General features: G+C 40.5%; 1 long non-coding RNA gene across 2 annotated transcripts; it reads left to right on the top strand.

The window, feature by feature from the left end:
- Window positions 1–25,861: 25,861 nt before the first annotated feature.
- Window positions 25,862–45,871, top strand: LOC117678795 (uncharacterized). Of its 2 annotated transcripts, XR_004595122.3 has the most exons (5): window positions 25,862–26,046; window positions 31,731–31,867; window positions 32,074–32,160; window positions 42,351–42,518; window positions 45,799–45,871. It is a non-coding gene; the product is annotated as an uncharacterized LOC117678795 (long non-coding RNA). The 2 variants fall into 2 exon arrangements; XR_015728490.1 differs by lacking the exon at window positions 45,799–45,871 and having other exon boundaries at window positions 42,351–43,073.
- The last annotated feature ends 26,218 nt before the right edge of the window (window positions 45,872–72,089 follow it).

The following is a 72,089-nucleotide window of genomic DNA, read 5'->3' as shown; positions in this document are numbered from 1 at the left end:
AACCTGCAGTAATTGCAGGCAGCTGGTCTTAATAACCAGCTTAATAACAGTGTGCCTTAGACCACTGTACTACCAAGGCTCTTTCTTTTCTGACTAACCTCTATCCATACCCTTTGGAGGTCCATCAGGTCAATCTCACATTTCCATATAATCTACCACCTCCATATTCCAAGCTAAAGATATTGGAAAAGGAAAACCAGATTTTGGGCTGCAAAATCTGAATCCATCACTAGAGGGTAGCAAAGAGACACAAAAATGGTATTTGCTTCCCTCTAGTGGTTATCTAGTGGTGGTGGTTGTCAGTGGTGGATGGGTTTTTTTGTGGTTTTTTAAAAAGTTTTGGCTCAGTGGCTAAGATGCTGAGCTTGTCGATCGAAATGTTGGCAGTTCAGCAGTTCGAATCCCTAGTACTGTGTAACGGGGTGAGCTCCCGTTACTTGTCCCAGCTTCTGCCAACCTAGCAGTTCGAAAGCATGTAAAAAATGCAAGTAGAAAAATAGGGACCACCTTTGGTGGGAAGGTAACAGCGTTCAGTGCGCCTTTGGCATTTAGTCATGTCAGCCACCTGACCACGGAGTCGTCTTCGGACAGCGCTGGCTCTTCGGTTTTGAAACGGAGACGACTACCACCCCCTAGAGTTGGGAACAACTAGCACATATGTGCAAGGGGAACCTTTACCGTTACCTTTTAAAGATGTCTCTACAGAAGAAGAGACAAAAGCAAAGCAGGCAAATAAGGCAAACGGAAGGTGAGATCACCAATCAAGGCCAAATATATTTTTAAAATATATTTTAGAAATATGGATTTACTAGACATAATTGTGAACATTTGGCCGCTGCTGGGGGCTATAGTCTCTGAAAAGCATACCCAGGTTCATTTAAAAGGTCATCATCTTACCATGATTTTAGGCTGATGACTTTAAATATACTGGTTAAATACATTAGTTAAATACATGGCTTCATGGCATTTAAATACACCTGTGAATATCTGGGTTGATTGCCAATGCAATTCTGAGTATAAATTGTATCTTACAGTTCCTGCAGCCCTGAATAATGGGCTGCAAATACTTTAGAAAATACTTTTATCTATAAGATTTGGACCATCTATTTAAATCAATTAGACCTCTGGTGTCACCTGGTTGTTATTTGGGATAGGGCTTTCTTCATTGTGGGATCAATTCCCCCATGAGACTGGGGCCGTACCATTCTTACAAGTCTTTGGCAGGGGTGAAATGCTCCCAGTTCAGACCAGATTGGATGATCCAGTTTATTATATTCATTCAAATTACATTAGTCACTTCTAAATGAGTGGATTATTCATGAACATTGTTGTTGTTGTTAGTTGCGAAGTCATGTCTGACCCATCGCAACCCCATGGACAACATTCCTTCAGGCCTTCCTGTCCTCTGCCATCCTCTGGAGTCCATTTAAGCTTATGCCTACTGCTTCAGTGACTCCATCCAGCCATCTCGTTCTCTCGGGTCCCTTTCTTCTTTTGCCCTCAATCTTTCCCAGCATTAGGCTCTCCTCCAGTGAGTCCTTCCTTCTCATTAGATGGCCAAAGTATTTGAGTTTCATCTTCAGGATCTGGCCTTCTAAAGAGCAATCAGGGTTAATCTCCTCTAGGACTGACCGGTTTGATCGCCTTGCAGTCCAAGGGACTTGTAGGAATCTTCTCTAGCACCATAGTTCAAAGGTCATGAACATTACAAGTCTGTGAATTCTTTTATTTTCCTTATGTTTTTTTTTTTTTACCAACTGTAAACCATTACTTCGTCTTATAAAACATATATAGCATCCATCTCAAGCTTGGATAGTTTATAGCTCTGACCCCAAATTAAATAGCCTTCTGTTCCTCATTGCTACATAGCAATTTAGTTTGCAGGTGTTAGCAAATTATTACGCCATGCCAAGTGTCACTACTTTTTCCAAGTCCAGCTGCTCCAGAAGGAATGGGAGATGAGACCATTTTTTTTCCTTGTTCAGTTCACGATCCTAAGGAACAATATCTTCATATTCCACCCATCATGCCTATTTGATATAAAAATATCTCATTCTGCTTTTGAAAGAGATGTATGATTAGACTTTGGCAATTTTCTGTCCTCAACTTCAAGAATTTAAGAGAGGGTATTTGCAAAGTCCATTTTCATAATAAAGAAAAAGTGGCATAGATATGAAAGGCTTCATTATAATTAGGTAAAAATAGTTTTTTTATTGAATATGGAGTCCAGAGGTTAGAAAAACAGGCTGTTCTTTTTTTTTTTTCATGCACTTAGTTTGAATTCTTTTTAGGGTTTAGGTTCTTTTTAAGCTGGGTTCTCATCTGTGAAATGGAAAAAAATGGCAGGATATTGCAGAGAATATTGGGGTTACACTTCTGAACTGAAAATGCTTTTCAAGTTTAAAATTATATAAATAAGGAGTTGCCTTTTCATGCCATTGTAAAGCAAGAGGTCACTGGAATAAAATCTGGGAAGTTTTTGATTTAATTCTTAAGTTAGAACAATTAATCAGTGGAACAACTTGCCTCTAGAAGTTGTAAATGCTCCAGCACTGGAAGTTTTTAAGAACACATTGAATAACCATTTGTCTGAAGTGGTGTAGGGTTTCCTGCCTAAGCAGGGGGTTGGACTAGAAGACCTTCAAGGTCCCTTCCAACTCTTCTCTTCTCTTCTCTTCTCTTCTCTTCTCTTCTCTTCTCTTCTCTTCTCTTCTCTTCTCTTCCCTTCCCTTCCCTTCCCTTCCCTTCCCTTCCCTTCCCTTCCCTTCCATTCCATAACAATGTCATTGTTACTAACAAGTTAAGGAAAACACCATTTTCCCCTTTGGCAATTCTTGGACTGGTAAAGCAATCCAACTTATTACTGACCATAGTTATTAAGTATGATAATTTTATGAAAAGCAACTCATCCTGCACATATGTTCTAGTATAGAAGCCCAGTCTAAAATGGAAATTTTGGGCTAACCAGATTTAATTTATTCAACTGATAGCAGTGTTCCAATATTCGAAGGGCTGCCACAAAAAAGAGGAGGTCAACCTATTCTCCAAGGCACTAGTGAAGACAAGAAGCAATGGATGGAAACCAATTGAGAGAAGCAACCTAGAATTAAGGAGAAATATCCTAATGGATATCCTAATAAAGCATCAATCAATCGAACAGCTTGCCTTCAGAAGTTGTGAGTGCTCCATCACTGGAGGCTTTCAAAAAGAGACTGGGCAACCATTTATCTGGAATGGTATACTGCTTAAGCAAGGGGGTTGGATTAGATGGTGCCTTAAAGGTAAAGGTAAAGGTTCCCCTTGCACATATGTGCTAGTTGTTCCTGACTCTAGGGGGCGGTGCTCATCTCCATTTCAAAGCCAAAGAGCCAGCACTGTCCAAAGATGTCTCCATGGTCATGTGGCCAGCATGACTAAATGCCAAAGACACACGGAACGCTGTTACCTTCCCACCAAAGGTGGTCCCTATTTTTCTACTTGTATTTTTTACATGCTTTCGAACTGCTAGGTTGGCAGAAGCTGGGACAAGTAATGGGAGCTCACCCTGTTATGTGGCACTAGGGATTTGAACCACTGAACTGCCAACCTTTCGATCGACAAGCTCAGCATCTTAGCCATTGAGTCACCGCGTCTTACAACTCTGTTATTCTGTTAATTTTCCTCAAGGAAAAACCAGTTGTCTTTTGAAAAAGCATCTTTGAGACGACTATGACCTGGATGACTGAGAATCTCCAGAGACATTGAACATAGAACAAATGAACATGCCTAATGGATGATCTGCATTTTAAAAAATGAGGAAGTTTATTGCATTTAAAAGTTAAGGCTGACTGGTTTAGCCTTGCACAGCGAGAATTAATACCTCCGTCGTTCCTTAGAATTGCAACACATTTTTCACAGCAAATCGGTAGACAGCCTTCGTGGTTTCAGTGAAAACCTTAGAAATGTGTTTAGTTGAAGTGTATATGAGTCACAGAAAGGCAGTGTAAAGGCCAGAGCACAGCAAATGAATTTGTCCCCCCTTTTTTTTTATTCCAGAAGAAAACAAAATAGGCTTGCACAGAGATTTTAAAGGAATAATGGAAAAGGGTAGCCACAGAATATTGTAATGAGATCCATACATTAATAAAATTGGATTAACCTTTTCCAGCCAAACCTATTATGGAAAAAATGGGCCTGGTTCTATGCCATTGATATCAATTAGTCATGTGCTGTTAAGGTCTATGTGGGAATGATGCAATGACTCATAAAACATTCAAACAACCCATAATCTGTTACTCATGCTAAGTAATTAAAGGGGATGTGAAAAACAGAAGGCCAATTTAGTAGCTGCACTTGAAACAGAAAAAGGAGGCAGAGGAGAATTAACAAATGGACATCCCCATCCTTGCAAAAGTCTGGCCTGTAACAGAAAACAAAAATATGTATTGAAAATGTTGCAATATTTTCAGGATCAGACTCAATAAAGATAATAGGAGTTAGAGCTTTAAATATATTTCTTTTTAATTATGATAGGCATTCTATATTCACTGAATATTCAAGGTAGAAGCGACGAGAATGGTGAGGGTGGCTCCTTATATATACAAGGGGTGGAGCTAGGAATGGGAGTGGTAAGTTATGAATACATTAAAGTCCAAAGAATAAGTTAACCTCTGATGTTCCATATATACATTATTTACACATTGGAGAATAAGGCATTTACATCTGACAAATCCCCCTCTAAATGCCGGTTCGTTACACAACACCAATTACATTCTGATTCAGGACAATATAATACATATAATTTAGAAGTTAAATATTTGTGTTGTTTAGAAGGTAAGGGTTTTGTTAATATGTCAGCTAATTGTTCAGAAGTATCGCAATGTATTGCTTTAATGAATCCGTCTTGAGACAGTTGTCTCACATGCTTAAACTTTATATCAATATGCCTGGACCTTTGTCCAATTGCATCGGATCTGGATATTTCAATGGCCGCTTTATTGTCTTCATGCATAATAAATGGTAAGGTGGGTTTCTTCCAAACATCAGTGATCAGATCATTGAACCATACAAGGTTATTTGCAGCTTTGGACAAACAAACATATTCCGCTTCTGTAGTAGAAGTGGCTACTAGTTCTTGTTTACCAGTATACCAGTAAACTGGACAATCATTCAATAGAAAAACATAACCAGAAGTACTCTTTCTGCATGATGTATCACCAGCCCAATCTGCATCAGCATAACAAGTAATTTTTGGTTCTCTGTCATTATTGGGTTCCAACATTAAACAAAAATCTAATGTACCCTTCAGATATCTTAGAATTCTTTTGACAGCTTCCCAATGATACAAGGTTGGTTTACTAACATATCTTGACAATAGATTGAGAGGTAATGCAATATCTGGCCTAGTCCAATTAGATATATAAAGGAGTGAACCTATAACTGATCTGTAAAATGTGTTGTCTTTAAACTCAGGGGAAGATTCATCAGTGTTTCTAAGAAAATCAGTTTGCATAGGGGTGTCACAGGTTTTAGCATTATTTAAGTTACATTTGTTTAGGAGTTCGATGATTTTATCTTTCTGTGTAAGTTTGAATCCCCTTTTAGTTTTGTTAATTTGCACACCAAGGTATTTATTCACTTTACCCAGAGATTTCAGTGAGAAGTGTTCATTTAACTTATTTACAAAGATTTCCCTGCTCTCTTTATGCTTTCCAATGTATAAAATATCGTCCACGTAAATTAATACAAATTCAATATGATCATTACTCTTTTTTACAAAGAAACAGTTATCAGCAGTGGTGGCGTTGAAATCCATGGTCTTAAGTACTTTTACCAAGCAATCGTACCATCTTTTGCCGGATTGCTTTAATCCGTACAGACTCTTATTTAATAACCAAATTTCGTTCTTATTAGTGTATTGACTGTGTGGTGCTCTTACATATATTTCCTTATCTAATTTTGCATGTAAGTATGCGGTCTGTATGTCATATTGGAATACGTCCAGATTGAGTGCAGATGCTACTACAAGGGCTGTTTTGACACTCTCAGTTCTCACTGTGGGTGAATATGTATCAGTATAGTCTTCTGGATATTTTTGTGCATAGCCTTGTGCAACTAGTCTAGCCTTGTATAAGGTATTGCCTCCTTCTAAGTTCTTAATTTTATAAATCCACCTGGTACCTATAATTGTTTTATCCTTAGGTGCGATCGCAGGTGTGAATACATTTAATCCTTGTAAACTTTCCATCTCTTTTTCCATAGCTAGTTCCCATTTTTCTCTTTCTTCATGTGGAAGTTTCAATACTTCTTCATATGTATTAGGTGTTATTTGTTCTCCATTCATATGCATTATGTAATCTTTGTATTTATTTGGTATTTGGTTTCTATTGTTTCTAATAGTTCTTTCAGGCTTGCTATGGTTATCATGCAAATATCTAGCTTCCTTTTTTGTTAATGTGTCTGTCTTTATTTTATGCTGACTATTAGTCCAAGTTTTGGTTTTGTTCTTACTTTTGTTAATATTTTGATTTTCTGTTGTTCCTTCCTCGCAAGATATCGTATCTTTACATTTATTAGGAAATATTTCATTAAGGTGCAATTTTGACCAATTGGCCTGTTCATGGAACACAGCTGTTCTGGATACTATAAATTTGTTATTACTATCAATAAATCTGTACCCTTTGGTTCCAGTTTCGTATCCCATGAATCTTAATCTCCTGGATACGTTTTCTCCCTTTCTCCTCAATTGTTTAGGTATGTGTACGTCTGCAGTGACTCCAAATATGTGCATGTGTGATAATTTGGGTTTTCTATTGTACATCACCTCATATGGTGTCTTATTCACAATACTGGACCAGGTTCTATTTTGAGTGTAATTCGAATAATGTAATGCCTCTGACCAAAATTGTTTGCCTAAACCAGCATCCTCTAATGTGCACCTAATCATGGTTTGTAGTGTGGAATTTTTCCTCTCTGCAACTCCATTTTGAAATGCGGAAAAAGGATTGGACGTGAAATGTAACATTCCTCTATCCTTTAACCATTGGGAGAATTCTTTAGACATGAACTCACATCCCCTATCTGTCATAATTTGCTTTATTCTGATATTATGTTGTGTTTCTATACGTTTGTAGAATTCCTTAAATTTCTGAAATGTTTCATCCTTGTGCTTTAATGTGTAAACAAAACCATATCGGCTGTAGTCATCCACTATTGTTAGGAAGTAACGTTTTCTATAGGTAATTGAGGGACTTAATGGACCAACTAAGTCCATATGTACCAAATCAAAAATATTGTTAGTTGATCTGTTAGATTTTTTTGGTCTGGGACTGGTTTTTAGTTTGGTGGACTTACATACTGAGCATTCCAAATAATTTTCACAATTTTTTATTTTGACACCTTCTGCGTGTTCAGTCATTTTTTGTACTACAGGAAAGCTTGCATGTCCTAACTTCCTGTGTAAGATGTGAGCACACTCATCATGAATTGGTTTACCTATTTTTGGTTTCTTTTCCTTGTAAGTATTTTTGTGATCATGAGTTATTCTACACTCATCATTGTCACTGTTACTGACATTTTCATCATCTGCTTCAATACAATCTTCCATATTTGAATCAATGTTATGTAAACATCTTTCTTTAGTTATCAGATAGGGTAGACCTCCTTTTATCATTACAGTACCTACATTTGTTTTGTTCTTTTCTATAGTTGCTTTCCCCTTTGAGAAAACTATATTGATATCAGATTCTCTGCTTAATTTTATGGCACTTAGTATGTTGTGAGGTATTTCTGGGATTAATAATACCCCCTCTATTTTCCCTAGACCAGGCAAGGTCACATTTCCTTTGCCTAGTACTTGAACCTTTTCTTGATTAGCTACCTTTATCACAAACTTATCTTCTATAAATGAAGATAATATACTTTTGTTGTTGGTGGTGTGATTTGTTGCACCAGAATCAATAAGCCAATTGTTATTCTCATCCTGCTGTGTTCTGGTGCTGTCTTGTTTATCTAGCCCATTCAGTGACCCAGATTTCCTCTCTTTTGAATTTTCTCTACCCCCTCTACCTTCTTTGTAATTTGGTGGGCTTCTATATTTGTGTCTATCTGTGGAAGATTGTCTGTAATTATATTTGCTCCTATATTCTGGTCTATGTCTCTCTCTTGAGACTTTGGGGCAGTCTCTTCTACTATGTTCCCTGGATCCACAATTGTAGCATCTAAAGGCCTCATTATGTTTATCTTGAAAGACTACTTTCCTAAAAGGTTTGTGGTCTGTTTGGTTACTGGATCGATTTTTTCTTGAATTGTCTTCTGCTATCAATTTGTTAGATAGACTTTCTATGGATAAATATCCCAAATTAATGGTATCTAAGTGTGACATAAAGCTATCCCATGATGGATCAAGTGAATTGATAATAACACTTTTCATTGTTTGATCTGAAATCACTTCCCCCCTCAATTGTAGCTCAGCTCTTATTTTGTTTAGATTTATCAAATGCTCACTTATAGAAACCCCTGGTTTTACTCTAGAGGAAAAGAAATCCTTAGACATTCTTGTGGTTGTAGCTACGCTATCGCTGTGAAATAGATTAAACATGCATTGAATTATTTCTGATACAGTTAGGTTTGGTTTGATGCTATGATACATTGCAGGAGACACGCTAGATATTATTATGAAAAATGCTCTATGATGTAAACAATCTATTTTTAAAGTCCAAGGTCTTCTTGGAGGGCTAGTTATAAAGAATAGTAAATTTTCTTTCATGAAAATGACCTGAAGCTGTTGATACCACTCTTGTAAATTAATGCCATCAATTCTAAGTTTTGGGAAGTCACTGGGTAAGTTACCTACATTATTCTGTGCATTACTTACAACCTGGGGCAGTCCGTGATCTCTCAAGTGCAGGAAATTACAGAACGGCATTGGGATGCTTGCAATGAGTCTGCGCGGTTCTCTGGCCAGTTCAAGTCCTTCTGGGTTGTCTACGTAGTTTCGCACATGCGCGTTGCTCATTTCTTCTTTGGTGGCGTCGTGGAAGGTTCTCTCCCTTTCAGCTCTCTCGATCCGCTCCTCCTCAGATGAGTCGGTCTCTGGCTCGGTTTTTGGGGTTCTGGTGGTGGTGACGGTTCTTTTCTTCTTTTTGTGTGCGTTGGTATTCGATTTTGTCTGTGGTGTAGGGCGAAATCGGCATGGCTCTCTGGGCTCGGGCGTCGTCGCTTTCGAAGCCAGGATGGGAGCGTGCAGGTCTTGAGTCGCCGGTTTGATTTCTTGCTTCTTCGTAGATGTCTTGGTAATTTTCAGTCTTGGCCCAAAAGCAGCAAAAAGCGTTTTCATTGCTGATTTTACTTGAGATTTTGTTAAATCGTCTTCACTTTCTGATTTTGGATCATCTGAAGAGTTTGAGACTTCTTTCTCACTTTCTTCGTCTGATAGTGTTTTTCGCGCCAGAAATTTTGAACTGAGCGTTTTGATTGGCTCTGCTCCATTCTCTTTTGAAGTTCGTTGAAACCAAGATGGCTGCCATTCAAAATTTCGCGCGGGATCACATCTTTTCTTTTTAACAACTATTTTCTCAGTAGTCATCTCACTTACGATTTTTTGATCTTTGGGTTTTTCTTTAATGACGTTTTTCTCTCTCGCTGCTCCGCTGTTCTTCAGCATCTCCTGGAGGTCCGCGATGAGACTTTCATCATTCTTTTGGCTTTTTAGTATCTTTAATATCTCTGACCTGAGTTCGTTATTTTCTATTTCGATTTCTTTCTGGTCATTATTTTCACTCATTAGTTCTTCTTCTTCAGTGGTGTATTCTTCGGATTCTCTCGAAATCGCATTGGTGGATTCGTTGATCATCTCTTGATCAGTTTCTATTTCTTTGCTGTAGGCCCTGGTGTTGGGCCTATCTTTCTTGGACATTTTTAATTACTTATTGAGTCAATTAACCATCCTCTGCTACCAGCTTGTTGCAATATTTTCAGGATCAGACTCAATAAAGATAATAGGAGTTAGAGCTTTAAATATATTTCTTTTTAATTATGATAGGCATTCTATATTCACTGAATATTCAAGGTAGAAGCGACGAGAATGGTGAGGGTGGCTCCTTATATATACAAGGGGTGGAGCTAGGAATGGGAGTGGTAAGTTATGAATACATTAAAGTCCAAAGAATAAGTTAACCTCTGATGTTCCATATATACATTATTTACACATTGGAGAATAAGGCATTTACATCTGACAGAAAATATCTAACGGGCTGCCACAAAGAAAAGGAGGTCACAGCATCTGAAGGTAGAACAAAAAACAATAAATGGAAACTAATCAAGGAGATTACCAACCTAGAACTAAGGAGGAATTTCTTGACAGAACAATCAATCAGTGGAACGACTTGCCTCCAGACATTGTGCGTGCTCTGTTATTAAGGTGTTTAAGAAAAGATTGTCAACCATTTGTCTGAAATGGTATAGGGTTTTCTGCTTGAGCAGGGACCTCCAATTTCTCTTCCAATTCTGTTGTTTATGTTATTAACTTCCTCCTAAGATTCTTGCTGGAGAAGATTCCTGCGAATGCCTTGGACTGCAAGGCGATCAAACCGGTCAGTCCTAGAGGAGATCAACCCTGACTGCTCTTTAGAAGGCCAGATCCTGAAGATGAAACTCAAATACTTTGGCCACCTAATGAGAAGGAAGGACTCACTGGAGAAGAGCCTAATGCTGGGAAAGATTGAAGGCAAAAGAAGAAGGGGACCAGAGAGAACGAGGTGGCTGGATGGAGACACTGAAGCAGTAGGCGTGAACTTAAATGGATTCCAGAGGATGGTAGAGGACAGGAAGGCCTGGAGGAACATTGTCCATGCGGTTGTGATGGGTCGGACATGACTTCTCAACTAACAACAACAACAAGAAGATTCTTGCAACAAAGAGACCAAGGAAAGCTCAAGAACATCCTGCTTTTCATTACATAGTCCTGCCTACAATGGTCTATTGGCTTTCCATTCTCCTGTTTGGACTCAAGGGGATTGAACACAATTATGAAGCCTTTGAAGGGGCTCCTCAGATTGGGATCTGTTGAGAACCAGGGTTGGTTCAGAGGCTAGGGAAGTGGTGTAGTGGAATCTAAGACTCCATTGTGCCACCTCCGGGTCAGTAGTAAACAAGCTCAGAAACACCAGTCATAAACATTCAAAATGAATGCTTAAGCTTCCTGATAATTAAAAAGAAAACAGAAATCTATTTCTCTGGAGGACCATAGATTTCAGCATACCATCTCCTCTTTAACCCAAGTGTATTGGAATCTATCTATCTGTCTATCTTTTTAGCTAGCTAGTTATCATCTCACCCAGTGGTAGGTTTCCAATATTATTACCACCGGTTTGCCATGCGCGTGCACGCTTGCCATGCATGTGTGCCTTCTGTGCATGCATTTTGCTCACTTGCGCGCCTTCCGCATATGCGCCCGGCCGCAGAAACATGCCTAAATAGGACAACATAGAGCCAGGGGGGCCCACGATCTCTGCTATCGGTTCACCTGAACTGGTACAAACACCTGAATACCACCTCTGATCTCACCCCTATTATTTTTATAAGTAACTCAGGACAGTGAACACACACAGTATTCCTTCTTATTTTTTCTTTTTCACAACAATTCTGTGAGGTGAGTTCAGCTGAGAGAAAGAGTAACTAACCTAAAGTCATCCACCTGTCATTCATGCCTAAGGTCGGGACTAGAATTCACAGTCTCCAGAGTGATTGGCCCAAAACTCACCCAGCTGACTTTCATGCATAAAACAGGACTAGAACTCATTGGCTTCTAACCTGATACCCTAACCCAGTGATGGCTAAACCTTTTGCCATCCAGTGCCAGAAGGGGGGGACAGAGGGGTTACGCGCATGCATGCCCACCCCATAATTCTACGCACCCCACCCCCGCACATGTGTGCGCGACCTCCCCTCGCTTCCCCCGCTCCTGGTGCGCAATGGCCCGTTAGGCCTGTTTTTCTCTCTCACCTGGCTCCAGAGCCTCTCTATGAGTCTGGGGAGGGTGAAAACGGCCTCCCCGCCCCGGAGGCCCTCCAGAGGCAAGAAACGGCCTGCTTGCCAACTTCCAGTGGGACCGGAAGGCCCATTTTTTGCTGTCCCCAGCCTCCAGAGCTTCTCTAGGAGTCTGGGGAAGACGAAAACAGCCTTCCCCACTCCCTGGAGGCCCTCCAGAGGCCAGAAACGGCCCGTTTGCCAATTTCTGGTGAGACTCCCAGAAAGGCTCTGGAGCCAGGTGAGAGAGAAAAACAGGCCTTCCCCACCCCCCCACCCCCCGAGGCCCTCCAGAGGCAGGAAACAACCTGTTTCCCTACTTCTGGTCGGCCTAGAAGGCCTGAAAATCAGCTGGCCGGCATGCACATGTGCGCCAGATCTGAGCTTGCATGCCCATTGATATGGCTACATGTGCCACCTGTGGCATGCATGTGGCATGCATGCCATAGGTTCACCATCATGGCCTAACCATTAGACCAAACTGCCTCTTTATAGTATAGCCTTTATTGTCATTGTACACCCTGTATACAACGAAATTGGTTTATTTATTTATTAAAATTTTATGCCACCCATCCCTCCTGTAAGATTACTTGCTGGTACTGTATTTCTTGAACTCTGGGTTTGATTTCTATAGATTTCCCAGGGAAACAGACAAAAAGAGCTGACAAATACAAAGAGTCGTAATTACAGAAACTACTGTGCAAAACTATCTGTATCCTCTTTTGAATGAGATTGTCTAGAGACTGCTTAATCAGCTGCTGAACAGGATATTCAATTAATGAAATGGTCCAATTTAAATTAAGTTACTTATTAATCTTTTAGAAAGCCAGTGGTATAGATAATAACTTTTGGAATGTGCTGTTTGCTTGCAGTACAGTCAACTGAATCTACTGTACTCTTAATAAATCTCATTATTAAACTGATTAATATTGATATAGACAGTATGAAGCTTATGGTTAGTTACACTAACTGTACCAACAATAGGCACCTGAAAGTATCACTATAGTTGCTATGCAATCCTAACTCTAGGCTGCTGAAAATATTGCTTTAATTAAGTTATTTAAGAAGAAACAAATTACATTTATTAATTTGTTGTGGGTAATAAACTTCTAGTTTTAGACAGCATTGTGGAACACTTTTCCTGGACAGATTATCAGTATCCATAGCATAGGGAAGGGGAGAGGGGATTAAAATAGCATTCACATGACGCATTTAACCAGCTTAGTTGCAAACGTAATGAGTGCATTGATCAATCATTCTATTTTTTTTAACCCTGTGTGTGTATGTGTATGTGGTTGGTCAGGTTGTGTGAACTCATATTGTTTAGAATTATTTTATGATTTAAGAAATATCTCATAAAATTGGTGAATTCAGTCATCTTTTTTAAGTGTGTTCTGGGAAAACATGGCTATAGCGAGGCAAAATCAAGATATCGTGTCTCCTTTACCTCCTCTTTGGGCTTGTGGAAATTCACTGGGGAAAGCAATTACTGTATTTTTCGGAGTATAAGACGCACCTTTCCCCCCCCCAAAAGGGGGTGAAAATTTAGGTGCTTCTTATATACCACAAAGACTTTTGGTGAGTTTGGAAGATATGGAGAGACCTGGGCCATAGATTATCCAAGAGTCGTACATGACTGAATGGATAACATCAGCAGCAGCAACAAGAACAGATAAAAGATGTGGTGGTATGTCATAGAATAGATCTGTTTCTGCTAATGAAATGTGTAGCATGGCCTCATTTGTCCCTGGTCTTCTACCACTGTCCATGCTTATGTACCCAATCGCACTCTATCTCCCCTCCTTCAAATTCAGTTCAACAGCTGGGATCTTGAACTGGGTTTAAAAAAAGTAGCATTTTACTCAAAATAGTAAACACCAAATAAGCTTTTCATTGCATCCTTCCAGAATACTTTTTAATTTCCCAGTTCTGCAACAGGCAGGTTTTGTGTGTGCAATGATTGTTAATGAACTTCTTAGTCAGGTTCAGATAAATATATATGCTCTTCTCTATTTCTGGATAATGGGCTAAGTGTCAGATCACTATAAGAAAGGACATCTTTTTCTATGTTCAAGAAGAGAAAATAGAAGGATCCCAGGAACTGAAAAAAATTGTACTCTGGTATTGATAACTAGTAAAACTCTAGCGTCTAGATCCATGATAGCGAACCTATGGCACGCGTGCCAGCTCCAACCCACATGCACTCGCGCCCCTGCCAGCCAGCTGATTTTTGGGTCTCTGCCACACATGCGCGGGGGGCGGGGTGCATGCATGGGAGAGGGGATGGCACATGCATATGTGGGGGGCAGGGGAAGCGTGGGGAGTACAGTGCTCCCCCCGTGGCCCATTTTGGGCCTAGCAGACTTCCATGCAGCCTCCTGTGACAAAAAAACGGGCCGTGGGGGGTCGCCGCACCCCGCCGCACCCCATTTTGGGCCTAGCAGGCCTCCCTGTTGGCCGCAGCCCATTTTTGGTCCTAGGAGGCTGCAGAAATTTTGGGCTCAGTTGTGGTCGTACATTGAGGACTAGAACCGAGCTGGCACAGTGGTTAGAATTCAGCACTGCAGGCTACTTTAGCTGATTGCTAGCTGCAGTTTGGCAGTTCAAATCTCACCAGCTCAAGGTTGACTCAACCTTCCATCCTTCCAAGGTGGGTAAAATGAGGACCCAGATTGTTGGGGGCAAATATGCTGACTCTGTAAACTGCTTAGAAAGGGCTGTAAAGCACAATGAAGCGGTATATAAGTGATATTGCTATTGCTACTACCTGTATTCGCTTACATAAATATATTAACAATAATAAGGACTGTAGTCCCCGTTCATTAATTAAATCAAGACTGGAATTATACATATCTAACGAAAAGGATCCAGCAAAAAACATAGAGAGATGTTGCAAGTTAGAGTATAGTCGCATTTTCCAAATCTTGATATGTTTGGGCGTTCTTCTTCTTCTTCTTGTGCCATATCCATCATCGGATGTTGGCGATCACATTGGCGATCCTATTTTTATCAACAGCCACACGAAAAAGTGCTGCTGAGTTTTGTCCAAACCAGTCCCTTAGATTTTGAGGCCATGATGTTCTTCTTCTGCCTGGACCTCGTTTGCCTTCAATCTTTCCCTGGAGGATTAAGTGAAGGATGCTGTACTTTTCCGGGTGTCTCATCACATGTCCAAAATATTCTAACTTTCACTTCTTTATGGTTTTGATGATTTCCCTTGGCTGTCCCAGGCGGCTTATCATTTTGTGCATTAGATCCCCAATTTTCAGTTTCCACAGCCAAAAGCTAAGAAGATGCCAAGCTGGAAAATCTTCAGTAGAAATACCTGGCTAGATAAGCAAGTGCTTTTAGTTGGAATAAAAGTGGCTTCTTGTTTTGAAAATATTTTAGTATGATATGAGGATCTGTTCTTCAAGAAGTAATATTTTAAACGGCATCGGATGCCCTTGCTAACTGAATGCCAAACTAATACATCCAGGAAATTATTATTTATGCCGTACACTTTTCAGTATAATTTCTGCTTTGTTCTCAGATCTGCCTATGAGAATTAATTGAAGGTTAGAGCAGAGCCTCAGTTCCCTGCTATAGCTCTCCTCCTGGTAAATCAAAACTAATTAAGAAAGGGCCCACTTTATTTAAAAGACCCGTATTATTATGCATGACAGTGAATTGCTGTCTGTTTTAAAAGTTCCTGCAGATGTAAGACAGGAAAGTTGAAGCACAGAAAATATTCAGGACAGGAAAATATTACCATGCTGAGAAACTTTTACAAATACAGGTAGTCCTTGACTTACAACAACTCATTTAGTGACTGTTCGAAGTTACAATAACACTGAAAAAAGTGACATATGATTGTTTTTCACACTTATCATCAGTAGTTGGATTCAGCCAGTTCGGGCCGGTTCGGGTAAACTGGTTGTTAAATTGCTGGCTACCCCTGCCCCTCCCAACCCAGCCCCTTCCAGGAGTCCCCATGTGCTCCGTTTTGGCTCCCAGGTAAGTGCAGAGAGGCCTACTAGGCCCAAAACCAGGTGCTGGAGGAGTGCGGCGCGGCCCCCCTCTGTGGCCCGTTTTGGTTCCCAGGTAAGTGCAGGGAGGCCTACTAGGCCTGAAATGGGGCGCGGGGGGTGCGGTGCAACTCCCCCCATGCCCTTTTTTGCTGCCAGGAGGCTGCAGGGAGGCTTACTAGGTCCAAAATGGGCGTGGAGGTTGCAGTGCAGCCCCCACATGGCCCATTTTTGCTCCCGGGGGGGTGCAGGAGCTGAGTGCTGCCTGTCACACCCCTGGCCACGCCCACCATGGCCATGGCCACGCCCACCCAGCCGGTCATTAGGGCAGAGAACCGGTTGTTAAATGATTTGAATCCCACCACTGCTTATGACCATTACTTCATTCCCATGGTCACATGATCAAAATTCAGATGCTAGGTAGCTGGTTCCTATTTACAACAGTTGTAGCATCCTGGGGTCATATGATCACCTATTATGGCCTGTAGGAAGTTAACACCCACCCCTTTCCTAGAAGAATAAAATATTTTGGAAAATATTAAAAAAGGCAGAATATTATATTTCCCTGGATGAGAAATGAATAAGCATGTTTTGAAGCAGCTCCCATCTTCCTGCCCCCACCCTTTGTCAATGGGCCATTAAGGCCTGGGCCAGTCTATTCTACATAACAAAGATCTACCTCCTTCAGGCAGAGCCATAGTAGGAATTGTCAAAGATCCAACAAAGATAGGATTAGCCCTCTACACAATAGCAGCAGAAACTCACCACATGTGACCTGGGAAGCACATGTGACCATCAGCCAGCAAGGCTAGCTAAGACTTCCACCCCCTGGGAGTCTGACAACCAATCAGGATACTGTTTCGGGGCCCCAGGAAATGCAAAGCCAGAGAGAGCATAAAAACCAGAGGATTCGCTGTATCTGCCCTTTTTCTGTTCAAGAACTCAAGTCATGTGATCCTGTCCACCATTAAACCATCTTTCCAAGCAGTCTCCATGTTTCCAGTGTCTGTTTCCCCACTTGGAGCCCAGAAGGATATTTCTTCCTACAGACCCTCTGGCAAGGAAAGTCAATGGGAAAGCCAGATTCACTAAACAACCGTATTACTAACTTAACAATTGCAATGATGCACTTAACAACTGTGACAAGAACGGTGGTAAATGGGGCAACATTCACTTAACAACTGTCTCACTTAGCAACATAAATTTTGGGTTCAGTGTGGCTGTAAGTCAAGTACTACTGTAGTTGTTATAGATGACGCTTTGGGTTAGCCAGTAAGAAAAGAGCAGGAAATAACGATGAAGCAGAAAAGACCTTTTGTGAACTGACTCACCCAGAAATGAAATTAAGATGAAAAAGGAGTCCCAGTGGACAACCATTTAAATATGAGCCAGCAGTGTGCTGTAGCTGCCAAAAAAGCCAACATAGTTCTAGGGTGCATAAACAGATAGAATCAAGATCACTTGAAGGGTTAATACCACTTTATAATGCCTTGGCAAAGGCCACACTTGGAATACTGCATCCAGTTTTGGTCGCCACGATGTAAAAATGATGTTGAGACTCTAGAAAGAGTGCAGAGAAGAGCAACAAAGATGATTAGGGGACTGAAGGCTAAAACGTATAAACAATGGTTGCAGGAACTGGGCATGTCTAGTTTAATGAAAAGAAGGACTAGGGGTGACATGATAGAAGTGCTCCAATATCTCAGGGGCTGCCACAAAAAAGAGGGAGTCAAGCTATTCTCCGAAACACCTGAAGGCAGGACAAGAAGCAATGGGTGGAAACTAATCAAGGAGAGAAGCAACCTGAAATTAAGGAGAAATTTCCTAATAGTGAGGACAATTAACCAGTGGAACAACTTGCCTCCAGAAGTTGTAAATGCTCCAACACTGGGAGTTTGTAAGAAGAGATTGGATAACCATTTGTCTGAAATGTTATAGGGTTTCCTCCCTAAGCAGGGGGTTGGCAGGGCCGGATTTAGATGAAAAGAGGCCCTAGGCTATTCCACTTATGAGGCCCTTTCACCTATAGTGAAAGTGTAATTTTAATTTTGCTAACAATTTGAATGTAGGCCCCTCTTGATCTTGAGGCCCTAGGCTGAAGCCTAGTTAGCCTATAGGAAAATCCGGCCCTGGGGGTTGGACTAGAAGACCTCCAAGGTCCCTTCCTTGGAGGTCTTCTCCAGAGAATACAGAATAGAACTCTGTTATTCTATTCTATTCTATTCTATTCTATTCTATTCTATTCTATTCTATTCTATTCTATTCTATTCTATTCTATTCTATTCTATTCTATTCTATTCTATTCTACTTAAGAAAATCCCCAAAGAGATACAAAGAGATGAAGTAATGATAAAGGAGAATATTTTTAGCTGAAGGGATCTTTGGTGCTCTCTGAGCTTGGTTGTTTTCTTGCAGATGTTTCATTACCCAGACTAGTTCTCTAGCTAGTCCTCTAGCACTGATGATGTTACCTAGTTGCCATGTCTACAGGTTTTGTGCCACCAAGTATTTCCAATATATCATAGCCAGGAAACCTTCTGTAGTGCAGTCCCCTGGCATATAAAGCTCCAGCAAGAATCATTAATAGCCCAAGTTCACAAATTGACAGAGACATTTAAAATCAAAAGCAAAGTCATAGTCTCTGTCCAATTCAAATTCAGTTAATGAACCCTTTATATCAGCAGCTGAGCTTCTGAGCACAAGGCAGAAAGCATTTATCAGGTCTAAGGTTTTCATAGAAGGAGATACATTTTGGTATTAAGGCCTAAATCACACACATTTGATCTACTGTAAAAATTGGTCCAGTATCCAACTGACCTCAGATAGAAGTTCAAATCCAGGAAGCAATTATTTTTAAAGTCAATCTACTTAGAAACAGCAAACTACTACTGTGTACACTATATTATGACACGAATCTCATCACACAAATCAGAGCTTAGTGTTAATTAGTTTGTCTGCTTTGGATTTTCCATAAAATGGTGTAATTCTCACAATCTGTAATTGAACCTGGTCAAGATCCAAGTCTTACCTCTGGTGTGAATTGGATTTTACCAAATTCATACTTCCTGTAAATTCTGTGTGAAGGGGAAGCCCTTTTTAGGAGGAGTAATTGGAGAAAATACAGTCATGAAAGCTTTGTTAAATAATGACTGAAGGGAGACAATTGTCTAGAAAATAATATTTCCTGAGTAAGCATTCCCTCAGGATTGTTATAGGCAAATATCTACTTCCCCACCATTAAATACTGAAAAAGTGCATTTTTCCACAAAGTACTATTCTCCAGAAGTGTTGGACTTCCAGGCCTATAATTCTCTGTCAGCATGACATTAAGAAATTAGGGGAATTATAGTCCAATTTATGCAGATTGGAAAAACAATCCCCTCCCTCCCTCCCTCCCTCCCTCTCTCTCTCTCTCTCTCTCTCTCTCTCTCTCTCTCTCTCTCTCTCTCTCTCTCTCTCTCATATATATATGGGTTTTCTATCAAAGCAACCTGGTCTATCCAAATATGGGAAGGAGCATACTGCTTCCTTTTCAACTTTCAGCCCCAATCCAGGAGCCCTCATGACTAACTATTGTGTGTTAAATTTATATTTACTGACAAAGAAATAAAGGGAGACTAGTATAGATCTATTTCAAGCTATTTAGCTCTCATCAGCTTGCTAGGCGAAAAGGAAGCAGTATGCTCCTTCCCATATTTGGGTAGACCAGGTTGCTTCGATAGAAAACCCATTTAACCTCCCCTGGTACAAGCTGACAAAGCAAGGAGAACTTGTGGCTTAGAGGTTAATACATCTCCCTAATATGCAAGCAAGCTCAGGTTTGAATCCCAGAAGAGTACGTCTAGCTGATGAAAGCTAAATAGATTGAAATAGATCTATACTAGTCTCCCTTTATTTCTTTGTCAGTAAAAATAAATTTATTTATTTATTTATTTATTTATTCATTAAACATGAAACTCAGTCAACTGAACGTTTAAAAATATATCACAAATATCATTGACTGGCTCTGATGGTTGATACGGGTTGCTGCCAGCATCCTAGGTATCAATCAAGTATCTTTTTTTTTTTTTTTATAAACTTTATTGTTTAAAAGAAAGAACATTTTAAAAAAAAACACGTACAAGTTTCTCACAATTGAGAGACAAATTTACATATACAGTACATAAACGTCACCTATTAACTAATTTCCATTATTCTATATAAATATATATATTATATGTACATATATATAAACATACAATAAAGTATTCCATATTCTATACCTCTGACAGTGCTGTTTTTTGTTATATTGATTTCTTCTAAATTTCATCTCTAGCCATTTCCTTTCCTCTGGTTTATCCATTGGTACCATCTATTCCATGTTTCATAATATTTAGAGTCTTCCTTATCCTGTAACTCTAAGGTTAGTCTATCCATCTCTGCGCATGTATATATTTTTTGTATTAATTCCTGATCTGTTGGCAATCGATCGCTTTTCCAGAATTGTGCTAATACTAATCTTGCCGCTGTGATTATATGAAGTATTAGGTATTTTATGTCATTTCGGATGTTCTTTTTGATCATGCCCAATAGGAAAATCTCAGGTTCTAATTCAATTTCACAGTCTGTAATTTCTCTTATCCATATCCTTACCTTGTTCCAGTATTTCTTAATGACGGGGCAAAGCCACCAAACATGGTAGAAGGTTCCCTGTGTTTTTCTGCATTTCCAACAGGTCGGATCTACATTTGAGTACATTTTCGCAAGTCTTGCGGGGGCCAGGTGCCATCGATACCACATCTTATAATGATTTTCTTTGTAGGCCACCGATTTTGTCATGCTGTAATTAGTTTCCCAAACTCTTTCCCAGTCTTCTAGCTGTAGGCTGTGCCCGATGTTTCTCGCCCATGCTATCATCTGCCCTTTCACTAATTCTTCTGCCAAATCATATTCGAGTAAATATTTGTAGATTTTTGAAATTAATTTCCCTTCTTTAGATTCTAATAATTTATCCAACCTGTTTTGTTTCAAATCTATTCCCCCCTCCTCCTGATCCTTCCTATATCTTATCTTTATTTGTGAATAGGGCCACCAGTCTATTGCTGTTCCTTGTTCTTTTAATTCTTCCCTAGTTTTTAATTTGCCCTGTGTATCTAATATTTCTCTATATCGTAATATTTTTTGTTCTGATAGTGTATTTGGGTGGGTAATTGCTTCTATTGTTGACAACCAACCGGGGATTTTCATATAATGCTTACTTTGAATTTGTTGCCATGTACTAATTAAAGATTTCCTAATGGTATGATTGTTGAAATGTTTATATGATTTGTTTCCAGAGTTCCAAATAAAGGCATGCCATCCCTTCATTAGGTCATGTCCTTCGAGCTTTAACAATCTTTGATTCTCCAAAGTTATCCATTCCTTGATCCATAGTAAACTGGCAGCCCTGTAATATTTTTGCCACGCTGGAAAGCCGAAACCACCCCTAATTTTATCGTCCTGTAATATGTTTAATTTTATTCTCGATTTTTTCCCCTCCCATACGAATTTTGAGGTTATTTTATCCAAATTATCAAAAAATTTCTTATCCAAGTATCTTCTTAAAATATATGTTGTTCCGAGTAGCACAGTCTTTTGTAGCTCCACTAGCGCTACAGCAAGAAGCTGCAACTTCTTGATGTATTTTGCAAAATTCTTGGACATGGTACCAAATGCCCCAATGACAATGGGTATCACTGTTACATGTTTCATCCATTATTGTGTCGTTTTGATCGCCAGATGATGATTATGATGATAATTATCATTATTATTATTATTTGCTTTCATAGTTTCTACAAACAAACTCAGGCTTTATCCACCTGCACATTGCTAATTGTTCTGCATATTCTATCACTACAAAAAGAAAGTAGGATAGGGAGAAAATAATCTAAATAATGAATTCAGAAAATAACCTGGTGCTGCCATTAATTGGAAAACATGGCCTCTTTTACGGTCATCAATAACTGTGGCTATTCATCTTGAGGTTTGTAGGTGAAGTGTTTAAAAGGCCTTTCAGAACATTAGGGACATCACTGAATGTAAATTTTGTCCCGCATATTTCTAAGGTGATAATTTATGAGGTTTTCTGTGCCAGTGAACATGCCCTGAAGGGCAGGTTAATCCCCAGAGAGTTGATTCATACTTCAAAGGTGAATAAACTAGGTCTCCTTTCAGTGTTACTTTGTGGGGATCCTTCCAAATAAGTCCTTGAAAACTAATCGCTTCTCTAGGCCGTGCGGAAAGGATAAAGGATGTATGAGGAGGAGCCCTCAAATTTAAAGCAGACTTTTTAAAACATTCTTCCTTGAAAAGAGGGTATTGGTATAATAGATCAAGTGTGGGGGTGAATGTTAGGAGCCAAGGCCACCCTTACCATTCAATATAATGATCATCTACTTCATATGACAAATTGGAAGGGGTGGCAAATTGGGACAAGCTTATCCTTGCTACTCTTGTGATCTGTGGCCTGGGCCAGCTGTTTTATTTCATCACAACAATACTTTGCAAGGTGGTTGCTGTATCTGCCGGTTAATAGCTGTGGAAGTTTCAAACCAACTACCAGTAGGTTAGAAGGTCAGGTTGAGGAGGGAAAAAATTACAGGGTCTTAATTCACAAAGCTCCCTCCTTCCTTCTTTCCAGTATGTTAATGTTTGTGAGAGTAAAACTACATTCCAGAGAAATTAAACATACACATGACAACCGTACCAACATAGATTTTTGTCCCACGGTTAAGGGGAACAGCCTAGGTCTTGTTAAGCAGCTGTAACTATAGTCATTCTCCTGAAAATTCCTTTATATAGTCAGCTCATTTGGTTAATATTCAGGCTTTCAATCCTTTTACCTCACTAATTTTAGTGAAACATTTCAGTAATAAAGAGCAAGAGAAATATTGGGGAAGAAACAAGAGAACAGGTCCCATTCTAACCATTCTCAGTATAAGATAGAGTGCTGAAATACTTAATTAATTAATTAATTAATTAATTATTGGTTCGATTTATATGCCGCCCTTCTCCGGAGACTCAGGGCGGCTTACAATGCGTTAAGCAATAGCCGTCATACTTTTGTATATACCTGCTTAGTAGGGCTTTTGGGGCCCCCTAAGCGTTGTTCTTTTTTATACAAAGTCAGTTTATTGCCCCCACAATCCAGGGTCCTCATTTTACCTACCTTGAAAGGATGGAAGGCTGAGTCAACCTTGAGCCTGGTGAAATTTGAACTCGCAGTAATTGCAGGCAGCTGGCAGCTAAGTGCTACTTAACAGCACTTTAGTCCGCTGCACCACCAAGGCTCATCAGATGTTCTGCAATTAAAAATACAAATAAATAAAATATTCAAAGCTGCATTTATGGTAGAATAAATCTCTCCCTAATATAGAGATCATTGCACGCAATGTCCCCAATAGAGATCTTTCCTTTTAAAAATCCAGTTGCCATTAATACGTGATCTGCAGAAGGCAGCTATCTTTAAACACGTACATTGTTTGATAAATGTGAACACATCCCACAACAAACATCTATCATTTATTTAAATTTTGGTGCTGCAAATAATGGCAGACCTGATGCATTGCTAGTTGTACAGTAATGTGCCTTACTTGGTAGACTGTGCCATTTTGTTCATATATAAGTCACTGCTGATTTCTTTTTATATTCTAATTTCCTAAGTATATACACAGATGTGTAATTAAGGTTTATGGATTATTATTAATAGAAGACTTGCATATGATGAACAGGAAAATATATACAAAGAAACAGGATCATGAAAATTTATAACTCTGTCATGGCACTTTTTCTGGTCTGGTTGCAAAGGACTGGCAGATTTTAACAGATGTCTACTATCAGCTATGATTTTATTTTCCCAGAATTTTATACTTGTGGGGTATTTTTGGGCAGGATTGAAAAAGGATGCATTATTTTATTGTCATAGTTATTAATTTATCACCGTATGCCTACCAATACATGAAGCTGCAAAGGAGATATATAGTTTAGTTAATGTACTGTGCATTGATTGTAATGTATAATGACACGTAGGGCTTAATAGGTAATAGCCAGCACCTTGAAAGATACCTTCAAGCAACCAGGACAGCTCACACATTAAGAGATGTTACATATATCATAAGAATGATGCATATACTTTATTGCTCACACCATCACACTGTAGACCCGTTGAAGCTTCCAGGGGGTCTTCAAGGACAACCCCAAACTTTACTTCCAAAAATGTTTTCTTGGACATGTTTCCAAGAAATTGCATCCCCTTGTCTACGTAGTTATCAGGAGTCAAAACTGTCTTAGAGTTAGTTTGCATCACAGTCCTTTCAGCAGTTCCAAGAAGGTTCCACACCCATTTGCACTGTTCAGGTGACTCCAAGGGCACAGGTAAACCTCCAAGTGACCTCAATGACCAGATGACTGCAAGGAATATTAATCCTTCCATTCTCCCAGTTTAGACTGGGTAAGTGTTATGGGGTGTGTGTGGAACTTTGGAGCCAAGCAGCAGGCATCTTAAGCAATACTGTGTTTCCCCGAAAATAAGACCCTGTCTTATATTTTTTGAACCCTGAAATAAGTACTTGGCCTTATTTTTGGGGAGGTCTTATTATTTTGTGGCGCATGAAGGAAACCAGAGGAAATGGTGGGGACTGGCTGCGCATGCATTTAAATATTTTCGGGGATGTCTTATTTTCAGGGGGGGTTATTTTAGCACATTCGCTCACAAGCCCGATTGGGCTTATTATCAGAGGATGTCTTATTTTCGAGGAAACAGGGAACATAATTGAAAAGAGTCCATTCAGTATCTGACTATTCATTCGTCATGTTGGTTTTCTGTGTATTATTATTTATTATTATTGCATAACCAACCAAATGTTCAGACTGGGTTTGTCATTTTTGTCTACCTACCTACACATCTTTTGTCTACCTACCTATCCACCTGGGATAGGCAGAATATGGATATTTGATCGTTTTACAGATACCATTGCAGGATGTAAGCTGTTCCGAGTAAAGCTGCCTTTTGAAATTGACTGATGATGAATTTGTCAACGCCGATGGTATTCAAGTGGTTGTTTTGGGATTGCATCCAAGGTACCTATTGCTATTATTCATTAAATTTGCTTGCTGCCCCGTTTCACTGCAAGGCATATACAACTTAGATTAAGAAAAGGGTTGATTGCTTTTTTATTTATTTTGTTGGTTGGTTGGTTTGAAAGAAGCCCCATTTGTGAAACATGGGCTGACATTTTCTGCCATGATCTCTTTCTACCTTGGCAGAGACGATTGATTGGAAAGGTGTGTAAGAGAGATTAAGGTCTCTGTGTTCTTTTCTAAGAGAGAGAGACAGAGACAGAGACAAAGAGAGAGAGAGAGAGAATTATAATCTTTTCTCCCAACCTTTCAGTTATCATATCCACAGGGTAAAAGAAAGAAGATACAGTTGTACTTTGAACTTGAACTCAAGGAAGCTGGTAACACTGCATGAATTGCCATTCTACCTATTCTTCTGATCCTAGAGTGAAAGAAAGGAACAACATGTGGGTTTTTTTTCTTTTTCTTTTGTATTCCCTATGGCAGAATCACTCACAACATGTTGAGTTTTATTTTGACAAAACAGGAAACACTTAAAATTGGCTTGTATTTTGTTCCATCAAATTTCAGCCAACTTGAAATGTTTTTTTAGAGAATATCCCAGATGGATTTCTTTTTTAAAAAACAAAACAAAACAAAACCCTCAAACAAAGCACATTTTCCACTTAATGCCCACCCCTAATTTTGAGTATCCTGCCTCCACTATAAATAAGGTTGATGACGTAACCTGCTATTTTGGGTTGGTGTGTTGTTGTGACTGTCAATGCCCCTCCCCCTTGGAGCAATGTGATAGGTAAGGAATCTAGAAAACTAAAATGTAAAGTATCAGTCAGAAAAAAAGTGAGAAGGCAGGCGGGTCGGAAGGATGGAAGGAAGGAGAAAGAAGGAAGGAGAAGGGAAGGACGGAAGGAGAAGGGAAGAAAGGACTAATGACAAGGTAAGCAAAATGAATAAAATTACTCAGCAGGTATAATTTAATCTTCCTTCCTTCCTTCCTTCCTTCCTTCCTTCCTTCCTTCCTTCTTTCCTTCCTTCCTTCCTTCCTTCCTTCCTTCCTTCCTTCCTTCCTTCCTCCCTCCCTCCCTCCCTTCCCTTCCCTTCCCTTCCCTTCCCTCCTTCCCTCCTTCCCTCTTCCCTTCTTTCCCTCCTTCATTCCTTCCTTTCTTCCACCCATCTCAAGTACATGACTCTGGACAACTTACAGTGATTAAAATAGGAACAACCCCCCCCAAAAGCAGAATACAATATAAAACATATTCCACTCATCAAGTTAACATTGGCTGCATTCTCAGTCACTTTTCATTAGCTTCCGCTGAACTTAAGACTTTCCTCCACACTGGCCTCCAGGCAGGTGGATTAATCTCAATTTTCTCCCTGAGGGCACTGAAAACCTGCCTTAACCACCCTGATTGGTGTAGGTAGCTGGAGGGTAGTCCCTAGGCTTTTCTCTGTAGCCAGAACTCCCTAGGTTATGGCCATCTTCTCAATCTAAAGGATTAATTTATCCACCCCAGATGTCTCCACTATGCAAGAAATAATGGACCTTGTCATTGCCAAAAGATAATTCAAAACATTGCATTGCTTCAATACTCATCATCATCATCATCGGTTCCTTTTGTGTGAAGTGCATAGGGCAGCAAGCTTCTTCCAATGTACCCTAACTGTGGCAGCATCTTTGGCACCTTCCCATTTGATGTTCACTGTCTGTAAGTCATCTTTAAATGTCAAATTTTGCATTGTCTACTCCACCTACATTTTCCCTCTGGCAGCTCCGTAGTACCACATTTTTGGGGTATCAATGTTCTGGCAAGCGAAGTCATGGTCAGCTAGGCACATTCGATGTTCCATCACAATGGCCTGCAACTTCCTGGATCCACTCCCCTGGAAAATTTCATTAGTGACATGGTCACACCAAGTGACATCCAGAATTCTCCATAGGCAATGTTGATGGAGTACCATTAGTACCAGTAGTACCCTGAGTAAATTTAGTGTTCATGTTTTGTCAACTCACAGCTGACTGGCTTTAAACTTCCCTTCTTCTTGTATGTGATCAACTCCATGATTGACATTTGATAAGAAGGAAAAAAAATATTGAACATTCATCGGTATTTAAGCACACTGAGTAATTAATTTGGATGCCTATGCACAATATCTGAAGGTCTATGAAGAAGATGCACTGAAGCTAATATATATCATGAAGGCTTCTGGTATTGAAGTACTGAAGAGATCAAACTGGCTTACAAGAAAGAACCTTAAGAAGAAATGTATATGAGAACTGAGAAGAGAATGACAGATAACAAGTGCTTATTTTGCAAAGAAGCTGAAGAAACCATTTTTGTTTTTAAAGAAGATTGCTCAAACTGACTACAAACAACAGCATGACAAAGTAGCAACAATGGTGCATTGGAAGATCTGTAAGAAATATCATTTGCCTGTAAGGAAGATAGACAAGGTAATAGATAATGAAGAAGCTAAAGCGCTCTAGGGCTTTAGAATTCAAATGGACAAACGGGTGCTACACTGCTATGTGATAATCCAGATTTAATAATTGTCAATAAGAAAGACACAAAAGTCTGGATAGTGAACATTGTAGTACCTGGAAACAGCGGAAGAGAAAAGGACTGGAAAAGTTCACAAAATACAAAGAATTGCAACAGGGGTGGGTTCTAAATTTTTTTTACTATCCCCATTTCCCCCCGATCAGCTGCTTCTGTGGGTGTGGCTTATTTTGTGGGCATGGTTTGATGGTCATGTGACAATTCTTTAGGATTTGGCTGAGGTACTGGTCTACCAGGCTTTTAACTGCTTGCAGCGTCCTGGTCTACCCATTTGTTTTTCAAGCGTCCCGGTCTACTCATTTGTTTTTCGAGGCACCGGTCTACCACCACACTGCCTTTTAACACTGATCAGCTATAGGATAGCCCTTTGAAGCCCCACGGAAAGAGTTTAAACAGTTTTTTTCCTTCTAGCTGGGACTCAGAAGGCAGCGAATAGATTGGGGGTGGGGTCAAATAAAAGGTAAGAATAACATGGGTGGGGTGGGAGGGCCCAGCTCCCAAACAAAGAGAACCAGTTTGGTGACATCATATCGTCACTGATACCGGCTCGGCCGAACCGGGCCGAACCGGGAGGAACCCACCACTGAATTGCAAGTAGAAATAGAATGATCGGGGCAAAAGAAAGCAAAGATAGTACCAATAGTGATAGACATCTTGGATACATTCCCTCAACATCTAGAGCACTACTTGAATACCATTGGCATTGACAAAAATCACCATTAGTCAATTGCAAAAGGCAGCTTTACTTGGAATGAGTTTACAATCTGTGTTTATACCTTCAAGACCAACATATCTCCCAGGTCCTTGGGAAAGACATTATAGGTGGGTAAAAATGACAGATCCAGTCTAAACATGTGGCTGATTGTTGCAACTAATTATGATAATAATACTAACATTAAGATGATTTAAAAAAATAATCCATGTAGCAGCTGTTATTGTATGGTGAGCTAATTTGTGCAGCAACTCATGAAACTGACATTTCAGGAAAGGAAAAACACAAGTTAGAGCAGAAACGATTCTAGCAAGAATGGCTCTTGAGGGAAACAAGGATGTTTACTAGATTCTTACTTCACCTATCTCTCTCTCTATATATAAATATATCTATATATCTCAGCCTGCAGAAATATAGAGATGTATGTATTTTCCAAAGAAGCTAACAAGATTTTGAAGTGGTGGCAATATATTGGAAGCTGTGGCAGTGAAATAAACAATCTGAAAAACACACATTGGTATTTATAGCTCTTGTATTGATTAAGAATTTTATTTCATTTTTGACAATGTTCAGTTCCCAGTTAGTCTTGAAGCATCACCGTGATGAGTAATATTTGGTGCATAACTTCTATCTTATGCGGACTTTGTTTCTTATTTGATGAATAGAGGAAAAAAAGAAAAGGAAAATAAATTAGAAAGAAAGATTTTGCTTTAGACATTTTTTGAAAGAAACGGGTCTGTAACATTCTCTTAGATCGAATAGGTACTCTTTATCTAATCATACAGAGTATAAATGACTCTTCTGCCATCATCTCCCCAGGCCTGAAATCTCCTGGCTTCTGAAAAAATTAAGAGCAAACATCTGCCCCATTTCTTTGCCCACAGATGTGGAGGTGAAGTTTATAAGACCATTGATTCCTGGCTTCAGTGACAATGGCAGAAATTATCTAGCAATGATGACCTTACATGTGCTAGAATTCAGTGGTGGGTTTCAAATTTTTTGACTACCAGTTCTGTGGGTGTGGCCTGGTAGGTGTGGCATGGCTTGGTGGGCGTGGCAGGGGAAGGATACTGTAAAATCTCCATTCCCTCCCCATTCCAGGGGAAGGATATTGCAAAATCCCCATTTCCTCCTGATCAGCTGGGACTCTGGAGACAGAGAATAGATGGGGGGAGGGGCCAGTCAGAGGTGGTATTTACTAGTTCTCCAAACGAGTCAAAATTTCCACTACCGGTTCTCCAGAACTGGTCAGAACCTGGTGTAATCTACCTCTGCTAGAATTCCCCTGAAGTAGCATTATTATAGGTAGTCCTTGACTTACAACCATTTATTTAGTGACTGCTCGAAGCTACCATGACACTGAAAAAAAAAAGACTTATGACCGTTTTTCACTCTTATGACTGTTGCAGCATCCTCATGGTCACATGATCAAAATGTGACCCTCATATCTATGAGGGTAGCAGTGCCTCGTGGTCATGCGATCCCCTTTTGCAACCTTCTTACAAGCAAAGTCCACAGGGAAACCAGTTTCACTCAACAACCGCGTTACTAACTTAACAACTGCAATGATTTACTTAACCACTGTAGCACAAAAGGTCGTAAAATGGGACAAAGCTGTTATTAAGAACAGCTGCCTGCAATTACTGCAGGTTCGAATCTCGCCAAGGCTCAAGGTTGACTCAGCCTTCCATCCTTTCTAAGGTAGGTTAAATGAGGACCCAGTTTGTGGGGGCAATAAGCTGACTTTGTATAAAATATACAAAAGAATGAAGGCTATTGCTTAACGCATTGTAAGCCGCCCTGAGTCTCCAGAGAAGGGCGGCATATAAATCAAATTTTAAAAAAAACAAAAAACATCTGCAATGATTTACTTAACCACTGTAGCACAAAAAGTCGTAAAATGGGACAAAGCTGTTACTAAGAACAGCTGCCTGCAATTACTGCAGGTTCGAATCTCGCCAAGGCTCAAGGTTGACTCAGCCTTCCATCCTTTCTAAGGTAGGTAAATTGAGGACCCAGTTGTGGGGGCAATAAACTGACTTTGTATAAAATATACAAAAGAATGAAGGCTATTGCTTAGCGCATTGTAAGCCGCCCTGAGTCTCCGGAGAAGGGCAGCATATAAATCAAATTTTTTAAAAAAAAGCTCACTTAACAACCGTCTTGCTTAGTAATAGAAATTTGGGGCTCAGTTGGGGTTGTGAGTCGAAAACTACCTCTCTTACTGGTACTTTGATTACTACCTACATATGCCATTTGTTGATGCTAGACCGGGCTATAAACTTATTACCTTATTTTTTCTGTGGTTTACATCACTAAACTTTTCTATGCTACTTCTCCAGGGTGATCAACACATTTTATAATAGCTGCTTCCTTCATTTACAAACAGGTTGCTGTCACTCTGCTATCCATATGATTCCTACCAGTGGTGGGTTTTAAAATTTTTTACTACCGGTTCTATGGGCGTGGCTTGGTGGGCATGGCAGGGGAAGGATACTGTAAAATCTCCATTCCCTCCCCACTCCAGGGGAAGGATACTGCAAAATCCCCATTTCCTCCTGATCAGCTGGGACTTGGGAGGCAGAGAATAGATGGGGGGTGGGGCCAGTCAGAATTTTTACTACCGGTTCTCCAAACTACTCAAAATTTCTGCTACCGGTTCTCCAGAACTGGTCAGAACCTGCTGAAACCCACCTTTGATTCCCACTCAAACAGATGAGGAACCAGATTATGATTTGGGATGAAATGAAATGAAAACCGACTTTAATTTCTTTTTCTTGCTACGATCTGTCAAAGGAGACTCCACTGCAGCTCAGATGACAAGGAATATCGCAATAAACTGAGATACTAATATAAACATATTAAAAGTAGCATAAAGAAAACATTATTGGGGAGAATTCGCTAGAATTTAAAATGCATACACCATACAGTGTCCATAAATGCAACGGAACAACTTCCGTGTTCCATATACTTGCATGTTTCTTCTTCTGCTTTGTTCATCATAAAAGGGACATCAACCTCCACTCCTACAAACTAGATCTGATAATTCCTGACATGCCCTCGTGTCTTTGGACCATTTATCAGTCCAAACAGATAATCTGTTTTGGTAGGATTGGAGTGTGCATCTGGACAAAATTGTATGGTAGAATATTTTGCTTTTTTCTAAAATGACACAAATAACCACACAGAGACATAGGTTTGGACTGGGCACATATTGTTAGGGAAAGAGGTTAACCATATCATTCCATGCCAATTCTTGTATCCACATCTGTTTCCTGCCGTTGGCTGGTCCTTGTTTTGTGTGGCCAACTTTGAAGTGCTCATGTGAAACTTGTATGTTTTCTCTTCCAGAGATGGACAGAGAAGAAAGTGGTCGAGGAAAGATCGAGGAAAATGGAACAGGGAAAAAATTAATCCTTTCCTCCATATTGTGACTCTAATTTGAACTGAGGCCATTTACAACTATATCCATCCTTTAAGCATCTCAGGTGAAATTCTGATAATGTATCTCCACTTTCAAATCTTTGGCTGTCCACTGTAGGGAATAAATGACTTGACTATAGGCTCACCAGGATGAATAGACTGATAGCTTAACGATTGCTGAGCTTTGTTAATTTTAACCTTGCTTGTTTGGTGTGCATTGCTTTTTGTGGTCTAGCATGCTAATGGAGTACATGTTTTGCATTTAATTCAGTCCCTGGCTTCTTCTAGCTGAATGGAAAACATCCTCCAGAGAACTCCTACTATCCAGTGGCAATGTTCACACAGCTTACTTAATTAGGTAAGGTAAAATTTTAGTAGAAGTACCATATTTTTTGGAGTATAAGACGCACCTTTTTTCCCCCTAAAAGGGGGTGAAAATTTTCACCAAATGTAGCCCCACCCATCCACTGCCCCCCCACCCTTTGGCCTCTGCCTCGCAGCAGTTACCTCCTTGCAACCAAACAGCAAGGAAAAACAGCTCCTTTCAGCTTCAGCACAGCCTAATTAGCACAAGTTGATTGGATCGGCCTCCCGACTCTCAGCTGATTTGCTCTCAGCTGTTTTGCGCAGGGCTCTGCTGCTTGCTGCAAAGAGGTAAATTGCTGGAGCAGATTTTTTTTTCCTTGTGCTAATCAGGCTATGCTGAAAATGAAAATGAAAGTAAAGCAGGCTGTTTGCTGTTTGCTGTTTGCTGCAATGAGGCAAAATTGCTTAGAGGCAGAGGGAGATTTCTTTTTCTTCTTTTCCTCACCAAAAAAGGTAGGTGCGTCTTGTAATCTGGTGCATCTTATACTCTGAAAAATACGGTATTTACATGCTCTTGTTGTTTTCAAGCCTTGCCAATATGCATTGTATTGTTTGAATCAAAAATGGGTTAATTCAGTCAGCATGCTAAACATGTTGTATGATCTACTTCTAATTTCTTAGCCCAGGGATGAGTGACCTCAAGCCACAATTTACGGCTCTCTGACGTTGCAATCCTGCCATTCAACTGCAAAATGGCTGATATTTGGTCAAAGATTCTTTTTTTTCCATGAGGAAAAAAGGCACTCATTTCCACCCTGAAAATTCCCTAAGCCCACCTGAATTTACAAACAAAGAGCCACAAAGATTCAGTCTTGTTCCCTGGCAACATCACTGCATCATTAGATACGTCCATCTGTGGCTTATAAAAAAACCACCAGAAATAAAAAGTGCTGTAAAAAGGAAAAGGTTCCCTTGTCTAGTCGTGTTTGACTTTAGGGCATGGTGCTCATCTCTGTTTCTTGACCGAGGGAGCCAGTGTTGTCTGAAAACATTTTCTGTGGTCATATTGCCAGCATGGCTATATGCCAAAGGTGCATGGAATGCTGTTACTTGCCCACCAAAATGGTACCTATTAATCTACTCCCATTTGCAGGCTTCCGAACTGCTTAGTGTTCTGACCTAGGCTCCCTTAACAAGCAGGATGCAAGAATTGGTCCCGGAAAAACCTCTTTTATTTACACGACTGTGAATTACGTTCATTCACAGTCAGCAAGGTTTGTCCAAACAGTTTTTCAAAAGAATATTTCTCAACACACCTTATCTCCAGGGATGGGTTCTACTTACCTTTACTACCAGTTCACAACGGGAGCTTCTGCGCATGCGCGGATCACCGATGATGACGTTGTGGCGGGTGGGTGGAGCCTCCCGCCGGTTTTACTACTGGTTCTATAGAACCCACCACTGCTTATCTCATTTGGCAAGCTGCCATGTAACTTGTTTCCAACCACAGTACAAGGCAAAAGTCTCTCAGAGTCACGGAATTTATTTATTTATTTATTTATTAATCAGATTTCTATACCGCCCTACTCCCGAAGGACTCAGGGCGGTGAACAGCCAAGATAAAATACAGATAATACAAATATTAAAAAATCCCTTAAAATTATTAAATATTTCGGCCGAAACACAGATTAAAACACCCAATTTATAAAATCACAAATTAAAAAATTTAAAAAATTTAAAAAATGGGAGTTAGGCCAGGCCAGCTTGCTGAAATAGAAAAGTTTTGAGAGCACGGCGAAACGTGCGCAGGTCCGGGATCTTCCGTATCTCTGGGGGGAGCTCGTTCCAGATGAATTGTTTCCTGCAAAAGCCCACTCCCTGTTTGCTCCTCTTTTATTTCCTAGGGGAGGGGCCAATCACCTCCAAGGTATGGCTTTACTCACAAGTCGACCCTGCTTTCTGAGCTGTTCTTGTCTTCTGGCAGCTCTATGCATACACACACTGGGAACGGGCTCTAGCTATTCCTCGCTGCTGTCTAACACCCTCTCTGCCTCTGATGCAGAGCCCTTGTCCGAGCTTTCCTCAGCCCACAGGACTGGACCCATGTTCCTCCCCAACCTTCTCACTGTCTGACTCTGCCGCCAGCTCTGCTGGCTGCCGGCGGACCACAATACTTAGGTGGGCAGGAACTGGAGCAAGAAATGGGACCTTATCCCTTTGCACAGCACTTATGTCTCGAACCTAGGCTGTGAGCTTTCCAGCTTGAAAACTCGGGGTCTTTAACTGCTGAGCCATCGCGCCTCTACCATATCTGTAATGGTTATTTAGAGAATTAATCAGTGGTGGTATCTAGAAGGAAGAACAGAATAATAATGTAATAGAACTTGGGCAGCCAGGATGATAAGCTATATATAAACATTCATATATAGGAGCTTCATGTTTTGTTTTAAAGGATGACTTTTTGACCCATGCTACTTGCTATAATTATAAGGTTTCTGGAGAGCCAAAAAATGTTCTTAAAATACTTGTTTTCAATTTAAGCTTGCCTTCGTTTAAGAATAGAGCCTTTGAAATCTTGTCTTTCATTCCTGCCTTCACCCTGGCAGAAATCCGAAATCCTTGGCAGCCATTTCACTCTGGTGAGAGAGGTTTATTTCACTGCTAGTACAAGCCACAGTAGGCTAATTCTAGCCTAGAAAAGATGTGATGGAATATTATTGTTGACTGCAAAAAGGACCTTTGTACCAGCATTACATGGGAATCCAGGAAGTAATGCCAGCACTGAGTGAACATTCTCACTCATCTTCAAAATCCAATTTGTTGCATTGATCCTTCCAATCATTGTTGTTTAAAGACCTGAAGGAATATAAACCTGGCAGAGAGGAAGAAAAAGGCACAGGAACTAGAAAGGGATGGGAAATTCATTCAGTCTGGCATGCAGTGTGAACTCCTAACGACATTTCACATCCAAGGAACTAGACTATTTCTCATTTTACAGAGAGCTTCATTAGTCAGTTTTACTCTTCATCCATTTCAGAAACTGGGTTGCTGACTTTCCTGATCTCAGCCTTTCTTACAACAGTGAGTGCTGGAGCTGTTGCACATATGGGTAATCAACAGTCAACAGAATGACAATTTGGACTATCTCTGAGAGTTGTGCATAGGTGTCACTGTTTTTAAAGGGGCAATTTCAACTGGCATGATAGGAGGGGAGTGATAAGACTCTAGAGCAGTGTTTCTCAACCATGGCAACTTTAAGAAGTGTGAACTTCAACTGCCAGAATTCTCCAGACAGCATGGCTGACTAGGAAATCATGGGAGTTGAAGTCCTTGCCTCTTAAAGCTGCCAAAGATGAGAGAACTTGCTTTGAACTTTTCAAGGCATAGATCTTGTCATGGACATCTTAAGCATTATCTTAGGCCAGAAATATGGGCTCAGCTTGAACTCTACAATTTACACCATCAGACAGTAGTAATGGATTACACACAGAACATCTTTCCCATCGAAACCTACCTGAGAATCTAGATTGTGACCTAAGACGCTGAGCTTGTCGATCGAAAGGTCAACAGTTCAGCAGTTCGAATCCCTAATGCCGCGTAATGGGGTGAGCTCCTGTTACTTGTCCCAGCTTCTGCCAACCTAGCAGTTCGAAAGCATGTAAAAAATGCAAGTAGAAAAATAGGGACCACCTTTGATGGGAAGGTAACAGCGTTCCGTGCGCCTTTGGCGTTTAGTCATGCCAGCCACATGACCACGGAGATGTCTTTGGACAGTGCTGGCTCTTCGGCTTTGAAACGGAGATGAGCACCGCCCTCTAGAGTCGGGAACGACTAGCACATATGTGCGAGGGGAACCTTTACCTTTACCTTTAAGAGCAAATTAAAGTACATCTGGCTTTATTCTATAGTATTCATTTTATACTTGCTACTTTTCTACCTTCCAGAAAAGGTTTAGCAATCAATGTAAACTAAATCTAAACTCAACCTAGTATAAATAATCTAAACTACAATAATTAAAAACCAATAAAAACTGCTGGAATTATTAGTTAAGTTCAAATACCCAGTTGAAGAGGAAAATTTTAGTTCCTTCCTTAAAAATAGGAATAGTGGAGACTAATTGCAACTTCTAATGACTCCATAACTCAGAAGCAATGCTGGAAAAGATCCTGTCCCATATGACAAAAGCATAGGCCTCTGATTCAATCCTGTGTTTTGTTCTGAAAGAAAACAGAATCTTTATCGATGCATGGTGATGATGATGTTATCCATTCAACCATGTCTGACTTTTGGCGATTCTAGGGGCAGAATCTCTCCAGCTCTTTTAATCTTGCATTGCTTCTTTGAATTTTTCTATGCTCTGTCTGGTGTCAGCTTTGATGGTGTCCAGCCATCGTGTTCTTTGATGGCCTGGTTTCCTTTTACCGCTAACTCTTCCGAACATAATTGCTTTCTCCAGTGAAGATGTGTGATGCTGCCCAATAAAAAATGTTTAACTTTAGCTGTAGTGTTGCAATCCAATGAGGCTTTTTGCTTGATAAACAGCATGACATTGGGTTATAAGGTCTGGTGACTTGAGAAGGTAGTCATTTTCTCAATCTGCCACTTTCATTTGTCAAGAAGCTGAGACACAACCCATGCCCAGCAAAATGCTAGAAGCAACTATACGTTTGATTTGATCAGTCAATGAACCAAAATACCTTCAGCATACCTACTGGGTTATCTACTTCTGTTCAGTATCTGTCACTGTTGATTTATATCAGATACTCATTGTCCACAGAGGTAGCATTGTTCAGAAGCATTGACACAATGCTCCATTATGTTATATAACCACAATGCTTGGTTGCCTCCCACTCCCTTTTTTCTTTCTTTCTTAATCAGATCCTGTCTCCAAATTTCTTAATCCCTCAAAAGGAATAAATTTTATTGTGGCTCTGCTTTGCTTCCACTCCATATATGTGATTCTGCAGTGAAACCCTTCGGACTTAAAATATGCACAATCTTCCCCTGACTTTTCCATTTATTCTGCCAGATTAATATATTAAAAACACTGAAACTATAATTACTGAAATGAGGGAGAAGACGATGAACTTGTAATATTATGAGCCATGGTGGCGCAGTGGATAGAGTGCAGTACTGCAAGCTACTTCTGCTGACTGCTAGCTGACTGCAATTTGGCAGTTCAGATCTCACCAGGCTCAAGGTTGACTCAGCCTTCCATTCTTCCGAGGTGGGTAAAATGAGGACCCAAATTGTTGGGGGTAATAGGCTGACTCTGTAAAAACCGCTTAGTGTGGGCTGTAAAGCACTGTAAAGCGGTATATAAGTCTAAGTGCTATTGCTATTCTCCAGGTTTATCTCCCTAGTAAATCTTCTTTTCCAAAACCTAGAGTGAAAATTCATTTATGCTTGCCTGTTTACCTATATTCCCACTATTGCATATTTCTTTCACTACCTCCTGCCCTCAGGCTGTTTTAAATTTCACCTGCCAATACATTAAGATGTTACCAGAACCTTCTTAGAGTTTCCCTTAACATCAGTAAAACCTGGAAAGTTACATACACATGGGGTGCATTGAGAACTGTTAAACAGGGAACTGGGCGTGAATTGGCATGAATTAAGAGATAGAGTCCAGATTCTCTCTCTTAATACATGTTTATTCAGTGCTGAACAAAGGTGGGTCCTCCTATAAGGCTGGAAGAACTCTGACTGCAATTTCAAGCAAGCATATATAGGTTTCTCTCAGGGGTGGGTTCTACTTACCTTTACTCGCAACGAGATCGCGATGCATGATTACGTGGCAGGCACAGCCTTTCCCATTGAGACCCTTTGGTTCCCCCCTCCCCCAGTGGAGCGATGGTAGACTAAAGTCCCTGGCAAATCTTCGAGTTCTTTCCTCAGCTGGCAAAAGGGGCATCCCATTTTTGGCCTCCCCCTCCCCCCGGAAGCACTCTGCCAGCCAAAAACAGGGTGCAGGGATGCCTCCCAGGGCCTCTGCCTGCCCCTTTTTTGGCCTTCCTCTCCCCCCAGAAGCACTCTGCTGGCCAAAAACGTTGGCCTTACCTTCCAGTTCTAGCCTCGCAAAGGTAAGTCCTGAACTCTGCCAATGGGTAGCAGCTGACGGGTGGGTGGGGTGATGTGGGTGGGGCACTCTCATGGTCCCTCATGGGCCGGATTAATGGCTTCAGTGGGCCGTATCTTTCCCACAGGCTGTTTGAGGATGACTGCATTACAGGAATACTGCTTACACAAGATAAGGTACAGAAGTTACAAAAACATTCGTGCACGTATCTTGTGGTTATCATCAACTGCATGCCTGTGACTTCTTATCAACTTGAAGGCCTGAATTTTATTTCTGTCATTTCAACATAAAAATATTCAGAGAAAGCATCAAGAGTTTTCAGAATCCTGATCCACAGAACTACGTACTTCTTCCAGATTTGAAGAGCTTTGTCTATGTTGTGACCCAGGCCCACGTAGTTAATTAAATGCAAAACAGTTCCAAAAAACCAAACAGATTTTATTAAAACAGCTGAGAATTAACTCATTCTCAGCTTATTCCAAATTAAATGAAAGCAAAGTTCTCGAAACACTTTCAGTTTCTCTCTGACCTTGGGATAATTAGGCCAACTGCCAAAGGCTTTTCTTGGCAACAGTTCAGGAACAGAAGACTCTGACAAGAAAGAAATACATCCAAACACGAAGCTCTTGTTTTCCGGCAAAGAGGCCAAGAGACGTTGCTGGTCTTTTAAGCCTTATGGGAGGGGCCAATCATCTCTTGGCCCTACTCCAGAGTTGTCCTCTCTGCTTTAGCTGCTCCTGCCTTCTGGCAGCTTTTCTCATACATGCACTAGGAACAGGCTCCTCCTGTTCCTCTGCCTTTCTACTGTCAGCCTCTGGAGGCTCTAAAGTTTGCACATCAGTCCCCGATGGCCCTGGCCCCATTTCTGCCTCTGACGCAGAGCCCTCATCCGGGCCTTCCCCAGCCTCCAGGATTGGCCCATGTTCTTCCTCAGCCTCATTGCTGTCCGACTCCACTGCCAGCTCCGCAGGCTGCTGGCGGACCACAATAGTCTACCTCTATCAGGAAATGTCCTCTTTCTATTTTATTCTGCAAGGTGGGACACATCCCACTTTTATCTTCAGTTCTGTCCTGGAAATCACACTTTACACCCAAATAAACTAAAGAGAAAGGCAACAAGGGCGATGAGGAGACTAGAAACTAAGTCTTGTGGGGGGGGGAATCAGAATTGTTTGCCCTTGAGAAGTCCAATGGACATGGAAGAGGATAGGCTAGCACTCAACGAATAATTAAAAGAATGTGACACAGAGGAAATTTCTTATCGTTCTTATTATTCTCACATCCGTTATCATTGTAGAATAATGGATTTAAGTGTCAGGAAGGTAGTTTCTGTCTGAATGATACAGGAGGGAGAGACTTCTTAACACTTTTGATATGGAGAGCCTCCATTCAGAAAGATTAACACACAATATTGGACATGTACAATGGGGGAACCTAAACTAATAAGATTATTCCTTGCTCAGGTATAGCACAACCTCAACATTTACAGTGATAATGACAACAACGATGACAATGAGAACAACAGCTTTGGGAAAAAATAACTAGTGTTACATTTTGATCATAAAATATCAGTAAAGGAGAATATTTGTAGCTCAGAGTTGAAATGAGGGTCCTTGGTGCTGTCTGAGTTTGGTTTGTTTTCTTGCAGATATTTAATTACCCAAACTGGGTAACATTATCAGTGCATGGCTGGCTCAGGAATTCTCGGAGTTGAAGTCTACAGGTTCTAAATGTGCCATAATTGTCCACCCGGGTTTAGAATGATATGTAAACACAACTACTGGAAGCTAAAATTGAGTCTTTTTCCCATTAGTGGTGGGGGTTAGATTTGATGATATTGTCCCCATCAATGAAAAGACCAAAATGCTCATCAACTTTTAGATAAGAGTTTGGCAATATTTTTTTCATTGGGAAGAAGCATTCTTTCCAAAAAGAAGAAAAATAAACAAAAGTCATAGTTAAACCAAGTCATTACCCAAGGTTCTCAATTAACGTAGCTCAGCCAATTTAGCAGGTTTTGCTATATAAAATAATTAATCTTGAGTTTTTGTTTAATCAACGGGTACATTTATACCTGTGCCAAACCTCGAGGCCTTATAGGTTGTCCAATTAATGCATAATGATTCTCATCCTGCTGGGAAAGAAATTATTTAAGAAATGAATTAACCCTTCCCAAAGCAATCAGACATTAACTAGTTCTGAACATCACATTAAGCTGGGGGGAATAAATCAATAATAGAGTTCTAGAATAGCTAGTTGCACAAAAATGAAAGGTGCCTGTGCAATAATTTGATGTAATTATCCTCCCCAAGCACTTTAAAATATTTTATAACCAAGATCCTTTCAATCAAGAAATGACCATTCCATTGTTTTCAACTGATTTCATTCAGTTTTAAAATATCTTCATTTAATTTGATCTCCTGGGTCCATTTTAAAGATTCACGGGCCAGACCCTTCCAATCTTAACATATGTCCGTATTTTAATTAATTAATTAATTAATTAAATTTATAATGCCATTCATCTCACTGTCAAGTGATTTATTGACTAGGTTATCTGGAATGTAAATTGGTTTGGTTGCCTTATGACAACATACCAAGCCAATAATGCAGTTAGCTCTTAGTCTTTGCTAAATTGTGTGATCATATTCTCTGTGGCTAGTTCAACATGATTTGTGGTTCAGTGTTTTTCCTGAACCCATCCAATTGTGATTTATTTATTAAATTGTGATTAAGCATGAAGTAGATTTACACAACTAGATCCCAGGTTCTAGTATTTTGCAGGGATCACAAAACTAACTGGCCCCAGGTAAAAGTGATGTATGTTTGAGTTGGAGTTTATTTTATCGATTTATTTCTATATCAGATTTAGAAACCGCCCATCCCTCTCACACAGCGAATCTGGGCAGTGTATAATAAAAACATAGAAATTTATATCCCACTAGGGGATATAAGCAATGGAAATTCTAGTCCCAATTGTGATTGTTAAGTCAAGGACTGTCTGTACACGACTCTGTGTTATCAAGCAAACCAAAATGGGGCAGCAGCTCAGCTAACTAGAAACTGGAGTTCTGCTTCATAGCATCACAACGTGCTTCTTCAATCATCTGCAGACTCCTAGAATAGGAATCTCTTAGTTAGAGCCTCATAAGATAAAAATCCCAGTGGAGAAGATTGAGAAGCATCGGTACAGAAAATCCCCATAATCTCCCATCAACAGAATCAAATGAATTCCATTTTTAATACAGCTTCTCCTGTGGCAATGTGGGCGAAGAAGCAATTTTTTTTCTCCCTGATGATTGATATCCTCCTCTTGTAATAATCCAAGTCCTTATGGTATCACCATTCTCAGAAAGTAGATAGGATTGTTCAACAAGGGGCTGATAATCACAAAGAAAATTTAAAGAAGAAATGTCTAAAGAAGAAATCTCGAGAAACAAGATACTTTCAACTCTCGCAGCATTGTGTCTGGATAAATAAAGGAATGAAATAGGACGGTCAAATTCAGCTACAAATATCCACATGACCACTAGATGGAGGCAAAGAGGCTTAGAAAACACGAGCCTTTTGCCACCATCTAAAGATGGCTCAATGGCTAAGACGCTGAGTTTGTCGATCAAAAGGTCGGCAGTTCAGCGGTTCGAATCCCTAGTGCTATATAACAGAGTGAGCTCCCGGTACTTGTCCCAGCTTCTGCCAACCTAGTAGTTTGAAAGCAGGTAAAAAATGCAAGTAGAAAAATAGGGACTATCTTTGGTGGGAAGGTAACAGCATTCCGTGCGCCTTTGGCATTATTCATGCAGGCCACATGATCACGGAGACATCTTCGGACAGCGCTGACTGTTTGGCTTTGAAACGGAGATGAGCACCGCCCCCTAGAGCTGGGAACAACTAGCACATATGTGCAAGGGGAACCTTTACCTTTATCTAAAGATCATCTAGTTCTTGTCACCCAGATCTTTTGATGTTATAGGAGGATTTCCCCTCTTCCCCTAGCTAGAGATCTATCCTGGTAAAATACAATGGTTATAAGAATTTTCTTTGTTGGAATTTTTGAATTAAAAAAAGAACAGAAGATAAAGTGCCTTTGCTTGGGGGGGGGGGAAATCTCTGTTTCCCTTTTTTGTAACTGAACTTTCATGGTCTTTTTTCTTTAATTCTTCAAGGAATTTCTAGAATGAACTGGCAAGCCCTGTTTTACCCTGCCTCCATTCAGCTGACCTCATCTAGACTCCTGGTTGTGATTTATACAGCTTTCTCCCACTGTTTTCCACTCTTCCAAATGGTTTTTTTTTTTTCCTCTTAAGCTGCCAACATCCCACCACAATCTCATGGTATGTAAAGCTCTCTTACTGGAATGCAAACCCTGGCTAATCCTACAAGATTATTATGTTACTGTCTCTGTTCATTCTCTTAACACAACTGGCAGCTGAGGCTGACTGGCTGCATTGGAGGAGAGAAGAAAATAAATACAGAAATCTAACTTTTATTTGTTTGCGCCAAGTCCCTGATAGGCCATTGCTTTCCAATTCATTATGAGATTTAGACATGTGGGCCAACATGCAGTTGGTTACATGATGTTTTTATTAGCTTCCTTCCCAAACTGAGTTCGGGTTGAAGAATGTAGAAAAGAACGTCGCCTTATTTTTAAGGGGCAGCTTAGCTATTCTTTTTTAAAAAAAACAACAACTAATTTCCCCACTCAGCTTGCCTAAGCAATCAATGGCAACTCATTAATAAAATGAATTCCATTGCAAAAGTGCTTTCAGAATTGAAATGGGGAGATTGTATATAAGGTGACCAACTTTTTTACAATGAGAAGGAGGACACAAATAAAAGAAAATGGAAGGAAAAAAAATATCGTAAATAAAAGAAACATTTTATTCATTGCAACAATGAGTCTAATGCGTGCGTGTGCGCCGTGTCGTGTTTCGGTAAGAAGTAAACAAAGCCACTTGTGCATGCCGCACTCTTGCGCACGGCGCACCCTCTCAAAACAATTCTCCTGTGCGGAGCGCATGCATCTCATAATCGCGTCTCACCGCACTGTACTGAGCCTTGACGAATCATCATGTCAAATACAAATACGTCACATCACACGCAACGGATCGGACTGGCATCGATCGAATACGGAGACTTACAGATTAGTCTTCAAATATCAAAAAGGAGGACATGTAGGAGGACACTTTTTGAGAGAGGACAGAACTTACAAAAGAAGGACTGTCCTCTCTAAAGGAGGATGATTGGTCACCTTATTGTATAGAATGGCTCACCATTAGACGTAACCCCTGATCAACCTCAAGGGAGTTATCTTATTCATACTGTAGGGTAGGGTAATTACCAGGGGTGAAATGCTCCTGGTTCGGACCGGATCACCCAATCCGGTAGCGATGGCGGCGGGTGGTTCGGAGAACTGGTAGCAAAAATTTCTGCACGAACAATTTATTTTGAAGGAGGGATCTTGATTTTTTTTAAATCCTCAGTGTTTCTAGCATTAAACAATGAGTAGCTTCTGAATAGATACTTTTGATAACTTTGAGCGGTCACTAAACAAACTGTCGTAAGTGGAGGACTACTTGTTCTAAGAGAAATGAGAGATGATTAACAGCAATGGAAAAATCCTGCTGCTTTTTATGAGTTATTTCTTCCAAAATTGAACTTCCCATGATTCTTAGTAATTTCCTATTGGGTCACAAGAGTGGAGAGAAAGCCAAAGTGACTGATATGTACAGCCAGGGGAGAAATAGGATAAAAGAGGTAGAAGGTGTTAACCAAAATTGGGAAAAGAGTCCAAGTTCAAGTCCAATTTGAGATCCTATTTAATAGATGTTTGATGGATTTAGGTTGGTGGCATCAGACAGATGGCTCTGTAATCCACTTTGTAGCTGTCACGTGTGAATTGATAGTACTTAAGACAGGATTGGGAAGACAGAATGACGTGATAATGGAATTATCTCTGTAGTTTACCTTGCATGTATATATGAGCACAGACTTCTTACAGAGCTGACAGGATCATTTATTGCAAGTTTTGCTAGTTTAGACAAAGGATATTTGCTGATTTCTGCAGAAGATGAAGAAGACACAATGGGCATGTTTACAAAATGTATCTAGGTCAATCGAGTTAGTACACAATGTTGAGTCTGGTTAATGCTAAGCTTATTTGTGTCTTAATGCATTCATATTTTGCAGATATCTGGGCTTTTTTGTTAGTTAATGGTTTCTTTAATGGGTAATAAGCAGAGGTGGTATTCAGCGGTTCAGAATGGTTCAGGAAAACTGGTAGCGGTGACTGGGGTGGGTGCCCCCCGCCCCCCTGCCCAGAATAATGCCATCCTATTTGGCCACGTTTTTGAGGCATGCGCGGAAGGTGCGCACACATGTGAAGAGAGAGCATGCACTTGGGGTGAACCAGTGGTAAGAATATTGGAAACCCACTGCTGGTAACCAGGGTAAGTAATTGTGTTAATGAAGCCTTTTGGTAGGGATTCTGTGTTATACTGTAGTCAAGCTGGAGTCAAAGAGTGGACAACTATTTGTCTGAAATGGTGTAGGGCAGTAATGGCTAACCTTTTTGCCATTGTGTGCCAAAAGCAGGGGGAGCACGGGAGGGGGGGTGTCACACATGCACGTGCTCACACCCATAATTCAATGCCCCCCTGCACATATACGCGCAACCCTCACGCTCCCCATGCTTTTGGCACGTGATGGCACAGTGGGCCTGGTAGGTCTGTTTTTCGCCCTCCCCAGGCTCCAGAGGCTGGGAGGCCCAGACCCCTGGAGGCCCTCCTGAGGCCGGAAATGGCCCATTTCCCAACATCCAGTGGGCCCGGAAGGCCCATTTTTCACACTCCCCAGGCTCCAGAGGCTTTCTAGGGCCACTAGAGGCCCTCCAGAGGCTGGAAACAGACCATTTCCTGACTTCTGGTGGGCCCGGAAGGCCCAAAAATCAGCTGGCCGGCATGCGCATGCACGCTGGACCTGAGCTAGGACAACGCTCACATGCCCACAGATATGGCTCCGCATGCCACCTGTGGCACACGTGCCATAGATTCTCCATCACGGGTGTAGGGTTTCCTGCTTGAGCAGGGGGCTAGACTAGAAAGTCTCTTCCAACTCTGTTATTCTGAGTCATCCAAAACATTGCCATAAAGTATAACGCATTGGTTTAAGAAGTAATGGGGATTATTTCTCAGAGATATCCGCTCTGAATATCGTTGTTCAATTCATTATTCTCAAGTTAGTAGAAGGATGAGTAGGAAGATTATTTTGAGAGGAGATTTAAATTTTTCACTCCTAGCAGAACCATGCCAAAAAAACCCAATAACAACAACCCACTGCTGGGGGGGGGGAATCCAGCTAGTATTCAGGCTTTTTTATCAAGCAATTTATTTTTTATTTAATCTTCACTTCATGTTAGAAACTTATCAAGTTGCCTTAAAAGTTTAGAACAAAACTGGGAAGTTTGTATCTTTCAATACCATAAAAAAAAAGGAAATAAACTGAAAAAAATATATTAAACACCCACTCAAATACAGAAGAAAAATCACAATAAAATACAAATACAATATTAATAAAATACAAATGCTTGAATATGTATGTTTTGTTTTTTTGCAGCACAACTGCCCCATGTGTTCTTTTCTGAAGCACTTCCTGGAATGACTGTATGCCTCGGTAAAGTCAAATACAGGTAATTCTTGACTTACAATCGATAGTTTGGAAATAGCAATACAATAGCACTTAGACTTATATACTGTTCCATAGTGTTTTACAGCACACTTTGAGCAGTTTACAAATGTCAGCGTATTGCCCCCCAACAATCTGGGTCCTCATTTTACCAACCTCAGAAGGATGGAAGACTGCATCAACCTTGAGCTGGCTAGGATCGAACTCATGGTAATGGGCAGAGTTTGCCTGCAATACTGCGTTCTAATCACTGTGCCACCACGGCTTCTGTTTGAAGTTAGCAAAACTGTTCAAAGTTGCGACCAACCTGAAAAAGGAGACTTATGGTCTAGATTCAACAGTCGGGCAACATGACTGACTGCATTTATGGCCATTTGCATAGCCTTTGATCACGTTTCAATTTTGCTGTAAACTAGCCCTTCCAGTTTTTGGCAGAATCGTGCCCATTGCAAACCATTGGTTCACTTAATGACTGCAGTGACCGCTTAACAACTGCCACATGTATTTAACAACCACCACAAAAAAGGTCCTAAAATTGGCTTGGTCATAGAACCGATTTGTTTTACGGCAATTGCTACATTATGACCATAATGGACAGGCTCCATTACAGATGTATGTTGAGGACTATATGTAGTTGCACAGTTACTCAAAAAATTCAGCAAGGAAGTATCTACATGAGTTGTGAAAACTCACAGCATTTTTTTCGTAGTCAAAAAAGAAAAGGCCAAGGCTAAAATGTTTTCAGATGTTTTGTAAAAGAAATATAATCCCTCGCCTGAATGCAACCAGCAAATGGCTATGCAGAAGTTTTATTTTGAACGTCGACATTAATTTAGGCAAAACCTGAAAACTACCCATTTAAAGAGGCTTTCTGGTGAATTAGAATGACTCAGATTTATGGATCCCTTGTACGGAATAAATCCCACTGACAACAGCATAAAACCATTTTTTTTTAAAAAAAAAAATCAGAGTTAGTCTTCCATAAAAAGGATTATGACACCTCATTAAAATGGCTTTCCTAGTACCCCTTATGGATTTACTGCATAAAAAAGAAAAGAAATGAACTTACAATTTATAGTTTTGATGATTAGAGAAGACAGACTACAGAAAGATGACAGTCGTGATGTAATCTTAGAGAAAGAGAGGTTAAAATATAATTGTGCTTTTATCTGCTGTGACTAAAATTGGAAGGTACCTCGTCGTATCTATCTTTGTATTTTTTTTCTACTTTTCTTTTTTTTTTCTTTTTTACCTTCCTCTTACTTTTTCTCCTTTCTCCTTTTAGGTTTTCCTTTTATTTCTCCCTTCCTCTTTCTCCTTTCTAGCTCTATTCTAGTTTGTATTAATTCTTATTATTGTTAAAACTCTCAATAAAAATGTAAATGTGGGTGGCTTTTCTGATAAGAGAATTTTAAAAGTAGAGTTGGTCAATCTTGGGTATGCGTTTATTTTTCATAAAGTGTTCTGCCCCAGCTACGGACCCCAAAGAACACAGCACACACAAAATCTGTACAAACCTTAGTTTACTAAATTAAATCAGTCTTTTTCAAACAAAGGCTGTTAATTAACTTTCTTAACAGCCTACAAGAATCCAAAGAATAAATAATTTTAATCTTACTATGGTTGGCAGAAAGCCCAGAAGCAATTTGTAGGAAACTGCTAAGAGAACTAAGATCCAGACGCGAAGGAGAGTGAACGAAGTTGTTCCCTGCAAATTGCCTGTCGTCGTCCTTCCTTAAATAAGCTAAGGGAGTGGCCAATTAGCCCCAAGCCTTACTCTCGAGGAGACCTCCTCCTGAGGAGCCATTCCTGCCTTTTGGCAGCTCTGCGCGCCCGTGCATCGAGAAGAGGCTCCTCCTCTTCTTCCTCTTCACTTATAGGAGGTTCTGGAGGTTCTGAAGGCTCTGGCTGAATCCCCGCCTCTGGCACCACATCTTCTCCAGCCTCCTCACTGTCCTACTCGAGCGCCAGCTGCACAGACTGCTGGCGCAGCACCACACCAGCCTCCTCGCTGTCAGAATCAGCTACTAGCTGCACAGGCCGCTGACGGGCCACAACACAAAGCTGTGTTCACTGTCTTATTTTCAAGAACTGTGTGGCAACCCTGCACCTTTGCAATACAGGCGGTCCTTGACTTACAACTATTTGTTTAGTCACTGTTCAAAGTTACAACAGAACTGAAAAAGTGACAGTCAAAACAAAGCACATTCCAGATGGCAAAGTCAAGGTCATCTCCACGCAGACCCACAGTAGCCGGATGGAGGGACTTCTACAACCTGAGAAATTGCTTCATTGGCGAATGTGACTGATGACACACCTTGGGTGGAGGGGGAAACAGTGTCAGAGCCAAAGCGCAAATTAAGTGAGCTCAGAGTGGGCTTCACTTGGTCTGTGCTGACATGAAGCTCCTAATAAATAACTTGATTTCTTTTGAAGCTTGGCTTGAGGCTCATGATTTAATTAGGGCATTGGTCAGAACCCTGACACATTGCAGAATCCCTTGTGGTTATGTGTGTTCAGATAGTATGGCAGCTGGCAAATGTTTATGACTATTGCAGTGTCCCACACTGTCCCACGGTTATGAGATCAGCTTTTGCAATCTTTTGACAAGCAAAGTCAATGGGGAAGTGAGAGTCACTTAACAGCCATGTTACTAATGTAACAACTTCAGTAATTCACCTAACAATTGTGGCAGGAAAGGTTGTAAAATGAGGCAAAACTCACTTAACAACTACGAGTAGTCCTCGACTTATGACCCTAATGGAGACCAAAACTTCTGTTGCTCAGTGAGACATTTGTTACTGCCCCATTTTACGACCTTTCTCGCTCAGCTTTTAAGCTAATCACTGCAGTTGACAAGTTAGTAACCCGGTTATTAAGTGAATCTGGCTTCCCCATTGACTTTGCTTGTCAAAAGGTCTCCAAAGGGGATCATGTGATCCCAGGACACTGCCACCATCATAAATGTGAACCAGTTGCCAAGCAGCTGAATTTTGATCACACGACCATAGGGATGCTGGGAAGGTCATAACCAGGGATGGTATTCATTTACCTTTGCTACGGGTTTGCAAATGGGAGCGTGCTTTGCGCAGGCGCAGAGCGTCAAAAACGGGACGTGTTGACATCCAGGCAGGTGGGTGAACCCTGCTACCGGTTTGCTCGAACCGGATAGAACCGGCTGAAGAGCACCACTGGTCATATCTGTGAAAAACGCTCATAAGTCACTTTTTTCACTGCTGTTGTAACTTTGAACGGTCAGAAAATCAATTGTTGTAAATTGAGGATTACCTGTATTTTGCTTAGCGATGGAAATTTTGGACCAAATTGTAGCCGTAAATCGAGAGTGCTCCATCACTGGAGGCTTTTAAGAAGAGACTGGACAGCCACTTGTCTGAAATGGTATAGGATCTCCTGCTTGAGCAGAGAGCTGGACTAGAAGACCTCCAAGGTCTTTTCAAACTCCATTATTTTGTCTTTCTGACTACCTGTAAAATGAGAAGGGACAGAGAAGATATACAACTGATGTTCACATGGTAAGTAACAAAGGAGACCAGAGAATATTAGTTTATCACTAAAATAGCATTCACAAATGACGCATTAAAAATAGATTCATCCCGATTTTAAAATAGATGGAACAATTAAGGAATACTTCTTTACAGTTATAACTATCTATGAAGCTTGAAGATTATTCATCGTTCATACTGAATACTGTACAGGTAGCCCTCAACTTATGGCCATAATAAAGATCAGAATTTTTGTTGCTAAGCCAGGCGACTTTTAAGTGAGGTGTGCCTGATTTTGCCATGGTTGTTAAGCAGTTGTTAAGTGAATCACGTAGCCGATAAACTAACCTGACTCTCCCACTGACTTTGATTACCAGAAACTTACTAGAAGGTCACCAATGGCAATCACATAACCCCGGGATGCCGCAACCATCATAAATGTAAGCTGGTTGCCAAGCGCCTGAATTTTGATTACTTGATCTTGAGGATGCCACTCATAAATCACTTTTTTCAGTGCCACTGTAATGTTGAATTACCATTTCCTAAACAAATGGTTGTAAGTTGTACTACATAAAGAGGATTGGGCATACTAAACTACTTTCTGTTGTTCTGCCCCAGATTGTTCTGACCTAGGCTTCCCCAGCAGCGCGAAGCTGAGTCCTCATCCCGATAAGCCCCTTTTATTTAATTTACAGTGAATTCCTCTCCAGCAAAGTCTTTCCTCTCCCACAGTCTTTCAAGATAGTTCACAATTACCAACCTTTATCAGGCTTGGAGTGTGGCCAGGCCGATATCTTTCAGACGCCGCAATACTTGGCAAGAATGCAGGAATGAACTAATTATCTCCTGCAAACATCCCTCCCCTTTCGCTCCTCTTTTCTTCCCTCTGGGAGGGGCCCTTCATTGTCCACCTGTGGCCTTACTCCCAAGTTGACCCTTGTTCTTTAGATGTTCCCTTCATCTGGCAACTTTGCACATGCTCACACTGGAAACAGGCTCCAGCTGTTAACCTGCCTCACTGATGTCTGACTCCAAAGACAGCTGATAACTGGCATACGGCCCTGGCTCCCTCTCTGCCTCCGATGCAGACCCCTCATCGGAGCCTTCCCCAGACTCCAGGACTGGCCCATGTTCCTCCCCAACCACCTCACTGTCTGAATCTGCTGCCAGATCTGCTGGCCACTGGTGGGCCACAACATAGATGAGCAGCTTAAAATGCTCATGCTGTAGACCTTATGTGGAGCAAAATGTGGGCTCTCAAATATGTGCTACCAAAATTTGGAATGAAGGTTTTCTTGGTGCTCTCTGAGCTTGGTTGTTTTCTTGCAGACATTTCATTACCCAAACTTGGAAACATCATCGGTGCTAGTAAGGAGTGGGATTTGCTCTCAATTTATATTCTAGTGGCTTGCCCTGTCACTGTTGGTGGGAGTTGTCTTGGTGGTTCTTTGATTGGGCTGTTAGTGTTAGCCTTTTGGATAGTTCTTTGATTGGGGTATTGTTTTCTTTTTGATTGTTGGTCTGATGTTCACCTTGGGGTTAATCTCAGCTCATCTAGGTGTTAATTGCTGGTGGGGAGGTGTTTGGGACTTTTTGTCTCCTTTTTGGCTTGTTGGTTGTCTTTTTTTGCAGGATCCAATCTGGATCGGGACCAGAGGTTTAGTCTTCTGAGTTTTCAGACTTATGCTGGAGCCAGGGGTTGTATTCACTTACCTTCCCTACCAGTTTGCAAATGTGAGCGCACGTGCATCCACGCGTCCTCATCCACGCATGTGCATGGCCTTCTGTGCATGTGCATGTGCTTTGCTTGCATGCGTGGCTTAGTGGGTGGGCCCATCTGTGATTTCCACTACTGGTTTGGGCGAACCGGTCTGAACTGGCTGAAAACCACCTCTGGCTGGAGCGCATCCTCAGGGAACTTCTCTCTAGCAGAGTGTGTTAGAGAACTAGAGAGAAGTTCCCTGAGGATGGGATCCAGCATGAATCTGAAAGCTCAGAAGACTAAATCTCTGATTCCAGTGACCAATCCAGATTGGCTCCTACAACTTTATCCTGGGACACATATATTCACCTTCATGGTCTTTTTTGCACAGTATGTAGATGTTTAAGTCACTAGTTTGCAAGGAAGAGTACAAGCAACTCTGACCCTGTGCTATTTGAATCCAAGATCCAGTTATCTCTGAGATGTGGCCAAGTTTCAGTTAGCAGTTTCTCCAGAGAAATGTGAGAAAAATGACTTGAAACAAAATGCTCCATTACAAATCTCATAGCCTTAGTCTGATAACACAGGAGATATCTTTGAGGTATATTGCCCAAGGATGTTCTTAGGCATTTGGAAATTGAAGATTTGATTATTCCTGCTATAAGATGTTCATGAATATTCTGCATGGCCTGGTAGCCCCCCAAATGATATCCCCATTCTAGTTATTCTGGGCTACCAAATCTAACCGTAAATACCATGATTAATATAATGGCTGCCTTAGCTGAGTGTATTATATGCATCCAGCCCATGGCTCTATTTCCAGAATGTTCTTCACTAGGTAAATGTGGGGTTCCCTTGGCAACAGAAACTCTCAAAAAAGATTAATCAATCCAGTCAATTAAACATCAGGAGTTTATTTTAGAACCAAACAAATCCAGGCTTATATATTATTAAGCGTATTTCTATCCAGGTAGCCATGTAGTGGGAATACTTAAACCCAATCAATGGACTTATGGTACTTTGCTTATTTGATCCTCCAAGAAAAAGAGCTGGCGAGAAAGAGAAACTCAAAATCATATATAACCATTGTCAAAAGCACTCTCCATTTCTAGAATCATGGGACATCTTTCCCATTTAGAGCAATAGAAGAGATGCTAATGTCAGCGTTCCAGAAAAACCCCAATTCCAAAGACTCTGAAGCATGAATTTTTCAAAGTTCTATTTACTAGAATAGGTAAACTGGCACATCTGGAAAAACCCGAATCTGAGAGATCTGGGTTTTCTCTCAGTAAATCAAAACCCCCCAAACCATCCCCTCACTTCTCAGTTGATCACATGCTCCAATCATCATCCGTCCCATCTCGAGACAGCACTCCGACCACTCCTTCTCCAGATGCAGGATCGCCCTGACCTTGACCAACAGGAAGAATGCTATTATGTCTAAAGACAACCCCTCTACTAAAACCCCCCTCCTACTTTCCCACACAGGAGAAGGTGGCAGCATGGAAGCTTCCGGCCTAATATGGCTTCCAAAGCTGACAGCTAATGCTATCTTGAAGATATCCTTGGGATATTGGGTACTTCATGGAGAAAATGAGCAGTGACTCAGTAGTCCAAAAATAATGAATCGGGGCTGAATTTCGTGTGATTGTACGTTATATTCTTTACCATTCAGGACAATTAAATCAATTCATGAGTTATTCATATCAAGACATGAATGGCTTAGCTGTAATTTAATCTAATTAAATTAATCTAAATTAACGCATGCTTTGGTGCTACAGCTTACTTTATTCTATTTTACTTTATATTTATTTATATATATCCCACCTTTATTATTTTTACAAATAACTCAAGGCAGCAAACATATCCAGCATACTTTCCTCCTCCAATTTTCCTCATAACAACAACCCTATGAGGTAGGTTGGGCTGAGAGAGAGTAATTGGCCCAATATCACCCAACTGGCTTTCATGGCTAAGGCAAGACTTGAACTCACAGTCTCCCGGTTTCTAATCTGGTGCCTTAACCATTAGACAAACTATGCTTTGTTGAGGAAACTATAGTGGCCTGATTCACAGAATATAAAGATACAAACCGTTGTTTACAAACCCAAACAAATTATTATGGATGATCTCAGTCTATATTTCACTACATTCATTTGGTTAATAGGAGATTGAAGACCAATATCTTTCCAAAGAATTTCATAGCAAAGTCTTCAGTTAACTACTGATAACAGGATCATCATCTTTTAATGACCCAATAATCCCTTCTGAGGTGGAGTCTGGGCAATTGAATGGAGCTAGCAGGGCAGTGGTGGGTTGCCCCCGGTTCGCACCGGTTCTATAGAACTGGTAGTAAAACCGGCGGGAGGCTCCGCCCACCGACCCTGACATCATGAAAATACTTCTGTGCATGTGCAGAAGCTTCTGACCCACTGCGAACCAGTAGTAAAGGTAAGTAGAACCCACCCCTGTAGCAGAGTGTTTAATGGCCGGATGCCCTTCGTGTTGCCAGTGCGGAGTTATATTCAGCAGATATATTCTCATTGTGTCCAGAGAGAGAAATATCTGCCTCTACCTAGGATTGAACTCACAGCCTCCTGATTGTGAGGCGAGAGCTCCACCTCTAGGCCACTGCACTATCTATCGATAATAGGATAAACAAAATATCAAAAATAGGTTCTGATAAGATTGGTATCCCATGATTCTTAAATAGTTCCCAGGAGGGAAGTATGACTTTATTTTCCACATCTTTTTTTTTTCTGTCCATGAATTAAAAAATTGTCAACAGTGTTATGTGGGATGATGTGTTAGTAGAATAGTATTCTAATCCATCATTTTTATTACAGACTTCACAAAATTAGAACATTTGATAAACAGTTACCTTCATGTTGTCTTGAAACAGACTTTGAGTACGATCTCCCATCTGTGTAGCTGATTATTCAAGAATCCTCTCTTTTTTTTTGCTTGTTTTAAATCATCTTACTTTTACTCTTTGACACCTAAATTTTACCAATGCAAGTTCTTTTTTTAAAAAATGTGACCCTTTCTTTTTCAAAGTAAGAACTGCTGATTTCACCCAACTTTGAGAAGTATTATTGTCACAATTCTGAACAGGGAAAGAGGAATATATTATTGATTTTCTTTTGTTTATCCTTGTTGGAGAAATACTCTGGGGGGTGGGGGGGAACAGCAGCCTTCTCTGTCACCTGAGTGGCAAGGTTCAGATCTGTTTCTCTTTTCAGTGAGGATATGGATTGAAAGTTTCCAAAGTTTTATGAGAAATCTTCCATCTTGGTCACACATAGAAGAACATGATAAGGAATGTTTCAAGGATACACTCCTGGATACACGTACAAGCAAGTTTAAATAGTCTATTTCACACAAAGCATTTTAAGTGGAGGAGTTGCATTGACTTTTTTTTTTTTTAATTTGATTTATATACCGCCCTTCTCCGGAGACTCAGGACGCCTTACAGTGGATTAAGCAATAGCCTTCATCCTTTTGTATATTTATACAAAGTCAGCTTATTGCCCCCACAAACTGGGTCCTCAATTTACCTACCTTAGAAAGGATGGAAGGCTGAGTCAACCTTGAGTCTGGTGAGATTCAAACTTACAGTAATTGCAGACAGCTGGTGTTAATCACAATGCTCAGTCTGCTGAGCCACCAGGCCCTTCTGATCCACTTTTGTTGATTTACCCATTTCTAAGCAAATTGAAATTTCCTCTAATGGTCTAGGACAGGGGTGTCAAACTCAATTTCATTGAAGGCCACATGAGGATAATGTTTGACCTCCGGAGGGCTGGGGTGTGTGGCCAGGGGGTGGGGCCAACTCAACATCCCTCGTGCCTGTGGTGGCCCCGACATGAGTGATGTCAAGCTCACACCGCCCCCTGGGGCGGTTTCTTCTAGGAGCGGGGGGGCTTCCCACAACAGTATTCTTATTTAGGAAGTAAAGAAGGATATTTGCATCCTCTTAAGCTTCTCTGTTTTTTCCCCTTCCCTAAAGATGATTTTATAGTTGCTGTTGTGAGGAAAAACCAGCATGGACTGATGCAGCTTTGGGTGCTTCCTTTCATTTCCTTCCTCCCCACTTTCCTAAAATTTCAGGGCAAATCAAAAGGAATTAAGTGGGAGGAGGAAACCTCCAAACAGACAGTGACATGGAAACTAATTAAAATAAAGCCTTCTTTCTCTGCTCCTCGTTAAGCATTCAAATACAACAATACAGAAGTTCCAGGGAAGGAAGGATTGTTCTCTTCTAAACATTCAGCCTTTGTGTCCAGAAATAACCCACTCCAACCAAACAAAGTGACTCAGACTGCAGCAGGGAGGGAGGTCTGAAATCTGTAAAAGTCTTCTTTGATTTGGTGCTTTTTTCTGCAAGAAAGGCTCTGGTGAGCTTTTAGCAAATGAAAGTGACCAGGCAGATTGGCCAAAGCAGCATAATGATTAAACTGACAAAACTTCAGAAAACAAAACATGGAAAGATGGCGAAGGCCAGATAAAAAAAAAAACTAAAACATAAACTCTCAGCTTTAAAACAGGTCAGTGCAACTATTGATATACCAAACCAGGCATGTCGTGTGGGTTACACACTTACTTTTCAAGCCAAGTGGAAACTTAAAAAAAAAAAATATTCACAATGACCAGTGGTGGGATTCAAGTAATTTAACAACCGATTCTTCTTAGTGATTGGTTGGATGGGCAAGACTTAGAGGGAGAAAGCAGCACCCACCTTTCTTAATGGCCCACAGCAGATGTCAGCACTTAAGAGATAAAGAGATAGATAGCTCTATTCATAGACAAAGCAAATACTGCAGGCAGAAATTTAATCAAGTCAGGATATTTTGAAATTTCCTGCAGCAAAGTTTGAAGAAAGGTAGGATTAGCCCTCAGGCACAATAGGAATTGTCCAACACCAGGGGTGAAATTCCGCAGGTTCTGACAGATTCTGGAGAACCGGTAGCGGAAATTTTGAGTAGTTTAGAGAACCGGCAAATACCACCTCCAGCTGGCCCCAGAGTGGAGTGGGAATGGAGATTTTGCAATATCCTTTCCCCAGGAGTGGCGGGGGGGGATGGGGATTTTGCATATCTTTCCCCTGCCATGCCCACCAAGCCAGGCCCACCAAGCCACACCCACAGAACCAGTGGTAAAAAAAATTGAATTCCATCACTGCCCCACACCTCAACCAAACTTGGGAACTCAGACAACCTATAGAGCCAGCTATGACCCTACATAACCCCTACAACAGCCCATAGAATATGTATTCTTGCACAGGAATAGGAAGCTCAAGTGCAAAGCCCAAGAGAAGGTATAAAAAAACCCCCACTCTCAACTCCATTTTGTCAGCTGTCCAAAACCCATGTGGTTCTGCTTCATCATTAAACCATCTTTCCAATCAGCCTCCATGTTTCCAGTGTCTTTCTCCCAGCTTGGAACTGAACCAGATAGATAATTCTTCCCACACCTGTTATTTAAAAAACAAGTTTAATGCTCTCTATTACTGATAAACCAAACCCAGTTTATTGGGCATAATGCTACATAATAATATACATGTAGTCCTCAGCTTACAACTATTTGTTTGGTGACCATTTGAAGTTAAAACACTGAAAAAATGACTTACGGACCAATCCTCGCACTTATGACTCTTACAGCATCACAATTCACCTGATCAAAATTTGGGTGCTTGGCAACTGGCATGTATTAATGATGGTTGCAACATACTGAAGTCATGTGATCACCATAGAGCCATGTTGGTACAGTGGTTAGAATGCAATACTGCTGGCTAACTCACTGTTCCTTCCAGGAGTTCGATTCTGAGCGGCTCAAGGTTGACTCAACCTTCCATCCTTCCAAGGTCAGTAAAACGAGGACCCAGATTGTTGGAGACAATATACTGACTCTGTAAACTGCTTGGAGAGGGATGTAAAGCACTGTAAAGCGGAATATAAGTAAGAATTTGTCTAAGCAAATTCAATGGGGGGGGGGAATCAAGATTCGGTTAATGACCATGTGATTCATTTAATAATGGCAGTGTTTCATTTAACAACTATGACAAAAAGATCTAAAATTGGGTTGCCTCTCTTAACAACCATCTTGCTTAGCAACAGACATTCTGGTTGTAATTCTGATAATAAGTCAAAGACTATCTGTACTGTTCAAACTTCTTCAATGAAAAGGCCAATGAAAATAAAAATTGGGAGTAAAAAAAGTACTTGCAATATCTAGGGAATAATTATCAACAAGTTTATAATCTGATTTAAAGTGTTTTTGCTGTGTTCTATCAGTGCAGGCAAACACTGCATCGGTGGTGGGTTCCTCCTGGTTCAGCCCGGTTCTGCTGAGCCAGTAGCGGTGACAATATGATGTCACCAAACTGGTTCTGCCCCCCCGACCCCCGCCCTCCCTGCATTATTCTTACCTTTTATTTAGCCCCACCCCCAATCTATTGCTGCCTCCTGAGTCCCAGCTGATCGGCTAGAGGGAAAAAAACTGTTTAAACTTTTGCCGCGGGGCTTCAAAGGGCCGCCCTACAGCTGATCAGTGTTAAAAGAAAACAAATGAGTAGACTGGTGCCTGCAAAAATAAATGGGTAGACTGGTGCCTGCAAAAACAAATGGGTAGACCGGTACAGCTCTGCAAGTAGTTAAAAGCCTGGTAGACCAGTACCTCTGCTAAATCCTAAAGAATTGTCACATGACCATCAAGCCATGCCCAGAAAATAAGCCACGCCCACAGAACCGGTAGTAAAAACAATTAGAACCCATCCCTGCACTGCATCAATAAAGTTCTAACCAAAAAAGAGTTTTACTGAAAAGCATACATGAAAATCACATCAGGATTATTTATTGATGGTGGAGAGAAAGAACAAAATGTAGAGCTGCAATAAAAGAATGGAATAATGGGAAATAGCAATGTCTTTATTTCACCTTAGAAATGGTCACCAAGAACTTCAAAATCCACGAAGAATTGCATGTAAAAACATCCTAGATCTGCCAGTGAAGCATTTTATGACAGATGTCCTATTTTATTGGCCTTTTCATGGAAGAACCTTGAACACCCTTTCAGCACTATTAATTCATGGTTATTTGGGAAGATGATTAAAAAGGTCAAAGAGTCAGCTTGCCAACAGTTAACGGTTTTAAAACTATATGTGAATGAGAGAAATTATTAATCCCCATGGACACAATTTACACTAATAGATCAATTAAGATGAAGTTACTGAAATAATTTTATAGAGTCAACATTAACGTAGTTGGCAAATCTTCCAAAGTTTCCTCCCCTGGACAAATAAAGTAGAGAAAAATTCTGAGATTATCTTCAGAGGATTTAATGAATAACATTAAATTATCTGAAGAATTTAATGAAATTTAATGAATAACAATTACCGTACATACACAACTTTGTGAAATAACAGCAGTCAGGTCTTTGGCTGGTGTTGGCCTTTATACACATCGAGTTCTTCCCAAAAACCTAAGATATTGTAATGTATCAATATAGTATATGTGTGAATCCAAGCAGTGTGGTCTTATATATTTGACAGATGGACATCTTTTCAATGTGCAGATTTTCTATGTCATCCAAGATTTTTTGGTACAGTATCTAGTGTACCAGTAACCACTCCGATTGCCATGGCCAGTTTATGCCATAATCTTTCAATTTTGATTTAACAGAATAATAGAGTTGGAAGGAATTTTGGAGATCTTCTAGTCCCTCTTTTCAAGCAGGAGACCGTATACCCGTGATGGTGAACCTATGGCACGCATGCCACAGGTGGCACGCGGAGCCATATCAGTGGGCATGCGAGTGTTGCCCTAGCACAGCTCCGGCGTGCATGCACATGCCGGCCAGCTGATTGTCGGGCCTTTCGGGCCCACCAGAAGTCGGGAAACACGCTGTTTCCGACCTCCGGAGGGGCTCCAGGGGGGGTGGGGAAGCCTGTTTTTCGCCTTCCCCAGGCTCCAAGAAAGCCTCTGGAGCCTGGGGAGGGCGAAAATGGGCCTACCAGGCCCACCGTGCCATCGCATGCCAAAAGCAGGGAGAGCGCGTGGGGTCACGTGCGCATGTGCGGGCGGACGCATTGAATTATGGGTGTGGGCACGCACATGCGCACGTGACTCCCCCCCCGTGCTCCCCCTGCTTTTGGTACACAACAGCAAAAAGGTTAGCCATCACTGCCCTATATCATTCCAGACGAGTAGCTGTCCAGTTTCTTCTTAAAAGCCTCCAGTGATGGAACACTCACAACTTCTGAAAGGAAGCCGTTCCACTGGTTTATTGTTCTGGCTGTCAAGAAACGTCTCCTTAGTTCTAGGTTGCTTCTCTCCTTCCATCTCCTTCCTCCTTTCCATCCATTACTTCTTGTGTTGCCTTCTGGTACTTTCTTTGTGGCAGCCTCTCAAATATTGGAACTCTGCTATCATAATTTTCAAACTTGAATATTTTGTGATCTCCAATTCTTTGTTTTCCATTCTACTATCCCCTGGTATTGGCATATCAATTATCCATACTTTTGTTTTTCTTTTCAACTATAGTTAAATCTGGTGTATTATGAACCAAAATGTTATCAATTTGCATTTGGAAATCTCAGAATATTTTATTCTGGTCATTATCAACTATTTTTCCAATTCTATGTTCCCATCAATTTTTTTTTTTATTACAGGCGCATGATCATTTTTATAGAAGTTCCAGTGAATCATTTTGGTGACTCTGTTATGTCATTGTTTATAATCACTTTATGCAATCGTCTTGCATGAGCTGCTTATAGGAGCCACTGTTTCTTCTGCTTCTTTATACAATCTGCACTAGGTAGCTTTGCCAGCATTGAGTATAGTATAATTCCATCATTCCCACTAATTCCACACAAAGGTATTCTAATGACAACCTCAGCTCAGTTTCTGCAGGAGGACCAGTGGTGGGTTGCCCTCAGTTCGGACCAGTTTGCAAGAACCGGTAGTAAAACCAGTGGGAGGCTCCGCCCACCGACCCCAACATCATCAGGAAGCTTCTGCGTATGCGGCCCCGTTGCGAACTGGTAGTAAAGGTAAGTAGAACCCATCCCTGAGGAGGACATCATGCAAAATGGCTACAATGAGGCCATCATGGTAATTTAGATATAACAGAAAACAGATTGCTTGCCTAACACATTATAAGCTCTGTGGCTGTATTTATTAAAGAGGAACATATAACAAGACATTTTTGAAGATGGTCTGCACTTCTAAAAACTGGGTCAGTTACCATGACAATAAATGTAGCATAAGACTCTAAATGGAATGCAAAATGATGACAAGGGAAAGCTTCAATCTACATGGAACTTTTGATCTTAGAGTAGTTGGGATAAAATGCATCATTTAAAAGCTAAAAAATTACACTTAGAAGTATATAATTTTTGCTAAGGCATTCCCAGACAGGCAACCAGTCTGGAACATCCTACAACAATATGAAATACATCTTCGAAAATCTTCTGTATTAATCACTCCTTTGTGCAATGGGCCACTTGTGCTGTAAGAGGAAGCACGCAAACTGAAAAGAGTCTGGAATAACTTTTGTTTTCATGCCACATTACTGTCTCTTAAGGGTTTCGGATACAATCGCAAGAAGATGACAAAAAAATGTATTGTGAGCAATCTGCTTTTCCTCCAGGTTTGTTAGGAAATGGAATTGCAATTCCACGTTTACATCATGGTCTTTTATCTTTCTGTTCCGAAAGTAAACCTGGAGGGAGTTGCTAGTAGAGCCAAATCATTACAATGTTGCACAATCCAGTCTGGGTCAGTCACTGGGACCAGAGGTTTAGTCTTCCAAGCTTTCAGACTCATGCTGGAGCCCATCCTCAGAGAACTTCTCTCTAGCAATTTGTGTGCTTTGGGCTATTCTCTGTGTGATATTTATATGGTGCCTTTTGTACTTGGTTTTTTTTAGGATGTTGACTGGGGTGTTGATGGCTGGCTATTATGTCATTGGCTTTGTTATTTCCTTGTGCTGCCAAGCCCTCGCCTTCTAAGTACTTTATAAGCTGGTGGTAAATCAGCATTGATGAGTTGCTGTTGACTGATGAGGGGTCTGTTTCCCAAGCTTCAATCACTGTTTTTGTGCCTGCTTGTCCAACAATCTTAATAGCTGCAAAATTGAACGTATGTCCTTGTTTATTGCAATGTGAGGCTACCAATGAGTTCTCCTCATCTGATCAATCGCTTGTGTGAGTTGAAGGGCTATTTTATTGTAACCCATAGTAGGTTGAAAGAAAAAAGGCAAGGGAGTCCTAGTCAAAACTAATTATTCTAATTGAGCCCAACAGATAGGATATCTGTTTGGTTACCATACGACAAGAAGATTGGGAAGTCAGACGTGGTTGGGTTGGGTTGTGCATGTAACTTGGTTGAATCTAAATATATTCATTCCTTAAAATTGGAGTGGGGGCTCCTTTTTAATCTTCGTTTAGACATAAATTCTCTGTCTGACTATCTGATCTACCTGTTTCTTTCTTCTTCCCTTCTGTGCTGTTTCCAAAGTTCGCACAATTTTGCCCATTTTTTTCTGATGTCCACTTAACCTTCATCAACTCCTTAAGGATCTCTAATGTAAACAGATATTGTTGAGCTGCAATTTCCAGCAATCCAGCTTGGATCTCTGTTCAAGAACAGTGGGAAAACTACACATTCCTCTTCTACTTGTCCTCAATATCTTTCTCAATCTGTTCATCCCTTCTAATGTCTCTTCCTTCATTTCACTTATTCAGATTTTTCTTTCGTATTTTCCTTCAAATCTTCCATTAGCAGTATACAATTACTTCTTTTGCCCTTTTCAAGCCTCTTGCCTTTATTGTTCTAATTTCCTTTTCATCTAGCTTTAATTCTTCTTTGATGTCTGAGCTTTGTCCTCTTCAGAAATGAAATGCACATGTGTAAGATGGAAGATATCTGCTTGGTAATAGTACTTTTGAACATGTTTTTAGAACAAAATGTCATTTGAATATGAATCATCACTGTGAGATGGCCACCAAAAAAGTGAACATTAAGTTAGACTGCACAAATACCTACTTTCCTATAAATATATGCTTTCTATTTCTCAAGAAATCACTCCATCTCAATCCCCTCTCAAGAATCATGTCAAGTTGTGGGCACCACACTTTATGAAGAATCTGGATGAACTGAAACAGATTTACAGAAGGCTATCAGGAATGTTCAGGAAATTAATAACTAAGTCCTATTGCCCAGAGTCATTGGAAGTTGGGCAGGATGATGATGATGATGATGATGATGATGATGATGATGATATACTCAGATGTTACTTTAACAGCTCTCAGGTCCTTGGTTAGGACTTGAACTGTTAAGTTTTTACCAGTCCCAGTTTGCGAATCAAATTGAAGACTAAATCTTAAATCATCATCATCCCTCCATAGATATCCCCTTATCATAGGCGAGAGGTTTGTCATGCTCTGAAGACCAGAAGGCACATCCATGTCAGACAGATCTTAGAAAAGAACCAGACTAAGTTTATCAATCAATCCATTTAACATGTTGAAAAAACAGAAAAAGAATCCTACATATACCATTATGCCTGCTATTAGAAATTGGAACAAAAAACCCCCCACTGCTACTTAAAGTCAATGTTTGAACTATGGAAAAGAATTTATCCAGATTCAGATATCATTGAACAAAAATTAACAAATCAAAGGAGATTCATTATCAGGGGAAAAAATATTCAGGGATGTAGAACTGGAAGAGATTCAGAAATATTGTAAAAGTGGAAAGACCCAGAAACAATAATAGAACAGTAGAAGAAACTCAGATAACAGTTAGAAATATAAAGGATACCAACTATAGAAATGATAACTTAGAAGAAGTAATAACAACAAAACCGGAATAGGCCTGCACTGAAACAACCTATGAACTGAACCTGTGACATGAAAATATTAAAAGAGAAAATTATAGTGTATGCAGAACATAAGTAGAAAGAAGCAGAATGCAGTATCATATTCCCTAAAGTCGTGGCATTACAATGAAGGATGTGAATAAGATACTTGCAAGGATTAAAATAACATCTATCAATCAGCTTCCCTACAATATAGCAGTGATGATTACAGAAAAACTGAGTATCAAAATTAGAAAAGCAAAAGCAAAACATATTCAAGCCGAAAGTGGAAAATGAAACTGAAAATGAACATAAAGAATTTAAGATCACAAGCGGATAATTTAAAGAATATGAAACAGCAGAACATCAAGAATGTATGGTTGAAGACAAGCCTAATTTAAAAAATGTTGGCTTATCATCAAAAAGTTGGAAAGACGCTTTGGAAATCACAAAGGAACAGATAACAGCAATAGCTGGGAACATTGAATGCTATGAAGTAGGAATCATCAACTTCTGATTATAAAATGGTTTTGGAGAATTGCATAAGGGGGTAAAAAACCATTTACACATGGTCTCAATTAATTATAAAAAGTGTTTGATTCATGACTTCACAGTAGGGTCATGGAATGTTTGGAAACAACTGGTGTCAGTAAAAGCATTAAAATGTTTATAGAAAAAATAATGAAGCAGTGGAACTCAGAGTTGGTATTTGGAAATGAAAAATACGGGATTGTTAGCATTAGAAGAGGCATCTTCCAGGGTGACTCATTATCACTCTTATTACTTGTCATAAAATCTCACATTTGCTTTATATGCATGATTGGAAGCTTTATGGAAAATCAGAAATCAAAATCCAGTCACTGACAAACACTGTCAGCATTTTTAGCACAGATACAGCAATGGAATTTGGCCTGGAGAAATGTGTTCCAATAGCATTAAATTGGGATTGAAATGCCAAATGGCCAAACCATCAGGATGAAGCCTACAAGTATCCAAGCATTATACAGTAGGATAACAACAAGTAACAAGCAACAATAAGCATGGACAAGTTAAAAATGCGATCTGTATGGAATACATCCAGGGGTGAGAAAAATGCTAAAGACAAAATTGAACAGTGGAAATACTATCAAAGTCATCAATACTTGAGCCAAACCTGTGATATAATACACTGTTGGAATTATTAACTGGACAGTTTGGACAGAAAAAAACAGGAAAAATGATGGCTATTCATCATGCATTACATCCCCGTTGTGATATTGATATATTATATCTGCCTGGCAGAAATGAATGCAGAGGTTTACTTCAAATCAAACAAATTGTTGAAGAAAAATATGCATTGGCTGATAATACAAAAAGAATATATTTGAATATTAGTAGCTCAGGTTGGTAGTTAAGCTATTGTTCTGAGCTCCGAGTTTTGCAATTTGGTTGCAAATGTTTGCAACCAATTTGCCAGAACAAAAGCCTAAATGCAGAAGAATAAATATTGATTAATTGAAAACTGGAATTTTTTGAATGTACAGGATACAGAACAGGTATATTGAAATAATGTAATAAAAAACACAAACAACATGCTGGCAAGGAAAAACATTACATGGTTGGCTTGAGGGCAAAGTGGATAAAGATCAAACCTGACAATGGCTTACAACTGAAACAATAATAATAAAAAAGAAACTGAAGGTTTGAATTTAGCTGCTCAAGAGCAAGCTATTCAAACCAATACAATCAAGGCCAGAATAGAAAAAAAAAAACATCATCAAATGATTCAATGTGCAGATTGTGCAAATAAATGTAATAAAGGTTAGGTCATATATTCAGTTCATGCAAGAATATTGTACAAACTGATCATAAACAACAACATAACACAGTCACAAAAATGATTCACTGGAATGTCTTTAAAAATTATCATGTGCCCATAATAATAAAAAAAATGTTAGGAACATTTAGTTTAAAAAATAGTTTTGTTAAAAGTTTGTAGCATAAACTACATTGGGGTGTTTTAAATCTGTCTTCGGCCAAATTGTTTAATTCGGTTTTATTCTGTTTTTTAAATTTTGTATTTATGTGTTTTTATCTTGTGGCTGTTCACCGCCCTGAGTCCTTTGGGAGTAGGGTGGTATATAAATCAAATAAACTAAAATAAACTAAACCAGCTGAGATGGTCCTAATGGTTATCGGCACAATGAGTACCATATCAAAAAACTTGGACAGCCCATAGAAAATATGTGCATTGACTATAAAAATTCTTTCAAAAGAGAAAATGTGAGTGAAATTCTTCATATCTGCACTTGCATTTGATTTGGCTATCAGGTGGCTGAGGGTGTATGACTCTCCTGTCCTTCAATGTATAATATCTGTTCCAATGATCTGTAACCTCCTTGGTTTCAGATTCTTTCATTAAATAGATAGATAGATAGATAGATAGATAGATAGATAGATAGATATAGATATAGATATAGATATAGATATAGATATAGATATAGATATAGATATAGATATAGATATATAGATATATAGATATATAGATATATAGATATATAGATATATAGATATATAGATATATGGATAAGCCAAATCCACTCACTCATCACAAAATCTCCAGAACGGTAAAGCCTACAAACTTGAAATTTGGCACGTATGTTCCTCTTAGTTTCTACGTGCTCGCTAAGGAAGGATTTTTCGAAATGACCATCAGATCATTAGTAATTCCTATACAGTATATTCCTATACAGTATATTAACACGCTCTGATACTATGGAGTTAGACGTTCTACTCCCCCTCTCCACCTGAAAAGTTCCAACTGCCACTTGCCACACATTCCGTTACCTCAGGTCAAACTGGCAGACGTTCCACTCCTTCACTCAGGAGCGGTCTGGGGGTCCTTACAGTACTAAACGTCCCTACTTCACCAAAATGTCTACACCTTCCACCTATGGAACTGCTTCCGGATTCAAGGTGGTGGGAGAGATATTCCCTTATGTGTTTCAATCATTGACCACCACTGAGCCAACGGATTGTGAACCAAATTTCTCCTGCATAGTGTCCCAGCCCCAACTCACTTCTTACACTGACCTCCTCAGTTCAGTCAAATCTGTTCCTTTTACTGTAAGACCAGTTAAAGGGAAAAGACTGTCTTTCTGCTTCCCGGAAGTACAATGGATGCTTCCAAATGACGTCTTTTGGAGACAGAGAGGTGAAGGAGGGAAATTTTATGCCCACATTCAAAGTGCAGGGGCAGGTCTACCACAGGATAGGGAGCATCATGGCGGGGCCTCAGCAGCAGCCTTCATATACTTTGTTGGTGATATGATATACTTTGTTGGTGATGGTGACAATGAGAGTCTGTCAAGACCACGGGGATGCTACAATGGTCGTAAGTGTGAAAAATGGTCATAAGTAGTGAAGCACGGGTATCCAGCTAGTATCACCCATTTTCTCTGCCCAGATATTTAGATACTGAATTAATCTATTATCTAGGCTGACATCATGCAAACTAAGAAGACAGGCTGAATTTACATAATATTTTAGCATGTACAGAACACACACACATGTACCCTAACTAAAATTAACCAAAGTTAGCATGTTGTACAAGTACATCTGCTAGTTCATTACCTGATTTAACTACGTATGTTCTGCGAATACCACCAATCTGTCTTTATTTGGGTTTTAATAACTTGGCAATAATTACCTTTTTTTTTTTTTACTTTGGGATTTTTCTTAATTTCTTTTCCATAGTCCCATTTTTGACTGCTAGAATCTTGGCCACTATACTTTTTCCTATATGGAATTTCAATAACTGTTTCCCCCTCCCCACTTTGGTGTGAGTGCTACTATTGACATTTTAAGGAAAATTCTGGGAATGTGAAGAATTTACCATTCTGTGGATAGAACATTCTAGAGAACTTTGGAACATTCTATTATTCCTCCAGACCATCCTATTCCTGAGGTATTTTCTAGATGTTTTAACTCCCTGAATAGTAACAGTTAGCAGTGTTGTACCATGTTTCAGAAACAAGTCCAAAATATCACAAACTGTTCTTGGTTTGAAGATTTAACTCACAGAACAATTCCTGGATTAATTGGATTGGCATGGTCCAAAGGAAAAATGGAATGTTTTGAGTTATCTTTAACATTTTATTCCCAAAATAGTTCATTTTGTACAAGCCTAGAAATATCGTACTGTGTATTGTAGCCCATCAACAATTGATTTACTTAACTAATTCACCATGGGAATTTATCCTTTATTTCCACATTTCATACATTGTTGTAAACTGCAGGAGTAAAAATAAGCAACAAATAAACCCTGCATTTTAATAATTGGACATAATCATTCACGATGTTCTTTTTAAGCTAGTTAAAGAATCTCTTTTAAAACAACAGAGAGGCTGTAGGAATCCTGTGGAAATGCAATCGCCTTTCGGTAATCCATAATTGCAAGAACCATTGTTCATTATCGCATTAGGTGCTAACTCTGATATGTACATGTGTGTGTGTGTATGAATATGAATATATAAGTTAATGAATGAATATACAAATGTTTGGTTGTACTTATGGTCTATTAGGGGCAGATGGCAGAGGTGGTATTCAGCAGATTCTAACCACTTCTGGAGAACCAGTAGCGGAAACTTTGAGTAGTTTGGAGAACCGGTAAATACCAGACCCCACCCCCATCTATTCTCTGCTTCCCGAGTCCCAGATGATTGGGAGAAAATGGGGATTTTGCAGTAACCTTCCCCTGGAATGGGGTGGCAATGGAAATTTTACAGTATCCTTCTCCTGGAGTGGGGTGGGAATGGAGATTTTGCAGTATCCTTCCCCTGGAATAGGGTGGAGTAGGGTGGGAATGGAGATTTTGCAGTATCCTTCCTTTGGAGTGGGGTGGGAATGGAGATTTTGCACTATCCTTCTCTTGGAGTGGGGTGGGAATGGAGATTTTACAGTATCCTTCCCCTAGAGTGGGGAGGAAATGGTGATTTTGCAGTAACCTTCCCCTGGAGTGGGATCGGAATGGAGATTTTACAGTATCCTTCCCCTGCCATGCCCACCAAGCCACGCCCATGAAGCCATGCCACACCCACCAAGCCACATCCATAGAATCAGTAGTAAAATTTTTTGAATAGCACCACTGGCAGACAGGTTCTCTCTGGCTTCTTACCAAACTAGCCATTTTGAGCAATCTAATTAGATCCTTTTAATCATGCAATTTAGATATGCTGGGTACATTTGCACAGCATGATTTCTATTAATGTTTGTTATCCTTCTGGACGGCCTAGTGTGCTCTGTGAACTCAGCACCTTTTATAAGTTTTTGATTTTGCTGCATGGTGTGATCCCAGGAAATAGGTTATTTCAGGAATCAGCTTAATCTTGCTGTCTAAATGCAGCCTTAAAATAATTAGGTATTCCATACAGATAGTCCTCGACTTATGACTACAACTGAACCCAAATTGTTGTGGCAAGAAAGGTTGTAAAATGGGGCAAAACTCACTTAACAAATGTATTGATTTCACTGTATGGCGTGATCCCAGAAAATAAGTTTTACTACTCTAAATAGATTTACAAACTTAATCAATTTAATTTACAACTTTTCTTGCCACAGCTGAACCACTGTAGTTGTTTAGTTAGTAACACAGTTGTTAAGTGAATCTGACTTCCTCATTGACTTTTGGCTTGCCAGAAGTTTGCAAAAGGTGATAACATGACCCTGGGACACTGCAACTGTCATAAAACTGAGTCAAGTTGCCAAGCATCTGAATTTTGATCATATGACCATGGCAATACTCAGAGGTGGTATTCAGCAGATTCTGACCAATTCTGGAGAACCGGTAGTAGAAATTTTGAGTAGTTCAGAGAACCGGCAAATACCACCTCTGACTGGCCCCGCCCCCATCTATTCGCTGTCTCCCGAGTCCCAACTGATTGGGAGGAAATGGGGATTTTACAGTAACCTTCCCCTGGATTGGGGAGGGAATGGAGATTTTATAGTATCCTTCCCCTGCCACACCCACCAAGCCACCAAGCCATGCCATGCCCACCAAGCCACGCCCACAGAACCAGTAGTAAAAAAATTTGAATCCTACCACTGACGAAACTAAATGGTCGTAAGTGTGAAAATTGAATATAAGTTACTTTTTTCAGTGCTGTTGTAACTTCAAATGTTGACCATTTGAAGTTATAACAGCACTGAAAAAAGTGACTTATGACCATTGTTGTAAGTTGTCAACTATCTGTATTATCAGGTCCATTTACTATTTTCCTATTACTCCTCTATTTCTTGCAGATCTCCTTTCCTCAAGACAATGGAATATTATTATTTGCACTGCAGGGAATGCTGTTTCACTCTGTTTGGACTTTAACTGTCCATCATTTTGCTCTTTTCTTCAAAAGGTATTATAGATGTCTGGAAGCAGTTATGAGAACTTCCAAGATGCAGGAAGCAGCTGACACAGGTTGCAATATGCTGGATCCAACTCTAGTTAGTCTGGATATGAGATTACCCAGTGGTGGGATTCAGCCGGTTTGGGCTAGTTTGGGCGAACCGGAAGTTAAATTACTGTCTGGCCCCTCCCCTCCCCTCCCCTCCCTGCCCCTTCCAGGAATCCCCACACGCCCCATTTTGGCTCCCAGGTAAGTGCAGGGAGGCTTACTAGGCCCAAAACAGGGTGTGGTGGGGCGCAGCATGGCTCCCTAATGGCCCATTTTCGCTCCCAGGAGGCTGCAGAGAGGCCTACTAGGCTCAAAATGGGCCATGGGGGGGCGCATACCCCCACAGCCCATTTTTGCTCCAAGGGGGGTGCAGGAGGCCGAGTGCTGCCTGTCACACCCCCTGGCCATGCCCACCATGGCCACGCAAACCCAGCCAGTCATTAGGGCAGAGAACCAGCGGTTAAATTTTTTGAATCCCACCACTGAGATTACCTACATATTTCCATAAAGATTCACTCTCTAATCTTGATTTCTACTTTCATTCAATGAATGCTTATTTAGGATCCAAGGATGTATGGTATAGAAGTAACAGACCTTTCATATAATATTGTCTCTGGAGGAGAAATGTGGAGCCTTTCCTCTCAGCAGAACTGAAAGACTAAAACCTATTTCTAAAGAGAATGACAAATGAAATGTCAGCAGTAACAAACATTTCATTTCTCAGGTACAAAGGAGTAGGCGTAAGGCAGAATTGTATGTATCATTTGTGGATGGCCTCTCAGCTGAGGTCTCCAATACTGTGTAGGTGGTGTTTGTGGAAGATTGCAGCCTTCCTGCATGCAAGTGACATTTGGGATGTTCTTAACTATTAAGCAAGTATTATAACTCTTCCATTGCTGCTCGTGGAGCTTTATGAAATACAAGAAGTCGGATCTCTAAAGGAAGAAATACCTCATTCTATGTTTTCCTGAGGTTCACAAGGGAAATTAATGGACTCAGCCCCAAGCAGAAAAAATATAGGCACAGTAAATTAGACCCAGTGGATAAAGTTAAAATAGAGGTCTTCTACCAAAGAAGGCAACAGGAAAAAAGAAAAAAAGGGGGGGGGGAATTGGGTAGCTCCAAGTGAATTCTGCTGACTGAACTTCTCTACTTAAAGGACAATAGAAGGACATTCTAGCAGTACTCTAAAATCAGAGATGGTATTCAGCAAGTTCTGACCAGTTCTGGAGAACCGGTAGCAGAAATTTTGAGTAGTTCGGAGAACCAGTAAATACCATCTCTGACTGGCCCCGCCCCATCTATTCCGTGCCTCCTGAGTCCCAGTTGATCGGGAGGAAATGGGGATTTTGCAGTAACCTTCCTCTGGAGTGGGGTGGGAAGGGAGCAGTGGTGTTCTGTCCCCGTCCCACACACACACACACCAACAGACGTCCAAGAGTTAAAAACCAAACCAGCCGACAAAATCCTTTTCCTTATGATAACAGAACTTGGCAGCAACCTAGTGGCTGCCTGCCAAGAGTTTATTACTCACGAAGGGAAGAGATAACCTCTCTCTGCTTTTGGTACATCAAAGTAAAATGTTCAATAATTACAGAGTAAATTAAGTCCAAATATAATCCAGCAAAGCCTATAGCAAAAGTCCGGCAATGCAGAATGGCGTGGAAGCTTTCAGCTTTGTTCGTCACAAGGCTTGACTGGCCACCACGCTCCCTTTTATACCCTGTGGGGTGTGGTCCAGTGACTCAGCCTAATCTCTGGCACACCTCCTCTTCTGTTGCATGCGCTTATCTCTCTGACGCTGGCGTGGATCCAGCTAAGACTCATCCCCATCACTGTCCGACTGCGCCTGCGCAGAGATACCTGGCTCCTGGCCAATCTCTTCTCCATCGGGAGACACTTGAGGCATTGCCAGAGAGGAGGGTCCTGGAGAGGGAGGCCTGGCCAACTCCTCTCCTTCCCTTTCAGAGCCTTCTTCTCTGATAAGACGGGCTCGGGGGTCGGAGCCACAACAAGTGGTGGGTTGCTCCCGGTTCGCCCCAGTTCGGGTGAACCAGTAGCAGCGGCTATGGGAGGCTCTGCCCACACGCCCAGACATCATCAAAAATGCTCTGTGCATGCGCAGAAGGGCCGCACACTCACAAAGCAACAGTGCATGCCTGCGCGCTACCAATAGCGCCGGGATTTGAAACCCACTACTGGAATGGAGATTTTGCAGTAACCTTCCCCTGGAATGGGATGGGAATGGAGATTTTACAGTATCCTTTCTCTGCCATGCCCACCAAGCCATGCCCACCAAGCCATGCCATGCCACGCCCACCAAGCCATGCCCACAGAACTGGTATTAAAAAAATTTGAATCCCAACCACTGTCTAAAATCCTCTGAAATCCTCTGTAGAGAACAATAAATTATCACATTCATTTCAACCATCTCTAAGTAAACGATCTAAATATGCATTGTTCTGCAGTGCCTGCCTTTTGTTAGAGTGGAGAGAACAAAGGTATGTGGACTTCTTTTTGGTAGAGATTTGCAAGAGTCTAAAAATGGTTCTCAACTTGTGGTCTGCAGATCCCTGAGGGGGCCAAGATGTCATGACAGGGGATCCATGAAGAAATATTATGATTTAAATATTGAGTTAAGTCTTGGGGGTCTGTACAAAAGGTATTTAACGGGGGTCCATGATGAAGAAAAGGTTGAGAACTATTGATCTAAAAGAAGAATTCTAAAGAAAA

Source organism: Pantherophis guttatus, chromosome 6, assembly GCF_059756535.1.
Source record: "Pantherophis guttatus breed Tessera chromosome 6, ASM5975653v1, whole genome shotgun sequence".
Taxonomy (NCBI): domain Eukaryota; kingdom Metazoa; phylum Chordata; class Lepidosauria; order Squamata; family Colubridae; genus Pantherophis; species Pantherophis guttatus.
Note: the sequence above shows the minus strand (reverse complement) of the source record. Positions and strands in the feature narration are given on the sequence as shown.